This window comes from Heptranchias perlo, chromosome 20 (assembly GCF_035084215.1).
Source record: "Heptranchias perlo isolate sHepPer1 chromosome 20, sHepPer1.hap1, whole genome shotgun sequence".
Classification (NCBI taxonomy): Eukaryota; Metazoa; Chordata; class Chondrichthyes; order Hexanchiformes; family Hexanchidae; genus Heptranchias; species Heptranchias perlo.
The window spans coordinates 6980931-7041878 of NC_090344.1; the positions used below are offsets into that span (position 1 = coordinate 6980931).

Consider the following 60948-nt stretch of genomic DNA (forward strand, 5'->3'; position numbering starts at 1 on the left):
CCATTCAGTACACGTGTTGTGTGTGTGGTCGAGGCTTCCACTGATCGTCCAACCTGGAGAGACACAAGGACACCCGCACCATGGAGAAACCGTGGAAATGTGGGGACTGTGGGAAGGGATTCAATTATCCTCTGAGCTGGGAACTCATCGAAGCAGTCACACTGGGCAGAGGCCTTTCACCTGCTCCACACAAAACAGGAAAAGCACAGTTTCCGGTCTGGGGTGCGTTACCTGATCTCACCCGACGTGGTACTGAGCCCCACAGAGCAGGAAACGCCCAGGCTCATTCACAGGCCTGTGCTGAGTTTTCTATTGTCAGGCTCGTGGTTTCGAGCCCAACTTCGAGTGGTTTGTGTGATAATTTTTAGGCTGATTTCACAAGCGATCCTCAGTTCCAAATTCCCCCGGCAGAGAGTTCAAGGAGTATTTGATATAAATTAGATTCAAGGGCAGTATCACAAATGTCCTCCTTGATTTTGGACCTTGATCTCTCTCCAACCGCTCGCTGCTACAGATTGAACTTTATTTCAATTCACCTGCAGCTCGGGGTCAGTGCGGATCAGAGTGCTTCGGGCCCATCTCTCCCTTCAGAGCCCATCAGTGCCGGGAAAAGAATGGAGAATTTTACAAACATTCCATGTTCTGTAACTTTTCATGAAAACTAAAGTGTTTTTCACTCCGTGTCCAACACTGTGTGGTCTCCCCTAGCGTGTCCACTTTCTGTGTTTAGAAACACTTCGGTGTATTTCGTTCCGTGTCCATAACTGTGACGTCTCCCCTGGTGTATTAGCATTTTGTGTTTATAAAGAGTGTAAATTATTGACCGGGGGTTTGTGTGTAGGGATGTTGAGGGTGAGCTCTGATTCCCGCTCCCTGATGGATTGAATGGTGAAAAGAATTAATGAGAGAGAGGCGCGATGTGGGAGACGGGATGATGGAAGAATGTGACCATGATCCTGGTTAAAAGTGGCCCAAACACACGATAATATTAATATATCACCAGCAGAACATTAACATAACCTGAGTTCCGAGATCTGGTCGGGTCCCATTCCCGCGAAGTAAGGAATGAGCAGGAGAGGCAATTCCACCCGGTTTATGTCTTTTTTTCCAAAGCAACGCCACACAGTCCAACTTGGGATGGAGCCGAAATAGCTCAGTTGAGAAAACGAAAATTTGAAAGTCCCTGGTTCAATTCCGAATTTAAGCAAAATTTGGTTGTTTGGCTTTCGTTCTTTGCATCGAATCTCGCCTTAATTTACAATGAAATTTTATCCGGCGATGGAGGCTTCGCGCAGGATGAGAGAGGCATCAAGATTGAGAAATATTGATAGCATCTTTATTTAGCTTTATTTCTTTCTGCATTTTTCTCTATTTTTGCCTCTCTCAGTGCCGGGTGAACATTTGATTGAAACATGTGATTCCTAAATCACATTTCGGGCGGCCAGACGCGCTTTGTCTGTTTGTTACTGCTTGTGACATTCAAAGGGAACAAGCCCCGAGTTAAAGGTTTATCAGCAAACCGACAGAGAGATAACACAGCGGGAATAAAACTCGTTGCCTCACACCCGGATACTGCGTAACACAGGATGAAACGTGTGTCAGCAAACATACCCGGATACTGAGAGACACAGGATGTAATGTGAGTTTGCAAACATACCCGGATACTGAGTGACACAGATTGCAATGTGCGTCAGTAAACCGACCCGGATACTGAGTGACACAGATTGTAATGTGTGTCAGTAAACATACCCGGATTCTGAGTGACACAGATTGTAATGTGCGTCAGTAAACATAACCGGATACTGATTGACACAGGATGAAATGTGCGTCAGTAAACAAACCCGGATACTGAGTGACACAGATTGTAATGTGCGTCAGTAAACATACCCGGATACTGAGTGACGCAGATTGTAATGTGTGTCAATAAACATACCCGGATACTGAGTGACACCAATTGCAATGTGCGTCAGTAAACATACCCGGATACTGAGTGACACAGATTGTCATGTATGTCAGTAAACATACCCGGATACTGAGTGACACAGGATGTAAAGTGTATCAGTAAACATATCCTGATACTGAGTGACACAGGTTGTAATGTGCGTCAGTAAACGTACCCGGATACTGACTGACACAGGTTGTAATGTGTGTCAGTCAACATACCCGGATACTGAGTGACACAGGTTGTCATGTATGTCAGTAAACATACCCGGATACTGAGTGACACAGATTGTAATGTGTGTCAGTAAACATACCCGGATACTGAGTGACACCAATTGCAATGTGTGTCAGTAAACATACCCGGATACTGAGTGACACAGGTTGTAATGTTTGTCAGTTAGCATACCCGGAAAAATGGTTCCGGAAATGGAAAGAAATATAAAGATAGGAAACGAGAGAAAAGAGACAGATAGAATGAGATGGAGACACAGAAAGTGAGTGAGAAAAGAAGGATAAATGAAGAATGAAAAGAAAGATGCGTTTCTCCGCCCCAATGGCAAAGATAAATCAAACATTGTAATGAATGTTATTCCAAACACTTTTTGCGTGAATTTGCTTGTTGGTAAAACCTGGATTTTCAAAATTACTTAAATAATGCAACATGTAATTGATGGCCCGTACGGGGATCGAACCCGCTATCTTGGCGTTATTAGCACCACGCTCTGACCAACCATTCGTTATTTTCACGGCTATTGACTTGGGGCACGCGTTGGGTTGTCTGTGTTTTATTTCTCACACTGCGTATTACGGTTATTGCACGAACATTGAACAAACCATATCCCTTAAACATTGAACAAACCACATCCCTTAAACATCCAGATGGAGTTTAATTTAGATAAATGTGAGGTGATGCATTTTGGGAGATCGAATCGGGCCAGGACCTACTCCGTTAATGGTAGGGCGTTGGGGAGAGTTATAGAAAAAAGAGATCTAGGAGTACAGGTTCACAGCTCCTTGAAAGTGGAGTCACAGGTGGATAGGGTGGTGAAGAAGGCATTCGGCATGCTTGGTTTCATTGGTCAGAACATTGAATGCACGAGTTGGGATGTATTGTTGAAGTTGTACAGGGCATTGGTGAGGCCACACTTGGAATACTGTGTACAGTTCTGGTCACCCTATTATAGAAAGGATATTATTAAACTAGAAAGAGTGCAGAACAGATTTACTAGGATGCTACCGGGACTTGATGGTTTGACTTATAGGGAGAGGTTAGATAGACTGGGACTTTTTTCCCTGGAGAGTAGGAGGTTAAGGGGTGATCTTATAGAAGTCTATAAAATAATGAGGGGCATAGATAAGGTAGATAGTCAAAATATTTTCCCAAAGGTAGGGGAGTCTATAACGAGGGGGCATAGATTTAAGGTGAGAGGGGAGAGATACAAAAGGGTCCAGAGGGGCAATTTTTTCACTCAAAGGGTGGTGAGTGTCTGGAACGAGCTGCCAGAGGCAGTAGTAGAGGCGGGTCCAATTTTGTCTTTTAAAAAGCATTTGGACAGTTCCATGGGTAAGATGGGTATGGAGGGATATGGGCCAATTGCAGGAAATTGGGACTAGCTTAGTGGTATACACTGGGCGACATGGACATGTTGGGCCAAAGGGCCTGTTTCCATGTTGTAACTTCTATGATTCTATGGTTCTATGATTGTTACTTGTTTCTGTATAAAACTGGCAAGGGTGCAAATCGAAATTACAGATAAGGAGCACTTTAATGCGACAAATTTAATTCTGGTAATAATTATGTTCTGAACATTGAAGAGCCCATGCCTGAAACACTGCTCCGTTGTAAAACCAGTGGGCAGGACCCTGAGGTACTGCCAAAATCGTGTGCTGAGGTTTCCGTAGTGTCGTGCTTATCATGTTCGACTTTTCCGCATAAAAACATAGTTTTGAGGAACTTGCTTCGGATAAACCTCCAGGCGTCAACTTGTGCTTAGAGAAGGGACAATTATTGTTCCTTCCTGTTAACTTTAACAACGGCTGTACCAAATTCCAGGTGTCATAAACTATCAACATTTTAAACCAGACTCTTAAAATGCAATCTGGAAAGTGAGAATCGGTGAAAGTTCATCACATACAAAGCACAAAAACTTATTTAAAGTTTCATTGTTCGTGTTCGTATTTCCGTGAATATGCAGCATAAAGTTATCGGTTACAACAATTATTCATCTTTCACAGACTTTTATTAGTTTCATTAATTAATTTAATGACGTTCATTGCTCATTGCACCCACAAGCTTTAGCTCGGTGAAATATTAATTTTGTTAACCATGCGATGTGATGTTTTTCTCTGGCACAATCATTTGGCGCTTTCGGCTCTTAACCCAAAATTTGGTGGTTCGATGACCCCCAAGGAACCACACAATATCCCCGATTTCAATGCGTGTTTTCACTGTAAGGAAATGCACCACAAATGAATTTGATGAAAAGTGACTAATATTGTTGACTTGAAATAGTTTGTGTGCAACTTGACAATGCACCACATCAGAATCCAAATGAAGGTTCGGGGCTAAAAAAGCAGATATATGCACGGCGACAGAGGACAAGGTTGAAGTATTAAATGAGTACTTTGCAACTGTCTTCACCAAGGAAGAAGAAGCTGCTAAAGTCAGTAAAAGAGGAGGTCGTGGAGATGCTGGATGGGATAAAAAATGATAAAGAGGAGATACGAGAAAGACTGGCTGTACTTAAAGTGGGTAAGTCACACGGTCCGGATGGGATGCATCCTTGGTTTCTGAGGGAAGTAAGGGTGAAAATTTCAGAGTTGCTGGCCATAATCTCCAATCGTCCGTAGATATGGGGGTGGCGCCAGACGACTGGAAAATCTCAAATGTTACTCCCTTTTTAAAAACGTGTGCAAGGATAAACCCAGCAACTACAGGCCAGTCAGTTAAACCTCGGTGGTAGAGAAGCTTTAGGAAACGATAAATACGGGATAAAAATAACAGCCAGTTCGACAAGTGTAGATTAATAAAGGAAAGCCAGCACGAATTTGTTAAAGGCAAATCGTGTTTAACTAACTTGATTGAGTTTTTCGATGAAGTAAAGTGCCACGTAGTCGGCCTGTCAGCAAAATTGAAGCCCATGGAATAAAAGCATGGAAACTAAATTGGATAAATGACAGGAAACAGACAGTCGTGGTGAACGTATTTTTTTTGGACTGGAGGAAGGTAGACAGTATTGTTTTCCATGTGTCGGGACTAGGACCATTGCTTTTTGATATATATTAATAACTTGGACTTGTCCGGACAGGAACAATTTCAAAATTCGCGGATAACACAACACAATGCAAGTGTAGTAAACAGTGAAGAGGATAATAATAGTCTTCAAGAGTACACAGACGGGCTGGTGTAATGGGCGGACACATGGCAGATAAAATTTAATGCAGAGAAGTGCGAAGTGATATATTTTGGCAGGAAGAATGAGGAGAGGCAATATAAACTAAATGATACAATTCTAAATGAGGTGCGGGAATAGAGAGTCCTGGGGGCATATGTGCACACATCTTTGAAGGTGGCAGGACAGGCTGAGAAAGTGGTCCTGGGCTTTATAAATAGAGTACAAAATCAAGAAAGTTATGTTGAACTTTTATAAAACACTGGTTCGGCTACAACCAGAGTATTGTGTCCAATTGTGGGCCCCGCATTTTAGGAAGGATTTGAAGGCCGGAGAGAGCGTGCAGAAAAGATTTACGAGAATGGTTCCAGGGATGAGGGACTTCAGTTATGTGGACAGACTGGAGAAGTTGGGATTGTTCTTAGAGCAGAGTCGGTTGAGAGATTTGATAGAAGTGATCAAAATCATGAAGGATTTGGAAAAAGTAAATAAAGAGAAGCTGTTCCCATTGGCAGAAAGGTCGAGAACCAGACGACACAGATTTAAGGTGATTGGCAAAAGAAAGCAAAGGCGAAATGAGTAAAACTTTTTTATGCAGAGACTTGTTATGATCCAGAATGTGCTGCCTGAAACGGTGGAAGCAGATTCAATCGTGGCTTTCATAAAGGAATTGGATAACTACTTGAAGGGAAAAAATTGCAGGGCCACGTGGAAAGAGCGGGGGAATGAAACCAACTGGATTGCTCTTACAAAGAGATGGCACAGTCTGGATGGGCCGAATTGACTTCATTCTGTGCTGTAACCATTCTATGATTCGATGATCGGATGGACAGAGCGGTCTAAAAGGAAAGGCGATCGGTTGTGGGTATCAGGGAAACTTTCGACTGGTTACACGACTGTGTTACTGACGGCTCGTTGGTCTCGGATTATGGTTTTCACTTTGGGCGTTTCACTAATTGATATGTGAGAGGTCCGGGGTTCAAAATCCCGGACGAGCCCTCCTGTGTCACTATTTTCAGTGGAAATTCATTCATTTATTTTCCATGTCTTTTCAGCGTTGCAGAATACAGGATTGACTGAATTCTAGAGCATGTTTGACGTTTAGTGGCTCGAATGCAGAGGGTTTGTCGACGCAACACCACATCGGGAAAGGAAAATGTCTCAACGTGGTGTGCAGATTGAAGCTGAATGTGAATGTATCCCTTTTCAGGCGAGCTCATAGGTGCAGAAAGAAAATCCTCCTTAATCGGCCGGGAATCAATCCCCATCTCCTCGGGTGGCAGGTGAGAATTCTACCAGTGAAACAGCAACGTCCAGACGGTAGCGGCTCGCAGCTGCGGTGGTCGAGTGGTTAAAACGTTAGATCTGAAACCCAATGGGGTATTCCGGCAGAAGTTGGAATCGTGCTATCAGCGCAATTGTGTAAAGTTTTGTTCAATGCTCAAATAAATATGAACTGGAGATAACGGGTTGCAATTCCTTCCCTCAGAGAGATACTCCACCGCGGCAGCTCCTTTTAATTGGGAGCCCAGTGGTCACTTGCAAAATATCAAGATACGTGAAGGGAACTTCACAAAATTCCACAACTGTCCAAAACTGGGCACCGCACTTTATAAAGGATGTGAAGGCGTCAGAGAGGGTGCAGAAACATTTACTGGAATGGTTCCAGGGATGAGGTCTTCAGTTACGTGGGTAGACTGGAGAAGCTGGAGTTGTTCCCTTCGAGCAGAGAAGGTTGAGTGGAGATTTGATGGAAGTGTTCAAAATCATGACGGGTTTAGATAAAGTCAATAAAGAGAAACTGCTCCCGTTGGCGGAAGGGTCGAGAACCAGAGGACGCAGATTTACGGTGGTTGACAAAAGAACCAAAGGCGATATGAGGAAAAACTTTTTAAACCAGCGAGTGGATATAATCTGGAATGCATCGCCTGAAAGGGTGGTGGAAGCAGATTTAATCGTGGTTTCTAAAAGGAATTGGATAAGTATTTGAAGGGAAAGTATTTGCAGGTATACGGGGAAAGAACGGGGGAATTGGACGATCTGCATTGCACTTAAAGAGAGCCGGCACAGGCTCGATGGGCCGAATGGCCTCCTTCTGTGCAGTGACGCTTCTATGATTCTATATCTCCCAATCTCCATCTTTAATGCTGCGAACTTGATGTTAGGTTTTTTCTGAACTTCTATCTCTCTATCTCTCTCTGTCTCTGTCCCTCTGTGTTTCCCTTGATGGACTTCTCAGGCTTCCTTGAACGGCCAAAGCTCATCGAACCTGCGACACCAGCAGAGAAGGGTAAAGATAGAAAGACTGAGACGGGAGGAAAACTAAAAATCCAACCAAGATGAAGAATTCGCAGCTAATGTCTGCACATTAATGTCTCTTCGACCTCACAGTGAAAACATCAGTAATTTTATTCCACTATAAAAAGAAAGAAAGTCTTGTATTTATAAAGCGCTTTTCACGACCTCAAGACGTCCCAAAGCGCTTTACAACCAATGAAGTATTTTTGAAGTGCAGTCACTGTTATACTTGTGATGGAGTGGATAATCTGCGGATGCCGAGGGAGAGAACAATGTAACTGAAGTGCAATTAATTCTGAAAAGTCTCACTTGGCATTACAAGTCGCACATTGAAAACGAATGTGGTAAAGAGAGGCTAATATTGTTGATATGAAATAGTTAGTGTACAACTTCACATTGCTGCACATCGGAATAGAAAAAGTGATTGGATGGATAGTCGGATGGCCGATCGGCGAAGGGTGGCACCGAATTCTGCACTGGTTGCAATCTTTTGGTAGCAGCAGCTGGTGCGTTTTATCGCAGCCGCGATGGCCGAGTGGTTAAGGCGTTGGACTCGAAATCCAATGGGGTTCTCCTGCGTAGGTTCGAATCCTGCTCGTAGCGCTATTTCTTAAAGATTTGTTTAATGTTCAAATAAATATGAACTGGAGTAAACGGACCGTGTTTCCTCCCTCAGAGAGATGCTCCAGCGCGGCGAACGCTTTTAATTCGGAGCCAATGGTCATTTGCAAAGTTGCACGGCACGTGAAAGAATCACTCCCAAGCTCCATGTTAAATTCTGTTCGTTCGCAGAGCTTGATAATTATACTATTTATTTCGAAACTTTAATCTCTCCCTGTCTCTGCCTCTGTCTCTTGACTCTCTGAGTTTTCCCCTGATGGACTTCTCAGGTTTTCTTGAACGGCCAAGGATGATCGAACCTGCAACACCAGAAGAGAAGGGTAAAGATGGAAAGACTGAGACGGAGGGAGAAACAAAGGTGCAACCCAGCTGATGAATTCGTAGCGATTGTCCACACATTTATGTCTCTTCGACCTCACAGTGAAAAAATCAGCAATTTGAGTACAGTACACTTATAGTAGAGTGTTTAAATGCGGATGTCGAGACAGACAGCAATCGAACCGTTGCCATGGTGATGACCGAATCTAAACACTGGACCACAAGGAAACGCTGAAAATTCTTTGCTGCGAACAAGCAGCCCAACGCGGCCTTTCCTACTTGCCTCTTTGTAATTCAGGTCATTTTCGTGCGAGACAAGCTGTTCCCACAAAATTGCATCTTCTGTTCAAACTACTATTGCGACAGAAGGTGATGTTCAGGCAATGACAGCACCAAGTGCAACTAGGCATGTACATGAAATGGAAAGTGAGGTAAAATACTCCCACAAGCTGCTGATGGACATGTTTCCATTTCCAAAATTCACGATACGAATGCAGCTCCTGGGAAAACTGCAAGGCCACGCAGGTCCATCATGAATCATTTGAAGCAACTGGCAGTTTAAAGTGGCATCTCCTCCTGCTTCTGTCGGGGGTGAAGGTGAGACACCGTCAGTACAAGCGTACAGTTTGATTTTGTACAGAACTGTACAGAGAAGGAGCACATATACTGGGGCTGTGAGATATTCTATATTATTCATATTTAACCACAAGAATATCCGCAGTCAGAAGCTGAAAAGAAGGGAGAGATAAGAGGCCTGAGAATAAACACAGAGCTGAATAAATCACGAAAGAGTGAAATAAAAGTAAATCTTACCAGTCCCGCTGTGTTCCGTGCGCAATCCTGGGAGCTCCCCGATGGACGAATGGTTCGAATTCAAAGCTCCCACCGCCGCATGAGTTCGATTCCAAGTCAGGGCATTAACATAAGCAAGAGTTATGAAATTATTAAATTAATTACATGAAACTAATTAAACCCTATTGGTCGATGAATGACTGTTTTATTCACCATTAATCAAACGATAACTTTCTATTTCAGACTGAAGAAGATGTTGACGTGGTGACCGAGAGACAGTCAACACTTTAATAAGATTTTTATGCTTTGCAGGTGATCAAATTTCATCATTTTACAGATTGTATCTTAAGGGTAAGATTAAAAGCTCAGTGCAGCTGTTGTTAAATTTAACATTAACTGGCAATTGTCGCCGTTTATCACAGGAACGCCCGAACCGGTTCTTCGATCAAGGTGAAAGCAACACAACGAGGAACATCTGATACAAGACGGAAGGCCTCGGGCTATGACAAAAATCCCCACCGTTTTGCTTTTCCAACATAAAGGGTGTGACATTTATTCTCTGAACATAGAAACAGTCTGGTCTTGCTCACTACAGAAATCTCCATGTCACAGCGAACCAGCTCTCCTGCAGCTGGTGCGGCCTCCCTTCTGGCCTTTCGGGGGCTTGTCTGCCAAGGAGAATTGTGATGTTCTTGCTTCCAAAACATACATTGAAACCCTGGAACTTTGAGGCGAAGAATCCTGAGGAAAAATCAAATAAGAGCTCGAACCTAAACATCAAACTTCCGTGCTAACCGATAGCACCTACGAGACAGGCGAAGAGGTCACCTGATAAACCAATAATTAATTGGGCTAAACTTTGAGTTTGCAGCGACCAATATAACAACTGTCTACAGTCAGTCCAAAATGAATGGTTGAAGCTTGTAGGAGTGAAAATCCAACAAGCCGGTCTTCACTCTTAAAGTAGCAGCTCTGAAGAAAAACATGCCGGAGAAATACTCGATTTCAGCGCGGTGACAACGGACCAGAGTAAAGCTCAGTTAATGTGATTGGCGAGTGGCTGGAGGGCGGATTTAGAACTCCTGATCGACCGCACTGTGCATTTTCCAGATCTGCTTGGAGCACCAATCCCTTCAATTCATCACTTACAGGGACAATTCGATTCTCGGTTTCTTTTGGCTGACGCTTGGTGAAATTTTACAAATTGGAAGCGATCAGTGTCAAAGCTAACCACGTCACCGACATGCTCGCAGATATAAAGCGGACACACTCTGCTTCAGCTAGATGAAAGCCGAGAGCGATTTCACGGACGAATATAATCGCTAACAAAACTTATTCAAAGAAAGTGCAGGTCGTTGAGTTGCTTTTAAAATCCTGATTGTTTGCATTGAACTTCTTCCCAATGCGTTTGAGAGCCACGTGGTGCGATTTGAGGACTTCATTTCCTTTTATGCAAAAGTTTCAAATGAAGTTCAAGGTCTGAAGTCCTGGGACCACTGTTGTTCGCAATTTATCGGTGCTGGGACCACTGTTGTTCACAATTTATCGGTGCCGGGGCCACTGTTGTTCACAATTTATCGGTGCTGGGGCCACTGTTGTTCACAATTTATCGGTGCTGGGACCACTGTTGTTCACAATTTATCGGTGCTGGGGCCACTGTTGTTCACAATTTATCGGTGCTGGGGCCACTGTTGTTCACAATTTTTCGGTGCTGGGACCATTGTTGTTCACAATTTATCGGTGCTGGTACCACTGTTGTTCACAATTTATCGGTGCTGGGACGATTGTTGTTGACAATTTAGCAACGGGCGCTGTGGCTAAGTTGGTTAAAGCATCTGTCTCGTAAATAGGAGGTCCTAGATTCAACTCCCCGCAGTGCCTTATGTCATCCATTATTTCCCAAAGGTAGGGGAGTCCCAAACGAGGGGGCATTGATTGAAGATGAGAGGGGAGAGATACAAAAGAGTCCAGAGGGGCAATTTTTTCAATCAAAGGGTCGTGAGTGTCTGGAACGAGCTGCTCGAGGCGGGTACAATTTTGTCTTTTAAAAAGCATTTGGACAGTTACATGGGTAAGATGGGTATAGAGGGATATGGGCCAAATGCAGGCAACTGGGACTAGCTTAGTGGTATAAACTGGGCGACATGGACATGTTGGGCCGAAGGGCCTTTTTCCATGTTGTAAACTTCTATGACTCTATGACTCTAATTTATCTGTGCCGGGACGATTGTTGTTGACAATTTATCTGTGTTGGGAAAACTGTTGTTCACAATTTATCGGTAATGGGACAACTGTTGTTCACAATTTACATTAATGATTTGGTCACAGGAATCGGAAATGCAATTTCAAAATTGACAGACAGCATATAATTGGGAGCTGTAGTTAACACAAAGGAAAAATGCGAAAAATACAGGAAGACATCACGTAAAATGGGCGTGAAAATGCAAATTAGTTTCAATATTTATTGTGTATTCCCTTGCCTTGTTTGCCCTCCCTAAATGCATTACCTCATTCTCCAGATTGAATTACATTTGCCACTATTCTATCCACCTGTCCGGTCCACTGATCTCTTACTGCAGTCCACAGCTTCCCTCCTCCCCATCAACCACACGACCAATTTTTGTATCTTCTGCAAATTTGTTAATAATACCCCGTATATTTACATCCAAATCAATGAACTTTGCTACGAAAAGCAGCGACCTAGTATGGAGCCCTGCGGAACCCCACTCGAGACAGCCTTGCAGTCACAAAAACACCCGACGACCATTACCCTTTGCTTCCTGCCACTCGGTCAATTTTGGATCAACTTGCCAATTTCCCTTGGGTCCAATGGGCTTTTATATTTTTGACCAATCTGCCATATAGGACTTTGTCAAAAGCCTCGCGAAAATCTGTGTCGACAACAAAAAACGCACTACCCTCATCGACCTTCCTTGATACCTCCTCAAAAAATTCAATTCAAACGACCATCCCTGAACAAATCCATGCTGACTGTCCTTCATTAATCCGTGCCTTTCTATAAGAAGATTAATACTTTCCCCCAGAATTGTGCTCAATATCGAGGTTAGGCTGACTGGCCTGCAATAATTCGATCTGTCCCTTTCTCCCTTTTTAAACAACGGTACAACTTCAGCAGTCCTCCAATCCTCCGGCATCACACCTGTAGCCAGGGAGGATTGGAAAATGATGGTCAGAGCCTCCACTATTTCCTTCCTTGGATCTGTTAACAGCCTGGGATATATTTCATCCGGGCCTGGCGATTCAGGTGGAGTGATTTGGGGACTTCCTTTCCCTCTTTGCAAAAGTTTCCACCGCAGGTCAAGATCACAAGTCCAGGTCCAAATTAGGACTACTTCCGGGTTTGAACCTCAAATCGTGAATGATACCACGACCCCAACGAGCCCAGAAACAAGAACGTGCCTTTAAATTAACATGTTACAGACACATTCTATGAGAGGTCTGTCTGAGCAACGAAAGGGCGTTTTTGAACAGTCATTCTGGTATCCGTTTCCTCCTGAACAAATACCACAGTGTTATTTTGTCGCTCAATTCCACAAATTAGGTTAAATAACAAGCTACACAAGGCACTGCTGGAAGTTGAACCCAGGATCTTCTTTTTACTGAACAGACGCTTTAACCAACTAAGCTACAGCGCCAATTGATGACACTTTGTCTCCACCTCATCTCATTAATATCTATCAGCGACACTTCACTGTTGGGGGTTCAGGCCGTTTTATCTCTGTCCATTTCGCTTGTCCGTTTCCCTGTGCATTCCGACACTGACTGGATTTCTCGCTGTGATCATCTTTGTGTATCCATCAGTGCGTTGATACACGGATGATTATGTGTGATTGTATTTGTTACATTAAATAAATTCGGGCTTCAGACAATTCTCGCTCTGACATTGGAGAACTATTGAGCCGAACTTTGCAGCGAAGTCTTGGTTATTGTGGTGCTGAAACTAAAAAATCGTAAGAGGAGCAAAAAGGGAAAAGGAGAAAAACTTGTTTTTACAAGTATATTAAGAGAAAGAAGGGAGGTTTAGTGTAATGTGCGCCGCTTAAAGACATATGGAGGTGATATTGTAATTGAAAATCAGGAAATGGCAGAGTTGCTAAATTTTTAATTTGCATCGGTCGTCACAGAAATGGATGAGGCTAACATATCAGAGACACGAGGAAAACTGTTAATAAATCAAGGGGATTCAGTATAAGTAAAATGATGGCGATGGAGAAAATAATTAGGCTAAAGATACACAAATCTCAAGGACCTGATGGTCACCATCCCATGTGATTAAAAGGAACAGGTAAGGAAATTTAGTCATGATCGACCAAAACTCTCTTGATTTAGGAATTGTTATTTAACGAAGTGCATCTTGATTGGAAGCTTCTGTTTGAGAAACATCTCCAAGTGATAATTGAGAGATGGAAAATGAAGCTGTTTGGCAGGAGCACTGATGCTGTCGGTTGTTCGCTGCTCTCGTATTGTACAATTGTTAAGCATGCGTTACTTATTTATAGCAGTATGGGCTCCAGAAATGACCAGGTTGTGAGTTCGAGCGTCTTCTAAAACAATCAAAACTTTTACTCCGAACAGTTTGACTGGAGTTCAAGGTACAACTGGTATGTTCCATAACGCATCTACTTCTTAGTGTTCCCATGTGGGCTCTTAAGTTCCTCTGGCCTGCCGTCTTGCAATAGCAGGTGCCAGTTTAGTTGTTCAAAGGGAGAGAGGGGGCTTTTCGCGGCAGCTCATATGGCAAAGGGGCCGGTACGAGATCATTAAATCTAAAGAACCAAACAAACAATTCTTCTTTTCGTTAAGCCGATATTCATCGGTTGGAAGTTTCGTGTGGGGTAAATTTGGAAGGGAAATATGCTGCCTGGTGTCACTGTGTAACGGGAGAAATTATTCAGCTCACAGATGTTAATACGTTGAAAAGTCGAGAGGCCTTTTCCAACTCCCGTGTGGGACAAGTTCAGCTTTTGAGGCGCTGGGCAAAGTGTTATTTTAATTGGTGCTAACGAATGACAAGACATTTGGCACAAACAAGAAGAATTATAAACTCACGAGTTCACTGTCCATGTTTCTTACATCATGTTCAACAGAAACAAGGATTCTCCTCAACACGTCACTGAGAATTTTATCAAACGTACCTCACCCTTGCTCGACGGCTGCAGGGATAATTCAGACACCTCCCATGAATATGTACGATGGGAGCTTATGTAGTATCGAGCCTGGGTAGCTCAGTCGGTAGAGTATCAGACTTTTAAAGTGAGTAGTGAGCTGAAGGTCCAGAGTTTAACTGCCTGTCCAGGCTCCAAATTTCGGAACAGCTGGCAAGCTGTGTCTTTGTAGCGGGACCTGCGATGTGTTGTCAACGTTTCGATAGTATCTTGTTTCCCAGGGATGGGCAGTAATGAGCTGTCTGAGGCGGTTCCCGATCAGGAATTCAACTTTACTGCATTAGTTCACTGTATTAATTTCACAAAACTCATTAAACTCTGTAAAAAAGACGAATACTTGTTCAAATCGCCATTGATCAACCAGTAACTTTCTGTTTCCGGCTGAAAGAAATGCTAACTTTTTTTATGCGCTCATTCACCAGGCCGAATTCAGGGAATTCAGAGGTGAAGTGAAAAAGGAAATGAGAGGCAAAGAGAAATATGACTATAGACTGACGGCCAACATAAAAGGGAATCCAAAAGTCTTCTACAGGCATGTAAACAGTAAACGGGTAGTAAGGGGAGGGGTGAGGCCGATTAGGCACGATAAAGGAGATCTACTCATGGAGGCAGAGGGCATGGCCAAGGTACCAAATGAGTACTTTGCATCTGTCTTTACCAAGAAGATGCTGCCAGAGTCTCAGCAAAGGAAGTTATAGTTGAGATAATGGATGGTTTAAAAATTGATAAAGAAGAGGCACTTGAACGGCTGGCTGTACTTAAAGTGGATAAACCATCAGTTCCGGATGGGATGCATGCTAGGTTGCTGAGGGAAGTAAGGGTGGAAATTGCGGAGGTACTGGCCATAATCTACAAACACCCTTAGATATGTGGGTGGTGCCAGAGGACTGGAGAATTTCAAAGTTACACCCTTGTTCAAAAAAGGGTGTACGGATAAACCCAGCAATTACAGGCCAGTCAGTTTAACCTCAGTGGTGGGGAAACGTTTAGAAACGATAATCCGGGACAGAAATAGCAGTCACTTGGACGAGGGTGGATTGATTAGGGAAAGCCAGCACGGATTTGTTAAAGGCAAATCGTGTTTGACTAACCTGTAAGAGTTTTTTTATGAGGTAACAGAGCGGATAGATGAGGGCAATTCAGTTGATGTGGTGTATATGGACTTTCAAAAGGTGTTTGATAAAGTGCCGCATGGTCGGCTTATCATCAAAATTGCGGCACATGGAATAAAGGGGGCAGTAACAACATGAATGCAGAATTGACTAAGAGCAGGAAACAGAGATTACTGGTGAACGGTTGTTTTTCGAACTGGAGAGAGTTGTACAGCGGTGTTCCCCAGGGATCAGTGCTCGGACCACTGCTTTTCTTGATATATATTAATGAGTTGGACCAGAGTGCACAGGGCACAATTTCAAAATGTGCAGATGAAACAAACCTTGGAAGGGTAGTAAACAGTGTTAAGGACAGTGATAGACTTCAAAGGACATGGACAGGCTGGTGGCATGGGCGGAGACGTGGCAGATGAAATTTAACGCAGAAAAATGCGAAGTGATACATTTCGGTTGGAAGAACGAGGAGAGGCAATATAAACTCCAGGGCACAAATGTGAAAGCGATCCAGGAACAAAGAGAGGTTCATGTGTACAAATAGTTGAATGTGGCAGGGCAGGTTGAGAAAGCGGTTAAAAAGCATTCGGGGTCCTGGGCTTTATAACTTGATGCATAGAGTGCTAAAGTATAGAAGTCAGGATGAAACATTGTAACACACTGGTTCGAACATATCTGAACTATTGTGTCCGGTTCGGGACACCGCACTTCAGGAAAGATGTGAAGGCCTTGGAGGGGGTGCAGAAAAAAATTACCAGCATAATTGCAGGGATCCGTGGATAGACTGGAGAATCTGGGGTTGTTCTCATTGGAACAGAGACGGTTTTGTCGAGTTTTGATCGAGGTATTCAAAATCATGAAGGATCCAGGCATGGAAGATGGAGAGAAACTGTTCCCATTGGCGGAAGGGTCAAGAACCAGAGGACATCGGTTTCAGGTGATTGGCAAAATAACCAAAGGTGACATGAGGAAAAACTTCTTCACACAGGGAGAGGTTCGGATCTGGAATGCGCTGCCCGAGGGTGTGATGGAGGCAGATTCAATCATGGCCTTCAAAGGGGAACTGGATAAGTACTTGAAAGGAAAAAAATGCAGGGCTTCGGGGAAAGGCGGGGGAGTGTTTCTAACTGGATTGCTCTTGCAGAGCGCTAGCACGGACTCGATGGGCCGAGTGGCCTCTTTCCGTGCTGCAACCTTTCTATGATTCAACTCAATGTGCATGAGGCGATGCAAAGGGAACAGAGCGTGACGTAAATCGACACACCTCTCAGTATCCTCCCAAGCAATGTAGTTTAAGAGCAAATAATTCTGAAACGTCTCACTTGATAACTCAAGTCGTACACTCGAAACCAATTTGGTAAAGGGAGACTAATATTGGTGATTGGAAATATTTGGTGTGCAACTTGATATTGCTGGACACCGGAGCAGAAAACGAGATTGGATGCACAGACGTGGTCTGAAAGGATGGCCGATCGGCTGTGGGAGGCAACGAACTTTTACACTGGCTGCAAAGTTGCAGGAACAGCGGCTCGTTGGTCTAGGGGTATGATTCTCGCTTAGGGCGTTTCATTGAGTGATATGCGAGAGGTCCCGGGTTCAAATCCCGGACGAGCCCTCCTTTTAGTGAAAAGTCACCAATTGGCTTCTGACATGTTTTCAGTGTTGCTGTTGGTGGAACTGAATGAAATCCAAAGGATGTTTGAGCTCCAGTGGACTCAATGCCGGAGTATCGTCGGCGCAACACACGTGAAGGAAATAAAATGTCTCAAGATGATGAGGAGTTTGAAGCTAAATTTGGATTTTTTTCCAATTCAGGCGGATATTAGATGACGGGATAGAAAGCCACATATCCAAGTTTGCCGATGACACCAAGATGGGCAGCATTGTAAGCAGTGCAGATGGAAACATAAAATTACAGAGAGGCATTAATATAATAAATAAATGGGTAAAATTGTGGCAAATCGATATCAATTTAGTCAAGTGTGAGGTCATCCACTTTGGACCAAAAAGGATAGATCAGAATACTTTGTAAATGGTGAAAAGCTCGAAACAGTGAAGGTCCAAAAAGACTGATGTGTCCATCTACATACATCATTAAAATGTCATTGACAGGTACAAAAAATAATCAAAAATGTTAATGGAATGTTGGTCTTTATATCTCGAGGACGAGAATACAAGGGGATAGGCATTATGATACAGCTATACAAAGCCCTGCTTAGACCACACCTGAAGTACTGTATTCAGTTCTGGGCAACGCACCTTAGGAAGGATATATTGGCTGTGGAGCGAGTGCAGCTTCGGTTTACTGGAATGTTCCCTCAACCCCAAGGGTTTAATTACGCGGAGAGATTACATAAACTCGGGTTTACCTCGAATTTAGTAGATTAAGAGCTGATTTGATCGAACTTTTCGAAATATTAAGGGGAACTGATGGAGTAGATAGAGAAAAACTATTTCCGCCGGTTGGGATGTCTCGGACTTGGGGACATCGCCTAAACATTAGGGTCAGGACTTTCAGGAGTGAAGTTGGGAAACACCTCTCCAAGCAAAGGGAGGTAGAAGTTTCGAACTCTCTTCCGCAAACGGCAGTTGATGCGAACTGAATTGTTAATTTTATCCCTGAGATTGATCGATTTATGTTAACTGAATTTATTAAGCGATACGGGGCGAAAGCGATTGTCTGGAGTTCGGTCACATATCAGCCGTGATCTGTTTGAATTGCGGAACAGGCTCGAGGGGAGAAATGGCATAATTATATTCCTCAGCTCCTCATTGGTGAGAATGATTCTGCATTGGCCGGAAATCGAACCAAAGTCTCCCGCAGAAGAGGTGAGAATTCGACCCCTGCACAACCAATGCGCGCGTTCTTAATAGCGGCAAGTGTCCATTTGGAATCCGATCTGAATGAACATGCCGTTTACAGCTGCGGTGGCCGAGTGTTTAAAGCGTTGGACTCAAAATTCAATTGACGTTTTCCTGCGCAGGTTTGAATTCTGCTCGCAGAGCAACTGTTTAAAGATCACTTCAGTGCTGAAATAGATTAATTGGAGTTAATTGACCGCATTTATCTCTCTCCCAGAATGAGTGATTCTACAGCGTGGCCGGTGCTTTTAATTAGTGTCAGATCTTCTCTTGAAAGACTTCAAGACCCGAGAAGGAATCTCTCCCAACCTGTAACTTAAATTCTGCTAGTTTGCAAAACCTGACATTTATACTCTTTATTTTCTTTGCCTGCATCTCTCTATCTCTCCCTGTCTCTGTCTCTTGTCTCTCTGTGTTGTCCCCGATGGACTTCTCAGGTTTCCTTGAATGGCGAGAGCTGATCTAATCGGCAACAATAGCAGAAAAGGGTAAAGGAAAAAAAGACTGAGAGAGTAGGAAAAGGAAAGGTGCAACCCAGCTGATAAATTGGTCGCTAATGTCTCCACATTCATGGCTCTTCGCTCTCATAGTGAATGAAAGCAGCAATTTGAGTAAAGTATATTTATGGTCGCATGTAAACAACAATGTCGTTTCAGAGCAATTCATTCTGTAAAGTGTGACTTGATAATACAAGTCGTCCATTCAAAAGGAATTTGATGTTGTTGATATGATATAATTGGTGTAGAACCTGACATTTTTCGACATCGTATATCGTACAAGAAAGCGGGATTGTATGGACAGAGCGTTCTGAAAGGATGGCGGATCGGCTGCGTTGCAGTACAATTTTACAGTGGCTGCACGGCTCTGTTGCCAGTTTGTCTTCGGGTCTGATTCTCGGTCAGGGAGTTTCACTGGTTCAAAACCCGTTGAGCCCCGTTGTGTCCCCATTTTCAGTCAAAGATCACCAATTGGCTTCTCATTTCCTTTCAGCGGTGCAGAAGGCAGGTTTGACTTATCTCCAGCAGAGCATGTTTGAGCACCAGAGGACAGAATGCAGAAAGTTTGTCCACGTAACACACGTAGAGGAAATGAAGATAATCTTTCAAGAAGTTGTACAGATTGAAGCCGTCACATGAATTTATCCCAACTCAGGCGATCTCATGGGCACAGAATACAAAAGGTAAAGGATGCTGCATTGTCCTGGAAACAAACTCATGGTTTACCGCCGGCAGGCAAGGGTTCCACACTGAACCACCAATGCACACACGGCTGCAGACTGCACGTGTCGCGTTGGATACATGTCTAGAACATGCAGTCTGGCAGAGTTCCCGTATGTCCACCTCGAAGATTTCACGAATTGCCTTTAAGCTGCACCTTAAATTCCGCTCAATCACAGAATTTGGAGATTGATACTATTTTTCTTTGCATGTATCTCGATATCTCTGTCTGCGTTTCTCCTCTCTCTGTGTTTCCCCCGGATGGTCTTATCCGGTTTCTTTGAACGGCCAGGTCTGCAAACCCGGGCGTTCCAGAAGGGTTTCTGGAACGCCCGGGTTTCCAGAATGTCGGATCTTCAGTCCAATTGTTGGATTTCGACGGGATGAGCTTTGCGATTTTCGTCTCCGTTTTTGGAAAATATAAACCCAGATGGGTTTTCACCTCCTCGGGTCCCGTCAACTTCGGGTAATGGGAATGAACCCAATCTATTATTCGGTCTTAATATCTGTATTCTCATTGCTTAAGAATTAAATTACGGGGTTACATTTATTTTGAGGACACATTTTAGAAATTAACACATAACAGACTTATTCTAAAACTAGAAGCACGTGGGATTAAATGACCGGTGTTAACGTGAGCACGTAATTAGCTAAAGGACAGGAGGCAGAGAGTCGTGGTGAACGAATGTTTTTCTGACTGGAGAGAAATATGCAGTGGAATCCCCCAGGGGTCGGTATTAGGACTATTGCTTTTCTTGTTATATACACATGACTTGGATGTAGGAATAGGGAGTACCGTTTCGAAGTTTGCGGATGATACAAAACTTGGCAACGGAGAAAATATTGAGGAAGATAGCAGCAGACTTCAGGAGGATATGGACAGAATGGTGAAATGGGCAGTCACGTGACAGATTTAACGCCGATCAGTGTGAAGTGATGCACTTTTGGAAGAAGAACAAGAAGAGGCAGTATAATCTAAATTGAACAATTTATGGGGCGTTCCAAGAGCAGAGGGACCTGGGGGAGCATATTCACAAAACAGGGCAAGTTGATAAGGTAGTTAAAAAAACGTATGGGATATTTGGCTTTGTAAATGGGGGCATTGAATTTAAATACAAGGAAGTCACACTAAACCTTTACAAATCACTAGTTAGGCCTCAGCTGGAATGTCTTGTACACTTCTGGGCACCATACTATACGAAGGATGAAAAGGGATTGAAGAGGATTCAGAGCAGGTTGACCTGGATGATACCAGGGATGAGGGACTTCAGTTATGTGTAGAGATTGGAGAAGCTGGGATTTTTCTCCTTACAGCAGAGAAGGTTAACGGGAGACCTAATAGAGATATTCAAAATAATGAGGGGTTCTGAAATAGCAAGTCGGGAGAAACTGTTTCCTCTGGCAAGTGGGTCGGTAACCAGAGATCACAGATTTAAAATATTTGCAAAATAACTAGAGAGGAATTTAAGAGATTTTTTTTCACACAGAGGGTTTGTTAAGATCAGGAACGCACTTCCTGAAAGGGTGGTGGAAGCAGATTCCACAGGATCATTCAAAAGGCAATTGGACATGAACTTGAAGAGGACTAATTTGCAGGGTTATGGGGAAAATCTGGGTTGTGGGTCGAATTTGGACAGGTCTTCGAAAAATAGCCGGCAAAGGTACGATGGCCGAATGGCCTCCTTCTATGCTGTAAGATTCTATGATTCTATGATTACCTTCTGAATCGTTGGAATTGATAATTTTCAGTGTTGTGGAGCAAAGAAAATTGTAACCATGATATTTGGATTCACCATTCCCTTATGAATATCGCAGATTATAATGTCCAGGCGGGGGTCGGTCTGAATGGGGGATAGATTGCGGTGATTGGAATGGAAGCCCAGCAGAATGAACTTGATCTCAACAGCAGGCGGTGAACCTTCTTCTCGAGAGAGGATCGTCATTTCAGTTCAGAAGGAAAAAGGTATCAAGAAAATCCGGTGAAACAGATACGGTATGATCCGGGACTGACAGCACATTCCATTTAAACCGACACAGGCACGGAATGATCCGGGACTTACAGCACATCCCTTTTTGAACAGACGCAGACACGGAATGATCCGGGACTGACAGCACATCCCTTTTGAACAGACACAGACACGGAATGATCCGGATTTTCAATCATAATTATGGTACGTAAGTTTCTCTTGCAGAAACCTCCGTTGGCCGTTTCGAGAAGGAAGGGACCTGACCTTCTGGATGGACTGAATGAAACAATAGTGAACACAACATCGACGAGGATGGGATTCGAACCCACGCGTGCAGAGCACAATGGATTAGTAGTCCATCGCCTTAACCACTCGGCCACCTCGTCGCATGAGCAAACTCGCACAAGCTCCTTTATTCAAAATGGAAATACTGGCTATGTTGCCAAACTGAAATCAAAACAATAAATGCTGGACATCCTCAGCAGGTCAGGCAGAATCTTTAGATATAGAAACAGAGTTAATATTTCATGTAGGTGACTATCACATGAGTAATCTATTACAATCCTGACTTGCGCCTTGCAGATGGTGGGACGGCTTTGGGGAGTCAGGAGGTGAGTTGCTCGGCGCAGAATATCCAATCTCTGACCTGCTCTTGTCGCCACAGTATCAATATGGCTGGTCCAGTTAACTTTCTGGTTCATGGTGATCACCAGGATGTTGATGGTGGGTGATTCCTGGAAAGATTCCATGAATGAGGGGCTTTAGTTTCATGGATAGACTGGAGAAGCTGGGGTTGTTCTCCTTGGAATAGAGACGGTTGCGAGGAGATTTAATGGAGGTATTCAAAATCATGAAGGATCTGGACAGAGTAGATAGAGAGAAACTGTTCCCATTGGCGGAAGGGTCAATGACCAGAGGACATAGATTTAAGGTGTTTGGCAAAAGAGCCAAAGGTGACATGAGGAAAAACTTTTTTACACAACGAGTGTTTAGGATCTGGAATGCAACGCCCGAGGGGTGGTGGAGGCAGATTCAATCATGGCCTTCAACAGGGAACTGGATAAGCACTTGAAACGAAAACAAAATACAGGGCTACAGGGAAAGGGCGGGGTGGGGCGGTGGGGTCCAGCTGGATTGTTCTTGCAGAGAGCCGGTACAGACTCGATGTGCCGAATGGCCTCTTTCCATGCTGTAACCTTTCGATGATTCTAATCTATGTGTCAGGGGCGATGCAAAGCGACCGAAGCATGACGTAAATCGACCTGCTCATGTCCATTCCCTGAAAATAAATCCTAGTGTGATGCAAAGAAGAAATACATAATTATGGTCCATATCTTTCATCTTATGCTCACCATAAGAGATACTTCGTTTACCAGGGGGCCATTGCGCACTTTGATTGATACTTCACCTGGATCACCCCTTACACTCCCAACACCTCCGTGCAAGAAACATTTTGGGTGGCAATTCAGACTTTGCTGATTTGTGCAAACAGATATAAGCCAGCAATGCGGAAACGCACTTTTTTGGAAAGAAGATTTTTAGGTGAGGCGGCCAAAATAAACAACTCGACCAATTGTGACAGAGATGGGATGCGAACCGACATAATCGAAAAATTGAATCCAGCATCTGAGAGAGTTAAGCTACTCTCCTACCTGCCAGTACATCCACTGCTGATGAAAAAGTTCAGATGGCTGAAATCTTACCTCTGGTTCTTTCTCCACAGGCGCTGCCTGACCTGCTGAGCGTTTCCAGCATTTTCTGTTTTCATTTTTGTGAATTCACAATGGCTGCTTTCCTGAAAACACCCAATTTGACCCAAGGACAAAGCTCACACTTCACTTTCCCCACGCGCTTTAAAGTCTGTCGTTTCTGAACAAAATCCCCTCCGCGCCGAGCTTTCAAAGGACCTTTCGCTCACGACCAACCTCCTGCAATCAACACTTTTTTCACCATTCCCGCTCTTCTCATTTCTCCTCGTTCCTTTTCAATCGGACATTTCCACACACCTATTAAGATCAAGCGGAACATTTCCGACCTGTCTGCACCGCCCAGATTGCCAAAAGTGCACCTTTCAGCCGTCATTCGCAGCTATGCAGCGCCGCCCGTCTCTCCCGCACATCAACTGCTTGGGAAAAAGCGCCAACGACCATGAAAACAAAACCCAGTTCTTCAGTTAACATCCCCCGTGTCACAAGATACCCCATGGAAATTTCACGGAAAAGTATGCCGCTGTCCTTCCGAATGCCTGCCCTGCTTTCTTAGAGCTTGTCTCTGGAGCAGATCGAAATGTATCGACTGGTTTCAAGGCACAAATGAACATTGGTGCGAGCGGGACATGTGCCCCCGAGAAACAGCGGTCGATGTGGAGCAAACTTAAAGGCGTAAGAATGTGAAAGTGAATGTTAGAGTAGGCAAGGCCGCAGGAAAGTCTCAATGAAATGGACGATGATTGTGGAAGGAAGAAAATGCTGGAAGAAGCGACAGGTCTGAATTTTGGATCATCCAGCAGAGACACATGAGAGAACAAAAACAGGATACAGACAAAGGTGCTGGAGGCAGAAAGAAAAAGCACGAAATAAGAGGAATGAAAAGAGAGTGACTTAGTGGAGCGCGAAGAGATACAGTAGCATAGTGGTTATGTTAATGGATAATAAGCCAGAGACCTGGACTCAGAATCCGGGGTCACGAGTTCATAATCCCGCCATGACAGCTGGAGAAATTCAATTCATGAAAAATAAAACCTGGAATTAAAATACCAGTATCAGTAATGGTGGCCATGAAACAACCGGATTGTTGTAAAAACCCATCCGGTTTACTCATGCCCTTCAGGGAAGGAAACCTGCCTTCCTTACCCAGGCTGGCCTCTATGTGACTCCAGACCCACAGCGACCAATGTGGTTCATTCCTAATTGCCCTCTAAAATGGCCTGGCAAACCACTCAGTTGTAAAATCTCGATTAACAAAAAAGTCATAATAAAACCGTACGGGTCACAAGGCACCGGACACGACAAAGGCTCAAACCAAGCCCAGTCGAGTCTGCGAAGTCCTCCTCACGAACATCTGGGGACTTGTGCCAAAATTGGGAGAGCTGTCCCACAGACTTGTCAAGCAACAGCCTGACATAGCGATACTCACAGAATCATACCTTTCAGCCAAAGTCCGCAGACAGACTCTTCCATCACCATCCCTGGGTATGACCTGTCCCACTGGCAGGACAGACGGACCAGACAGTGGCGGTACAGTGATATGCAGTCAGGATGGGAGTGCTCAACATTGACTGTGGACCTCATGGCATCAGGTCAAACATGGGCAAGTGAAACCACCTACTGACAAGCCCTCAGCAGCTGATATCAGTCCTCCTCCATGTTGAACACCACTTGGAGGAATCACTGAGGGTAGCTGGGAGACTTCAATGCTCATCACCAAAGGTGGCTCGGTAGCACCACTACTCGCCGAGGCCTGAAGGGCATTGCTGCATGATTGGGCCGACTGCAGATGGTGAATGAATCAACACGAGGGAAAAACCAACTTGAACTCGTCCTCACCAATCGACGTGTCGCAAATGCATCTGTCCATGACAGTATTGGTAGGAGTGACCACTGCACAGTCCTCGTGGAGACGACGTTCTGTCTTCGCACTGAGGATACCATCCAACGTGTTGTGTGGCACTACCACCGTGCTAAATGGGATAGATTCAGAACAGATCCAGCAGCTCAAAACTGGGCATTCCATGAGGTGCTGTGTGGCCATCCTGCAGCAGCACAATTGTATTCCAGCACAATCTGTAACTTCTTCGCCCGGCATATTCCTCACTCTGCCAACAAGCCAGGGAATCAATCCGGGTACAATGAGGAGTGTGGAAGAGCACCAGGCGTACCTAAAAATGAGGTGCCAACCTGGTGAAGCTACAACTCAGGACTAAATGCATGCAAAACATGCGATAGATTAGAGCAAAGTGAATCCACAACCAACGGATCAGATCAAAGCTCTGCAGTCCTGCCACAGCCAATCGTGAATGGTGGTGGACAATTAAACAACCAACGGGAGGAGGAGGCTCTGTGAACTCTGCAGACATCCCCATCCTTAAGTGATGGACGAGTCCAGCACGTGAGTGCAAAAGACAAGGCTGTAAGCGTTTGCAGCCAGAAGTGCCGAGTGGACGAATCCATCACGGCCTCCTCCCCATATTCATAGCAGCCAGTCATCAGCCAATTCGATTCACTCCACGTGAGATCAAGAAACGGCTAAATGCACTGGATACAGCAAAGGCTGCGGGCCCCGACAACATTCCGGCGGTAGTACTGAGGTCTTGTGCTCCAGAACTAGCTGCGCCGCTATCCAAGCTGTTTCAGGACAGCTACAACACTGGCACCTACCCGACAATGTGGAAAATTGCCCAGGTATGTCCTGTCAACAAAAAGCAGGACAAATCCAATCTGGCCAATTACTGCCCCATCAGTCGACTCTCAATCATCAGCAAAGTGATGGAAGGTGTCGTTGACAGTGCTATCAATCGGCACTTACTCACCAATAACCTGTTCAACGAAGCTCAGTTTGATTCCGCCAGGACCACTCGGCTCCAGACCTCATTACAGTCTTCGTCCAAACATGGACAAAAGAGCTGAATTCCAGAGGTGAGGTGAGAGTGACTCCCCTTGACATCAAGGCAGCATTTGACCGAGTGTGACACGAAGAAGCCCTAGTAAAATTGAAGTCAATGGGAATCAGGGGAAAATTCTCCAGTGGCTACACAAAGGAAGATGGTAGTGGTTGTTGGAGGCCAATCATCTCAGCCCCAGGTCATTGCTGCAGGAGTTCCTCAGGGCAGTGTCCTCGGCCCAACCATCTTCAGCTGCTTCATCAATGACCTTCCCACCATCATAAGGTCAGAAATGGGGATGTTCGCTGATGATTGCACAGTGTTCAGTTCCATTCGCAACCCCTCAAATAACGAAGCAGTCCGAGCCCGCATGCAGCAAGACCTGGACAACATCCAGGCTTGGGATGACAAGTGGCAAGTAACATTCGCGCCAGACAAGTGCCTGGCAATGACCATCTCCAACAAGAGAGAGTCCAGCCACCTCCCCTTGACGTTCAACGGCATTACCATCGCCGAATCCCCCACCATTAACATCCTGGCGGTCACTATTGACCAGAAAATTTACTGGACCAGCCATGTAAATGCTGTGGCGACGAGATGCTGGGTATTCGGCGGAGAGTGACTCACCTCCTGACTCCCCAAAGCCTTTCCGCCGTCTACAAGGCTAAGGTCTGGAGTATAATGGAATACTCTCCCCTTGCCTGGATGAGTGCAGCTCCAACAACACTCAAGAAGCTCGATACCATCCAGGACAAAGCAGCCCCCTTTGAATGGCACCCTAGCCACCACCCTAAACATTCACTCCCTTCACCACCTGCGCACAGTGGCTGCAGTGTGCACCATCCACGGGATACACTGCAGCAACTCGCCAAGGCTTCTTCGACAGCACCTCCTAAACCGACGACCTCTACCACCTAGAAGGACAAGAGCAGCAGGCACATGGGAACAAAACCACCTGCACGTTCCCCTCCAAGTCACACACCATCCCGACTTGGAAATATATCGCCGTTCCTTTATCGTCGCTTGGTCAAAATCCTGGAATTCCATTCCTAACAGCACTTTGGGAGAACCTTCACCACACGGACTGCAGCGGTTCAAGAAGTCGGCTCACCACCACATTCTCAAGGGGCAATTAGGGATGGGCAATAAATGCCGGCCTCGCCAGCGACGCCCACATCCAGTGAACGAAGAAAACATTAATGTGAAGACATTGGCTGCAGCAGCGGGGTTTCACTTTTTATTTTCCTACTGTCTCAATCTTTCTTTATTAACTGGACAAATCAAATTGGGCAGGGCAGCCTTGAGGAAGAGTTTATTGAGTGTATTAGGGATGGATTTCTTGAGCAGTATGTAACTGATCCAACAAGGGGCCAAGCAACCTTGGACCTGGTCCTGTGTAATGAGCCAGGATTAATTATTAATGTCCTAGTTAAGGATCGCCTTGGAATGAGTGACCATAACATGGTGACATTCCATATCGAATTAGAGGGTGAGAAGATTGGTTCTCAAACAAGCGTACTGAGCTTGAATAAAGGAGACTATGATGGTATGAGAGCGGAATTGATTAAAGTGGACTGGGAAAATAGATTAAAGGGTAAGACGGTACATGAGCAATGGTGTTCATTCTAGGAGTTATTTTACAACTTTCAAAAAAAAAATATTCCACTGAGGAAAAAAGGGTGTAAAAGAAATGACAGCCATCCGTGGCTAAGTAAAGAAATTAAGGACAGTATCCGACTAAAAACAAGGACATATAAGGTAGCCAAACTTAGTGGGAGGATAGAAGATTGGGAATACTTCAAAAGACAGCAAAAAGTAACTAAAGGATTGATTATGAAAGGGAAGATAGATTATGAAAATAAATTAGCAAAATATATAAAAGCAGATAGCAAGAGTTTCTATAGTTATATAAAAAGAAAAAAGGGTGGCAAAGGTAAACGTCGGTCCCTTTCGAGGATGAGAACGGGAAAATAATGGTGGGAAACATGGAAACGGCAAAAATGCTGAATAAATATTTTGTTTCAATCTTTACGGTAGAGGACACTAAGAATATCCCAACACTGGACAAACAGGGGGCTCGAGAGGGGGAGGAGCTAAATACGATTAAAATCACTAAGGAATTGGTACTCAGTAAAATAATGGGACTGAAGGCGGATAAATCCCCTGGACTTGATGGCTTACATCCGAGGGTCTTGAGGGAAATGGCAGTTGGGATTGTGGATGCTTTGGTAATAATTTTCCAAAATTCTCTGGACTCGGCAAAGGTCCCGGCAGATTGGAAAACTGCAAATGCAACACCCTTATTTAAAAAGGGTAGTCGGCAGAAGGCTGGAAATTATAGACCAGTTAGCCTAACATCTGTGGTGGGTAAAATTTTGGAATCTATTATTAAGGAGACAGTAGCGGAACATTTGGATAAACATAATTTAATAGGACAAAGTCAGCATGGCTTTACGACGGGGAAGTCATGCCTGACAAATTTGCTTGAGTTCTTTGAGGACATAACGTGCAGGGTGGATAAAGGGGAACCAGTGGACGTAGTGTATTTAGACTTCCAGAAGGCATTCGACAAGGTGCCACATAAAAGATTATTGCTTAAGATAAAGAATCACTGGATTGGGGGTAATATTCTGGCATGGGTGGAGGATTGGTTATCTAACAGGAAGCAGAGAGTTGGGATAAACAGTTCATTCTCGGACTGGCAACCAGTAGCCAGTAGTGTTCCGCAGGGGTCGGTGCTGTGTCCCTAACTCTTTACAATCTATATTAACGATTTGGAGGAGGGGACCAAGTTTAACATATCAAAGTTTGCAGATGATACAAAGATGGGAGGGAAAGTGGAGAGGGAGGAAGACATAAAAAACCGACAGGGGGATACAGACAGGCTGGGTGAGCAGGCGGAGATTTGGCAGATGCAATACAATATTGGAAAATGTGAGGTTATGCACTTTGGCAGGAAAAATCAGAGAGCAAGTTATTATCTTAAAGGCGAGAAACTGGAAAGTACTGCAGTACAAAGGGATCTGGGGGTCCTCGTGCAAGAAAATCAAAAAGTTAGTATGCAGGTGCAGCAGGTGATCAAGAAGGCCAACGGAATGTTGGCTTTTATTGCTCTGGGGATAGAATATAAAAACAGGGAGGTATTGCTGCAGTTATATAAGGTATTGATGAGACCGCACCTGGAATACTGCATACCGTTTTGGTCTCCATACTTAAGAAAATACATACTTGCTCTCGAGGCGGTACAACGAAGGTTCACTCGGTTAATCCCGGGGATGAGGGGGTGGACATATGAGGAGAGGTTGAGTCGATTGAGACTCTACTCATTGGAGTTCAGAAGAATGAGAGGCGATCTTATTGAAACATATAAGATTGTGAAGGGGCTTGATCGGGTGGATGCGGTAAGGATGTTCCCAAGGATCGGTGAAACTAGAACTAGGGCGCATAATCTTTGAATAAGGGGCTGCTTTTTCAAAACTGATATGAGGAGAAACTTCTTCACTCAGAGGGTAGTAGGTCTGTGGAATTTGCTGCCCCAGGAAGCTGTGGAAGCTACATCATTAAATAAATTTAAAACGGAAATCGACAGTTTACTAGAAGTAAAGGGAATTAGGGGTTACGGGGAGCGGGCAGGAAATTGGACATGAATTTAGATTTGAGGTTAGGATCAGATCAGCCATGATCTTATTGAATGGCGGAGCAGGCTCGAGGGGCCGATTGGCCGACTCCTGCTCCTATTTCTTATTGACCTTCTCTGCTGGTGTTGCAGGTTCGATCAGGCATCGCCGTTTCAGGAAGCCTGAGAAGTCCATCAGGGGACAATACAAGAGACAGAGACAGGGAGAGATAAAGAAATTCATGCAAAAAAAATAAAGAGAATACATAGAATCATACAGTCATAAAATGGTAACAACACAGAAGGAGGCTATTCGGTCCATTGAGCCCGTGCCGGCTCATTGTAAGAGCGATCCAGTTCGTCCCACTCACCCGCTCCTTCACGTGTGTTGCGCCTTGGAAACTTCCACACCCTGTCCTCTGGAGCTCAAATATTCTCTGGAAAAAAATCAATTCTCCCAACAGCAACACCGAAATGATGTCGGAAGCTAATTGCTGACTTTTCACGAAAAGCACTGAGATAGGAAAGATCGTGCGGAATTTGAAACTGAGATCTCACGTATATCATTTAACGCAAAAGCTCTAAGCGAGAATCATACCCCGAGACCCACGAACCGCTGACATTGAAATCGTACACCAGTTAAAATGTGCGCTGCCTCCCACTGCCGATCGGCCATCCTTTCAGACCTCTTCTGTCCATCCAATCTCGTTTTCTATTCTGGTGCACAGCAATATCAAGTTGTACATTAACGACTTCCAGTGACCAATATTAGTCTCCCTTTACCAAATTGGTTTCGACTGTACGATTAGAATTATGAAGTAAGACGTTTCAGAATTAGTTGCTCTGAAACCACATTGCTTGGGAGGAGACTGAGAGGTGCAGATGAACAGCGGAACGTTGGAGTGTATGTCCACAGATCACAGAAGGTAGTAGAACAGGTAGATAAGGTGGTTGTGAAGTCACAAAGGATATTCTCCTTTATTTGCGAGGCATAGAATAAAAGAGCAGGGAGGGTATGGAAGAAATGTATGAAACAATAGTTAGGCCACAGCCAGAATACTGCGTACAGTTGTGGTCACACATTACAGGATAGGTGTGATTGCACTAGAGAGGGTACAGAGGACATTTACGACAACGTTGCCAGAACTGGAGAATTTTAACGATGAGGATAGATTGGATAGGCTGGGGTTGTTTGCTTTGGAACTGATGAGGCTTTTGGGAGATTTAATTAAGGTGTATAAAATTATGACGGGCCTAGATAGAGTGGATAGCAAGAACCTATTTCCCTTAGCAGGGAGGTCAATAATCAGGGTACACAGATCTAAGATAATTGGTCGAAGGATTAGAGGGGAGCGGAAGATTTAATTCCCAGCCAGTGAGCGGTGGGGGTCGGGAAATCACTGCCTGAAAGGGTGGGAGAGGAGGAAACCCTCATCGCATTGAAAAATAAAAACTTCAACATGCACGTGAAGATCCGTAACCTACAAGATTAGTGACCAAACGCTGGAAAGTGAGATGAGGCTCGGTACCGATTTTTCGGGAAGCACAGGCAAGATGTGCAGAATGGCTTCCTTCAGTGGCCTAACTTTCTATGATTCGATGATATGATTGCCGTCTGTCTCGGCATCGCGATAATATACACTCTACCATAAGTATACTTTAATCAAATTGGTGCTTTGTTTCACTGTGAGAGCGAAGAGACATAAGTGTGTAGACATTGGCTGCTGCAACTCGGTTGCACCTTTACTTTTCCTACCGTCTCAGTCCTCTTCTCCAGCCTTCTCTGCTGGTGTTGCAGGTGAGATCAGCCTTCGCCGTTCAAGGAAGCCTGAGAAGTCCATCAAGGGACACACAGAGAGACATGGGAAAGAGACAGGGAAAGATAGAGATATGCATGCAAATCAAATAAAGAGTATAAATGTCAGGTTTTGCAAACTAGAAGAATTTAAATTACAAATTGGGAGAGATTCCTTCTCGGGTCTTAAAATCTTAGAAGATAAGATTGGACGCCCGATTCAAAGCACCGGCCACGTTGAAGCATCTGGGAGAGAGGTAAATGTGGTCAATTAATTCCATTTAATGTATTTGAGCATTGAAGAGATCTTTGAAGAGTAGCGCTTCGAGCAGAATTCAAACCTAGGCAGGAAAACCTCATTAGAGTTTTGAGACCACCGCTTCAACCTCTCGGCCATCCCAGCTGCAAACGGCATGTTCGTTCAAACAGGATTCCATTCAGAAACATGCAATTTCTGTATAAGTTAGCATTGGTGGTTCAGGGGTAGAATTCTCGCCTGCCACGCGGGAGACCCGGGTTCGATTCCCGGCCAATGCACGATTATTTTGCATTCTGCACCAAGGAGGAACTTCGGAACAGGATTGCGGTTTTTGGTCCTTCCAGCCTGTTCCGAAACTCAATGAGATCATGGCTGAGTTGTGACCGAAGTCCCTGGACCCGCCTTCGTCCCATAGTTCTCAATACGTTTGGTTAACAAAAATCTATAAATCACGGGTTTGAAATTAACAATTGAGCTTACATCAACTGCCGTTTGTGGAAGAGACTTCCACACTTCTACCTCCCTTTGCTTGTAGAAGTGTGTCCTGACTTCACTCCTGAAAGTCCTGACTCTAATGTTTAGGCTATGCCCCCAAGTCCAAGACACCTCAACGAGCGGAAATAGTTTCTTTGTAACTACCCCATCAGTTCCTCTTAATATCTTGATAATTTCGATCATATCAGCCTTTAATCTACTAAATTGCAAGGAATACAACCATAGTTTGTGTAATCTCTCCTCGTAATTTAACGCTTAGAGTCCAGGTATCATTCTAGTAAATCTACACTGCACTCCCTCCAAGGACGGTATATCCTTCCTAAGGTGCGGTGCCCAGAACTGAACACAGCACTCCAGGTGTGGTCCAACCAGAGCTTTGTGTAGATGTAGCATAATGTCTATTCCCTTGTATTCTCATCCTCTAAATATATAGGCCACCATTCCATTAGCCTTTTTGATTATTTCCTGTACCTGCCCATGACATGTTATTGATCTATGTACATGGACACCTAAGTTCCTGTGGAACTTCACAGTTTCGAATTATTCACCTTTTGTAAAGTATTCTGATCTATCATTGTGAAGTCCAAAGTGGATGACCTCACACTTGCCAAAATTGAAATCCATTTGCCACGGTTTTGGCCATTCATTTATTATATTAATGTCTCTCTGGAATGTTATGCTTTCATCTGCACTGCTCACAACGCTGCTCATTTTGGAGCCATCCACAAACTTCGATATGTCGTTCTCGAACCCGTCATCTAATATTAATGAGAACGCCTGAACTGGGGGAATTCATATTCAGCATCAATCTCTTCATCATCCAGAGACATTTTATTTACTTTACATGTGTTGCGCCTTGGGAAACTCAGCACTCTGTCTTCTGGAGCTCAAACATGCTCTGCATGTCATTCAATCCCACCAACAGCAATACTGAGAAGATGTCAGAAGCCAATTAGTATCTTTTCACTCAAAGTTGTGGAATAGCAAGGCTCATCCGGGATTTGAACGCGGAACTTCTCGGACTTTAATTAACTGAAGCCCCAAAGCGAGAATCATGCATTTGAATCAACCAGGCGCTGTTACTTGCTGTGTGCAGCCAGTGACAAGTTTCGTTGTCTTCCAAAGCCGATCGGCCATCCTTTCAGACCTCTTCTGTGCATCCAATCTCGTTTTCCATTCCGGTGTGCACTAATATCAAGCTGTACACTAACTATTTCCTGTCGCCAATATTAGTTTCCCTTTACTAAATTGGTTTCGTCTGTGCGACTTTTATTATCAAGCAAGACGTTTCAGAATTAGTTGCTCTGAAACTACATTGCTTTGGAGGGCACTGAGAGGTGTCGATGAAAAGAGGGACCTTGGAGTGCATGTCCACAGATCCCTGAAGGTAAGAGGACACGTAGTTAAAGTGGTTAAAAAGGCATACAGGATACTCTCCTTTATTAGCTGACGCATAGAATGTAAGAGCATGGAGGTTATGGTAGAAATTTATAAAACAATGGTTCAGCCTCAGCAAGAAAGCAACATATAGTTGTGGTCACCACATTACAGGAAAGATGTGATTGCACTAAAGATGGTACAGAGGAGATTTACGACACTGTTGCCAGAACATGATAATTTTAGCTATGAGATTAGATTGGATAGGATGAGGTTGTTTGCTTTGGAGATGAGGAGGCTGTTGGCAGATTTTATTGAGGTGTATAAAATTATGACGGGCCGAGATTGAGTGGATAGCAAGGACCTATTTCCCTTAGCAGGGAGGTCAATAATCAGGGTACAGAGATCTAAGGTAATTGGTAGAAGGATTAGAGGGGAGAGGAAGATTTTTTTCCGACCCAGTGGACGGTGGGGGTCGGGAAATTACTGCCCGAAAGGGTGGGAGATGCAGAAACCTTCATCGCATTGAAAAAATAAAAACTTCAATATGCATGTTAAGATCCGTTACTAAAAGTATTAGGTATGAAACGCTGGATAGTGAGATAAGGCTAGGTATCGATTTTTTCGGCCGGCACAAGCACGATGTGCAGAATGGTTTCCTTCTGTGGCCTAACTTTCTAGGATTCGATGATATGATTGCCGTCTGTCTTGGCATCGTGATAACATACACTCTCCCATAAGTATACTTTAATCAAGTTGGTGCTTTGTTTCACTGTGAGAGCAGAGACATAAGTGTGTAATCATTTGCTCCAGCAGCTGGGTTGCACCTTTATTTTCCTACCGTCTCAGTCCATTTTTTTACCCTCCTCTGCTGGTGTTGCAGGTTCGGTCAGCCTTCGCCGTTCAAGGAAGCCTGAGAAGTCCATCAGGGGTCACACAGAGAGACAAGAGACAGAGACAGGGAAATATAGAGAGATGCATGCAAAGAAAATAAAGAGTATAAATGTCAGGTTTTGAAAACTAGCGGAATTTAAGTTACAGATTGGGAAATATTGCTTCTCGGTCTTGAAATCTTGGAAGAGAAGATTGGACGCCCAATTAAAAGTACCGGCCACGTTGAAGTATCTCTCATGCTGGGACAGAGGTAAATGCGGTCAATTAATTCCAATTTATGTATTTGAGCATTGAAGAGATCTTTAAACCGGAGCACTGCGAGCCGAATTCAAACCAAGGCAGGAAAACTCCATTGGGTTTTTGAGACAACAGCTTGAACCACTCGTCCATCGCAGCTGGAAACGGCATGTTCATTCAGACAGGATTCCATTTAGAAACATGTAAATTCTTCACAACCCAGCATTGGTGGTTCAGGGGTAGAATTCTCGCCTGCCACGCGGGAGACCCGGGTTCGATTCCCGGCCAATGCATGATCGTTTTGCATTCTGCACCAAGGAGGAACTTCGGAACAGGAGTTTGGTCTTTGATCCTTCCAGCCTGTTCCGTCACTCAATGAGTTGTGACCGAACTCCCTGTCCCCGCTTTCCTCCCATATCTCTGAATACCTTTGGTTAACAAAAATCTATAAATCACGGGTTTGAAATTAACAATTGAGCTCGCATCAACTGCCGTTTGTGGAAGAGATTTCCACACTTCTACCTCCCTTTGCTTGTAGAAGTGTGTCCTAACTTCACTCCTGAAAGTCCTGACTCTAATGTGTCGGCTCTGCCCCCAAGTCCTCGACACCCCAACGAGCGGAAATAGTTTCTTTGTAACTACCCCATCAGTTCCTCTTAATATCTTGATAATTTCGATCACATCAGCCTTTAATCTACTAAATTGCAGGGAATACAACCATAGTTTGTGTAATCTCTCCTCGTAATTTAACGCATCGGGCCCAGGCATCATTCTAGTAAATCTACACTGCATTCCCTCCAAGGACAGAATATCGTTCCGAAGGTGCGGTGCCCAGAACTGAACACAGTACTCCAGGTGTGGTCCAACCAGAGCTTTTTGCAGCTGTAGAATAATGTCTATTCCCTTGTATTCTCGTCCTCTAAATATATAGGCCACCATTCCATTATCCTTTTTGATTATTTCCTGTACCTGTCCATGACATGTTATTGATCTATGTACAGGGAAAACCTAAGTTCCTTTGGAACTCCACAGTTTCGAATTTTTCACCTTTTGTAAAGTATTCTGATCTATCTTTGTGAAGTCCAAAGTGGATGACCTCACACTTGCCAAAATTGAAATCCATTTGCCACGGTTTTGTCCATTCATTTATTATATTAATGTCTCTCTGGAATGTTATGCTTTCATCTACACTGCTTACATCGCTTCCCATTTTGGGTCCATCGGCAAACTTCGATATGTCGTTCTCTATCCCGTTATCCAATATCAATTAGACCGACTGACCTTGGGGAAATTCACATTCAGCATCAATCTCTTCATCATCTTGAGACATTTTATTTACTTTACATGTGTTGCCCAGGCATAGAATGTAAGAGCAGTGAGGTCGTTCTTGAAATGAATATAACACTAGTTAGGCCACAGCTGGAGTATTGCCTACAGTTGTGGTCACCACATTACAGGAAAGATGCGACTGCACGAGAAATGGTACAGATGTGATTTACGACGATGTTTAGAGGACTGGAGAATTTTAGCTATGAGAATAGATTCGAAAGGCTGAGGGTGTTTTCTCTGGAACCGAGGAGGCTGAGGGGAGACTTAATTGAGGTGTACAAAATTATGACGGGCCTGGATAGAGTGGAAAGGAAGGACCTGTTTCACTTAGCAGGGAGGTCAATAAAAAGGGCGCATAGATTTAGGGTAATTGGTCGAGGATTAGAGTGGAGCAGAGGGGATTTTTTTCCACCCAGCGGGTGGTGGGGGTCTGGAACTCACTGCCTGAGAGGGTGGGAGAAGCAGAAACCCCTCATCGGATTTAAAAAGCACTTCAATATGCACTTGAAGAGCCATAACCGACAAGACTACGGACCAAACGCTGGAAAGTCGGGCGATGCTGGATACCTCTTTTCCGGCCGGTACAAACACGATCGGCGGAATGGCCTCCACTGGCGTAAATTTTTCAGAATGTCTGATTCTCTGATATGATTGCCGTCTGTCTCGGCATGGTGATAACATACACTCTACCATAAGAATACTTTAATCAAATTGGTGATTTGATTCACTGTGAGAGCGACGATACATAAATGTGTAGACATTGGCTGCAGCAGCTGGGTTGCACCTTTACTTTTCCTACCGTCTCAGTCTTTCTTTAATCTTCTCTGCTGGTGTTGCAGGTTCGATCAGCCGTCGCCGTTCCATTTTACGCTCAGGCCTACCCGCACTCGGTACTGTCATGGCCTGAACACGTCTTTCGTGTTCTCACAGAAAATGCCACTTTTGCGAGCAGCTTGTCTGGACTGGACTGCACTGAGCTGGGACACTGGGAGTATTCAATTAATGAAATCAGTACTTCAAACAGAAAAAAATCTTCACTCACTCATCCTGATACATTAGGGTCTCATTAGAAGCCTAAAAAACCCATCAGGCAACAACACAAGAGACAGAGATAGGGAGAGAACGAGAAATGCATGCAAAGAAAATATAGGTTTTCAATAGAATCATACAATCATAAAATGGTTACAGAACAGAAGGAGGCTATTCGGCCCATCGAGCCCGTGCCGGGTCATTTCAAGAGCAATCCAGTTAGTCCCATTCCCCCGCTCCTTCCGGTCGCTCTATATTTTAATGCCTTCAATTATTTATCGAATTCCTTTTTAAAACCCACGATTCAATCTGCTTCCACCATCCTTTCAGGCAGCGCATTCCAGATTATAACTACTCGCTGGGTAAAAAAGTGATTCCTCATGTCGCCTTTGGTTCTTTTGCCAATCACCGTCAATCTGTGTCCTCTGGTTCTCGATCCTTCCGCCAATGGGAACAGGTTCTCTTTATTTACTTTATCTGAACCCTTCATGACTTTGAATACTTCTATCAAATCTCCTCTTAACGTTCTCTGCTCGAAGGAGAACAACCCCAGCACGGGGTAAATGCGATCAATCAGCTTCAATTCATTAATTTGAGCATTAAACAGCTCTTTAAACGTTACTGTGACGTTATGGTAGCGTGGCCTCGCGGTCTACAGTGTTCCATCAAATTTCTATGGAGGCGTGGGTTTGAATCCCACTGATGCTAGAATTTCTGGCAATGTTTATTTTGATCTGTTCACAGAAAACCCGATTGTCGTGCGGTGGAGCAGAGGATGTGAAAGAAGCTAAAAGTGAAATGCAGATATTATTTTCATCAAGGGGACAGGACACGTTTCCACAGGTAAGCGTCTCTCACCTTAAGATTCTTTCCACCAGAGTGGGACAGTTGATCAGAGTGACCGGGCTCCAGCGGCGCAATCAGTCAGTGCGTCGTCCTAAAATGACTGTACAGGGTCGGGAAATGGCGAGGTTGTTAGTTGAGTCTCACCGAGATAAACGAATCTTTTTCCTTTTGAACATTTCGAACGGAGCAAAAGGAATAATTGAGGTGTTCCAAAATGCATCAATTATTTGTCTCGCCACGTGGTTCCTCTTGTTGCAATAGCAGATGTGATATTTAGTGTTATTAGTTTACAGGAGGTAGACTGCGGTATTGGAGCCACGCACTATGATTTTGATCCGTCTGTAAATTATGGGATTTAGCTTGAGCTTTAAACCAGCGCGTTCGACCGCACAACCACGATAATTTCCATCTTGCGATCTTCAGGAGCTACTTCTACAGCATAGAATTACTGCAAGCAAGAATTCTACCCCTGAAGCACCAATGCTTGCACGGCAGCCGGATGCATTTGTCCAGTTGGAAACCTGTCTGATGGAACAAGCAGTCTGATAGAACCGGAAGTCCAGCAGATTGACTTTTGCGGTGAGCAGATGATGAGCCTCCTTCTTGAGAGTGTTTCGCCAATCCATCTCAGAGTGGATTAAGCATTATAAATTCGGGTGGGACTGGAGCCACTTGTATAAGAGAAAGTGTAGGGTGTTATTTCCCTTCCTTGAAGGGCATTAATGATCCTGTTGAGGTTTTGATGCAAAATTTCACTTCCCAGCGCCGAAATCACCGAACCCTGAGCTAAAATTCAACGATGGTGAGATTTGGACACACAACTTTTGCAGTGATTAGAAGAAGTCCCACGTGCTACCCATGGCGCCACAAATCGGCTATCGATTAGGTTATTTCACGTTACCCATATGCTGCTTTGGAACTTTTGCTGCGGTGCAGTAAGTGGTTCAAAAGCTCAGTGGAGATTCAAAGCAGCTCCTGAGAAAGCGACACAGCGACGGTTTGTGCAATGCATAGTCCTCTCTCTCTCTCCCATTTGCTCACTCTCGCTTTCCATCTTGAGCTCTCACTCTCCCCGTTTATCTCATGAGCGCTGGAATACCAAGGGGTGGAAGTTATGTTAAAGCTGCACAGAGCTCTGGCAAGACCCCATCTGGAGGACAGCATTCAATTCTGGGCACCCCACCTCAGGAAGGATGTATGAACCTGGATGTTCGAGGGGCTGAATGGCCTACTCATGTTCCTATGTTCCAATAAATGAAAGAATAATTCAAGTATGGAGACCCGAATGTATCAGGATGAGTGAGTGAAGAATGTTTTCTGTTTGAAGTGCTGATTTCATTCATTGAATGCGCCCAGTGTCCCAGCTCAGTGCAGTCCAGTCCAGACAAGCTGCTCGCAAAAGTGGCATTTTCTGTGAGAACACGAAAGACGTGTTCAGGCCATGACAGTACCGAGTGCGGATAGGCCTGCGCGTGAAATGGAAAATTGAGGTGAAATACTCCCACAAGCAGCGGGTGTCTCTGTTTCCATTTCCAAAATACACGCACGCACGGGCCGAATCGATGCAGCTCCTGGGAAATCTGTGAGGCGACGCAGGGCTGCCGTGGATCATTTGAAGCAACTGGCACACACAAGATTCGGCCCGTTTCACGTGGAATCTCCTGTTTCTGAATCTTCTTTCCTTCCTGCTTCCTCTGCACCTCCAGCTGCCAGTTGAATTAGATGCTTGATGCAAACACAGCGAATACATGAAACCCATCTTGACCTGGTCAGCAGGGAGAGGGAAAGGATGGTGCTGGCCATTGAGAAGGGATGGATTTTGCACATACCGGGAAAAATAGACGCAAAGGTCTCATCTCCCTGCTTCTTTGCTTTGCGGAATATCTTAGCATTCAGAGATGATCTCACTGCCCCCCAGGCCCATGATCCCCACTCGCACTCTCCTTCCAATCTCAAACACTTTGCTTAGGTTTGAAATTGTATATGTTTTCACACTGGGATTTAATTTGCAGAAAGCGATGCTGTGATAACCCGGGGCTATTGAGGAGATGCAGTGCAAGAAGATATATAAAGGGCTAATTATAATAATGACTGTTCTCACACTGTGAGCTACAGTTAAAGGTGAACAACATTTAAAGTCTCATGCAGCAGGTCTGGGCCCAAATCTTTCACGTGGCATCTCCTTCTGCTTCTGTCACTCCGTTTCCTCCACGGAGAGTTCATTTGGAATTCCTGTGCGGCTGCATTGCGCATTTTCCAGAACTGCTTCGAGCGCAATTCGCTCCAGTCCATCAATTGCAGATATTAGTTTCATGAAGGGGAGAGGACACCTTTTCACAGGCAAGGGCTGTTCATCCTATTGTTTTTCTGCCAGATTAGGGCAGATGATCAAAGTAACCGGATTGGGTGAACTGTCCGTACAGGTGCCTGGTGGGCTCGTGGTTATGATTCGGCGCTTACACTGATATAATTAATTACATGAAACCAAATAAACTCTACGAAAAGAGGAATATTTCTGTAAACACCATTAACCAACCTATAACATTTTGTTGCAGACTGAAAGAAACCCTAACATGGTTACCGAGTGACACTCATAAGTTTAATAATGATTTGTTTTGTTTGTGAAACGCTTTTCCGACTGCATTTTAGGAGACTGTTTGGAAATGTTCAGTGTGTATGAGACCAGGAGTTTGGTGCAGCCGTTGTTAAATTGAACAGGAACAGCCAATTGTCGACCTATCAACACAGGAGAAGAAACTCGCCCCTGGAGGTACATCTGAAGCAAGTTCCAATATAATGAAAAAATTCTGCCCGGGATCGAATCGGGGGCTTTTTGCGTGTGAGGCAAACGTAATAATCGCGATAATACAGAAACCGCAACACGGTAAGTATTTTTAAAAATGCTCAGTGTTTATCACACCAGTAACCTGGTGCAACCGCTGATCAATTTCACATTACCGGTGCTTTGTATCAAAAAGTGTTATTAATGGTAATAGTGGGACTGAGAAATGCTTAAACAACCGGCACTCTGTAAAACAGAACTCCAATTATCGGTTTAAATAAAATCCTGAACTGACAGAGCGGAGGGCAATTAAAGATTGAATTATATCGCAATTCACTGAATCCAAACAACGTTTAAAGAAGTGAATCTCTCAGGAGTAGGATTCCTGCGCTTTTGGTGAGGAAGTGTGTTTGGCTGCTGCTTTCGTCCCCTGCACTCCCAGAAGCGCGGTGGTGGTCAGTACCGATCGCCATCCATATGGATTTCGGATCCACAAGTTTCCTGTGGAGCTGGTGGCAGAACTGCAGCATCTGACTTCAGATCCGAAGACTAAGTGTTTGAATTACGTTGGGTCGCAGCATTTTCACTGCGGCTCAGGGCTCTGCGACTGATTTTATGTCGGGACAGTGTTTGAGGGATTGGCTGTTCAGCATTTGCGCAGTAAAGCAAAATTACATTTCATACATCAATGTTTTTTTTCTGTTACTTTCTGTTTAGACCCTTTCCAGTTTTATATAGAAACAGATATCAGTATTTAAGGGATGTGCTGAGCAATGTTTGTGGAATCAGTGCAATTAAATTTGATACCTCAATGTTGTTTTTTCTGTAACTTTCTATTTACACCTTCTCCAGTTTTACATAGAAACAGGTATCAATGTTTGGAGGGTGTGGTGTGCAAAGTTTGTGTAATCAGCATAATTCAGTGTAATACAATGAATGGCTTTTTCTGTTACTTTCTATTTAGACCCTCTCCAGTTTTATATAGAAACAGGTCTCAATTTTTAAGATGTGGAGATGCCGGTGATGGACTGGGGTTGACAATTGTAAACAATTTTACAACACCAAGTTATAGTCCAGCAATTTTATTTTAAATTCACAAGCTTTCGGAGATTTTCTCCTTCCTCAGGCAAATGTTTCAAGAGCTCCTTGAAGCCTACGCATTTATACATATTGAACAATACATGGTGTTTACAGACTGCCCCTGCAACTGCCCGTTGCCAAGGCAATCACCGTGTTCAGACAGAGAGGTGTCACCTGCAGAACCCCCGAATACACATTCAACAAAAAAACAAACAGGGAAAAAAAACAGAGAAAAAAAAAACACAGAGAGAGGCAGAAACATCCGGAAGGCAGAGAGAGCCAGCAAATGACCCATTATATTAAAAACAGATAACATTTGTTCGCTGGTGGGGTAACGTGTAGCGTGACATGAACCCAAGATCCCGGTTGAGGCCGTCCTCATGGGTGCGGAACTTGGCTATCAATTTCTGCTCGACGATTTTGCGTTGTCGTGTGTCTCGAAGGCCGCCTTGGAGTACGCTTACCCGAAGGTCGGTGGATGAATGTCCATGACTGCTGAAGTGTTCCCCGACTGGGAGGGAACCCTCCTGTTTGGCGATTGTTGCGCGGTGTCCGTTCATCCGTTGTCGCAGCGTCTGCATGGTCTCGCCAATGTACCATGCTCTGGGGCATCCTTTCCTGCAACGTATGAGGTAGACAACGTTGGCCGAGTCACAGGAGTATGAACCAGCCAACACACCCGGACGTCCCATCGTATCAGGCAACGGAACCCTGTGTGAGAACCTCTCTGGATACATCGAGGGCATCCTGAAACCCATCGTACAGGGAACCCCCAGCTTCTGTCGTGACACTACAGACTTCCTACAAAAACTCAGTACCCACGGACCAGTTGAACCAGGAACACTTCTCACCACGATGGACGTCTCGGCACTATACACCAGTATCCCCCACGATGACGGCATCGCTGCGACAGCATCAATACTCAACACCAACAACAGCCAATCTCCGGAAGCCATCCTACAACTCATCCGCTTCATCCTGGATCACAATGTCTTCACCTTCGATAACCAGTTCTTTACCCAAACACACGGAACAGCCATGGGGACCAAATTCGCACCCCAATACGCCAACATTTTCATGCACAAGTTCGAGCAGGACTTCTTCACTGCACAAGACCTCCAACCAACACTATACACCAGATACATCGACGACATTTTCTTTCTATGGACCCACGGCAAGGAATCACTAAAGAGACTACACGATAACATCAACAAGTTCCATCCCACCATCAAGCTCACCATGGACTACTCCTCAGAATCAGTTTATTTCTTGGACACACGAATCTCCATCAAAGACGGGCACCTCAGCACCTCACTCTACCGCAAGCCCACGGACAACCTCACGATGCTCCACTTTTCCAGCTTCCACCCTAACCACGTCAAAGAGGCCATCCCCTATGGACAGGCCCTGCGAATACACAGGGTCTGCTCAGACGAGGAGGAACGCGATGGACACCTACAGACGCTGAAAGACGCCCTAGTAAGAACGGGATATGACGCTCGACTCATCGATCGACAGTTCCGACGGGCCACAGCAAAAAATCGCATAGACCTCCTCAGGAGACTTACACGGGACGCAACCAACAGAGTACCCTTTGTCGTCCAGTACTTCCCCGGAGCGGAGAAACTACGCCATGTTCTCCGGAGCCTTCAACATGTCATCAATGAGGACAAACACCTCGCTATGGCCATCCCCACACCTCCACTACTCGCCTTTAAACAGCCACCCAACCTCAAACAGACCATCGTTCGCAGCAAACTACCTAGCTTTCAAGAGAACAGCGTCCACGACGCCACACAACCCTGCCACGGTAACCTCTGCAAGACATGCCAGATCATCGACACAGATACCACCATCACACGAGATGACACCACCCACCAGGTGCATGGTTCATACTCCTGTGACTCGGCCAACGTTGTCTACCTCATACGTTGCAGGAAAGGATGCCCCAGAGCATGGTACATTGGCGAGACCATGCAGATGCTGCGACAACGGATGAACGGACACCGCGCAACAATCGCCAAACAGGAGGGTTCCCTCCCAGTCGGGGAACACTTCAGCAGTCATGGACATTCATCCACCGACCTTCGGGTAAGCGTACTCCAAGGCGGCCTTCGAGACACACGACAACGCAAAATCGTCGAGCAGAAATTGATAGCCAAGTTCCGCACCCATGAGGACGGCCTCAACCGGGATCTTGGGTTCATGTCACGCTACACGTTACCCCACCAGCGAACAAATGTTATCTGTTTTTAATATAATGGGTCATTTGCTGGCTCTCTCTGCCTTCCGGATGTTTCTGCCTCTCTCTGTGTTTTTTTTTTCTCTGTTTTTTTTCCCTGTTTGTTTTTTTGTTGAATGTGTATTCGGGGGTTCTGCAGGTGACACCTCTCTGTCTGAACACGGTGATTGCCTTGGCAACGGGCAGTTGCAGGGGCAGTCTGTAAACACCATGTATTGTTCAATATGTATAAATGCGTAGGCTTCAAGGAGCTCTTGAAACATTTGCCTGAGGAAGGAGAAAATCTCCGAAAGCTTGTCAATTTTTAAGGGCTGTGGTGTGCAATGTTTATGGAATCAGCGTAATTAAATTTGCTTATTTAGTCTATTCCGTCTCCAGCCCAAACTCTTGTTGTTAGATTTGTAACTTCACCGAGTTCAAACTGGGATAAATCCACCGTCCAGCCACTCGGCAATCATAAATTTTAATTGAACTTTACTCTGGCCCAGAGTCACCCGCTGTAATCCAGTCTTTCTCGGGCACATTAACATCATAACCACTGGTTTAAAAGAGAAAACTGCCGTCCGTTTCACTGGAAGTGCAAGAGACAACTTTGTAGACACCAGCTCGTTGGACCTTCTCATTTCAACTCATCTCATTTTCAGCAAACCAGAAATAGAGGATGGTGAATAACAGCTCGAAAAATCAATGTTGTCTATCATTGGGTGACTGAGTCTTCCAACATGCAGACATACAGACATTTCGGGGCAAGGGGAGTTTGAAGTTCAGAAATAACACAGCACAGATTTTCACTCGTGCAAGCTGCACACCCTTTATTTTGGAAAAGTAAACTGATGGTAAGACCGCTGTTACATTGATCACTACAAGCTGAAGCTTTCGCTCGGCGAATTAATGGTTCAGTGCGCAAGACGTCGTGTTTCTATCGCGCAATTGGTTCCTGTTAATTAATAATGGTTGGTGGTTCAATTCCACTCACAGAGGGTGACTGTTACCTTAACATTCATTGTCTCGCATTGCCGGGTTTCTAAAGTGCTGCTATCAGCTGAGCACGGCTGATATTCCAACATTTCGCCTGCGGTCGGAGAGCAGGCACACGAACAATAAATAAAAAACCGAGATTGGCTTCAAGGTAATCAGAATTCTTCGTGACAGACCAGATCCGAAGAGAATGCTCACGGTTTGCCGGAGAGCTGTCTCGCTGTGACGTGGATATTTCTGCAGTGAGCGAGAGGCAAACTGTTTCCCATTTTTCCGTGATGAATGTCACTCCCCTTACTTTGGAAAAGTAAAATGGTATTCACATTCCGACAGGTTTCAGTTGATTTGTGAGGGATCATTAAAGGATCCTGCAACGCTGCCTCCGTTAACAACAGCAGTTCTGAGCCGCATCTCAGATGCAGCAACAATCCCATCAGTTTTTCGCTGTTCCCCAGCTCCCGGAGTGAGCGAGACCGTGACAGCAGCACCATTCAGGCCGCCTGTCCGGCCCTGCTCTCTCCAATCACCGGCTGCCGATGGAAAGCAGCGAATGCAGTCTCAGACCGAGCATTATTGCCCTTCCCTGGGAAACTGGATACCACGGCCCGACCAAACGTCCCCATACACCGAGCACAGGCAGAGGAAACTCCGGGGAGTTTATATCTTGATCAGACGGCCTTCCAGCAGGTTTTAGCGAGAATGAGAGAGAGTGAAACTGCCATTGGGCCTCACTGAGAAAATCGGGGTCAGTAAATTAGAGATTCTGGAGTCAGGATGAGCCAGCGGTTGAGGTCGCTGTATTCAGATCGCAGTTTCCCTGGTGTTGAGGTTTTGAATCCTCAATCTTCACATTCAGTCCTTTGCTTGTACGAAATTCTTTCTTGTGCCTTAGGCTGGAGGTGTTTTTTTTTCTGCACAGTTGATTTGCTACTTCCAGAAAACCAACCCGACATCCGTCCCGGCAGGTTTATTTTTATTTGTTGTAAGAATGTGTAGTGTTTGGGGTCAGTAGAACACGGCCCGTGGAATCAATCCATTGTGGCATTGACCAGTTGTTCCAATACCTTTGCCACGAGACTCATCTGGCGAAATGGAAATCCAGATGTGGCTCATTGCAATTGCGATTATCAAATAAAAATGAGTCATGGACACGGCCTTTAGGCCTATGGTCTCAATACTCATATTCGCCTGTGGACTTTAAACTTTTTGTGTGTTGTTGATAAAATGGTGAAAAGCAGAGTGCGAATGTTTTTGATCGTTGTGAGTCCTTTACTTCCTCGGTTACTGAATGGTGGGAGATGTTTGTTATGAAATATACACATATGAAGTACACCTCACTGTATATTGTGCGCGTGCAAGATGTTTTCTGCTAAAGTTCGTTCATCTGACTTAAACAATGCCACCATAGCCACACCTGCGGCTAGTCAGCAATTTCTCTTGGACAACACTGACATAGAGCATGGCCGAGTGCACTGAGTCCGGACATTGATGCTCCAGGACTGTCAGGGTGGGATTCGATTTTCGTCTGTAACAAAATTTCCATAGCAACGGAAAGAATGGCGGCTGCTGTTGCATAAACATCACAGTCAAACAAACACACACTCTTTGTATCTACTCACTTGAGGTTGTACAAGAGTGGGGGGCACTAGTTAATGTACTTTAACTGAGGCGGCACAAGTTGGGGTTGTATGATAGAGTGGAGCAGCCGTTGCCCTTCTGTATTACTAAGATGGGAATCCAGACTACTTGTATCACAAGCACGGAACATTTTTAACCAAGTCCTAAAATACCGCCTGTAAAATGAGAACGGGTGACAATTCAACACAGGGAAAACACAGCAAACTCATTTAGGTTTAGACTGTCACTTGTTAACCAAGGTGGAAAGCCAACAAAGTGGAGCATTGTTCAGGGATGTCCTGTTCATAATAGGCTGGAAAAAGCCAATCCGGCAAATTATTACCCCATCAGTCTGCACTCAATCATCAGCAAAGTGATGGAAGGTGTCGTCGACAGTGCTATCAAGCGGCACTTACTCACCAATAACCTGCTCACCGATGCTCAGTTTGGGTTTCGCCAGGACCACTCGGCGACAGACCTCATTGCAGCCTTGGTCCAAACCTGGACAAAAGAGCTAAATTCCGGAGGTGAGGTGAGAGCAACTGCCCTTGACATCAAGGCACCCTTTGACCGATGTGTCTTCAAGGAGCCCTAGGAAATTTGAAGTCAACGGGAATCAGGTGGAAAACTCTCCAGTGGCTGGAATCTTACCTGGCGCCAAGTAAGATGGTAGTGGTTGTTGGAGGCAAATCATCTCCGCCCCAGGACATCACTGCAGGAGTTCCTCAGGGCGGTGTCCGACGCCCAACCATCGTCAGCTGCTTTATCAATAGCCTTTCCTCCATCATAAGGTCAGAAATGGGGATGTTCGCTGATGATTGCACAGTGTACATTTCCATTCGCAATCCCTCTACTAATGAAGCAGTACGTGCCCACGTGCAGCAAAACCTGAACAACATTCAGCCTTGGGCTGATGAGTGGCAAGTAACATTCAAGTGCCAGGCAATGACCAACTCTAACAAGAGAAAACCTAACCAACTCGCCTTGACATTCAACGGCATTACCATCGCCGAATTCCCCGCCATCAACAGCCTGGGGGTCAGCATTGACCAGAAACTTAACTGGACCAGCTACATAAATACTGTGGCGACAAGAGCAGGTCAGAGGCCGGGTATTGTGCGGCGAGTGACTCGTCTCCTGACTCCCCAAAGTCTTTCTACTATCTACAATGTACAAGTCAGGAGTGTGACGGAATACCCTTCACTTGCCTGGATGTGTGCAGCTCCAGCTTCAATCAAGAAGCTCGACATCATCCAGGACAAAGCAGCCCGCTTGATTGGCACCCCATCCACCACCCTAAACATTCACCCCCTTCACCACCAGTGCACCGTGGCTGCAGTGTGTGCCATCTACAGGATGCACTGCAGCAATTCGCCAAGGCTTCATCGACAGCACCACCCAAATCCGCGACCTCTATCACCTAGAAAGTCAGGGGCATATGGCACATAGGAACAACACCACCTGCATGTTCCCCTCCAAGTCACACACCATCCTGCCTAGGAAATATATCGCCGTACCTTCATTGTCGCTGGGTCAAAATCCTGGAACTCCCTTCCTAACAGCACTGTGGGAGAACCTTCACCGCACGGACTTTAGCGGTTCAAGGAGCTGGATCACCACCACCTTCTCAAACACAATTAGGGATGGCCAATAAATGCTGGCCTTGCCAGCGACGCTCAAATCTCATAGAATCGTAGAATGTTTACAGCACGGAAGGAGGCCATTCGGCTCCACGCAATCGTAATCCAGCTAGTCTCACTCTCCCGCCCTTTCCCTGTAGCCCTGCATTTTTTTTTTCTTTCAAGCAATTATCCAGTTGCCTTTGAATCTGCCTTCACCACCCCCTCGGGCAGTGCATTCCAGATCCTAACCATTCGCTATTTAAAAACGTTTTTCCTCATGTCACCTTTGGTTCTTTTGCCAATCACCTGAAATCTATGTCCTCTGGTTCTCGACCCTTCTACCATTGGGAACAGTTTCTCTCTATCTATTCTGTCTAGACCCATCATGATTTTGAATTCCTCTATCAAATCTCCCCGCAACCTTCTCTGTTCCAACGAGAACAACCCCAGCTTCTCCAGTCTGTCCAAGTAACTAAATTCCCTCATCCCTGCAATCATTCTAGTAAATCTCTCCTGCACCCTCTGTAAGGCCTTCACATCTTTCCTGAACTGCGGTGCACAGAACCGGACACAATACCATAGTTGTGGCCGAAACAGTGTTTTATAAAGGTTCATCATGACTTCCATACTTTTTTACTCGATGCCTCTATTTATGAAGTCCAGGATCCCGTATACCTTTTCAACCGCATTCTCAACCTGCTCTGAAGCCTTCAACGATTTGTGCACATAAACCACCAGATCTCTCTGGGCCTATACCCATTTTGGAGTTGCGCCCTTTAGTTTATATTGCCTCTCCTGGTTCTTCCTACCGAAATGTATCATGTCGCATTTTTTGTGTTAAATTTCATCTGCCACTTGTCCGCCCATGACACAGGCCAATATATAACCTCTTGAAGTCTGTCACCATCCTTCACACTGTTCACTACCCTTCCAAGTGTTGTGTCATCTGCAAATTTTGAAATTGTGCCCTGTACACCCAAGTCCAAGTCATTAATATAAATCAAGAAAAGCAGTTGTCCCAGCATTGACACCTGGGGAACACCATTGTACACCTCCCTCCAGTCCAAAAAACAACCAATCACCACTGCTCTCTGCTTCCTGTCCCTTAGCCAATTCTGTATCCATGTTTCTACTGCCCCCTTTAATCCATGGACCTCAATCTTACTGATAAGCCTACCGTGCTGCAATTTATCAAACACCTTTTGAAAGTCCATATGCACCACATCAACTGCGTTGCCTTCATCTCCCCTCTCTGTTAACTCAACAAAAAACTCTATCATGTTAGTTAAACACGATTTGCCTTTAACAAACCCATGCCGGCTTTCCCTAATCAATCCACAGTCGTCCAAGCGTCTGTTAATTCTGTCCCGGATTATCGTTTCTAAAAGTTCCCCCACCATTGAGGTTAAACTGACTGGCATATAGATGCTGGCTTTATCCTTACATCTTTTTTGAACAAGGATGTAACGTTTGCAATTCTCCAGTCCTCTAGCACCACCCCCGTATCTGTGGATGTTTGTAAGATTATGGTCAGTATCTCCTGCTATTTCCACCCTTCCTTCCCTCAGCAGCCTCCGATGCATCCCATCCGGACCGGGTGACTTAACTACTTTAAGTACAGCTAGCCTTCCGAGTACCTCTTCTTTATCAATGTTTAGCCCATTCAGGATCTCAACTGTATTTACCTTTACCGAGACTCTGGCAGCATCTTCTTCCTTGGTAAAGACGTATACAATGTATTCATATAATATCTCTGCCATCCTCTCTGCCTCCATGAATAGCTCTCCTTTATGGTCCCTTATCAGAGTACGGCTCCTACTGCCCGTTTAATGTTTACATGCCAGTTTATGTTGGCCGCCAGTTTATTCTCACACTCTCTCTTTGCCCCTCATTTCCTTTTTCACTTCCCCTCTGAACTTTCCATATTCAGCCTGGTAAATGAATGAACAACATGTTGGATTTCCGTCAGCCTGAAACAGAAAGTTATTGGTTGATCAATGGCGATTTGAACAACTATTCGTCTTTTTACTGAGTTTAATGAGTTTTGCGAAATTAATACAACAAACTATTTTGTAAAACTTAATCCCCTGAAGGGGACCCGGCCCCGTCTCCCAGCACTGAGAACATTTGAAGACGGCAACTATCTTCCGAGCATTTCGTATAACCGTTTGCACAGCAGAGTTTCCGTAGTGTAGTGGTTATCACGTTCGCCTCACACGCGAAAAGTCCCCGGTTCGAAACCGGGCGGAAACATTTTCAAAACGTCATCCACAAAAAATCAATAAATATGAAAACACGCAAGATTTCACTCTGTATTGAAATATGAATAAAATACAGAACCGGTATATTTTCCTTTCTCTGTCCAGTTCTGCACACATTCAAACATTACACAGATACCGAAAATATCTCTCCCTCACTTCAGTTTCCTGCCCTGCCTGTGCAGAAATCTCCTCTCAAAGCTACTCATTGCGACTGGTTTTTGTTGACTTGTGAGAGACTTTTCAAGGACCTTGAAGAGCTGCCTCGGTTCATAACTATAGTTCTAAACAGCACGGCAGCCGCGGCAACAAACACATCCGTTTTTCGAAGTTCGATGTTCCCCAGCTCCCGGATTGAGTGAGACCACGACAGCAACGACATTCAGGCCGCCTGTCCGGCCCCGCTCCCTCCAATCACAGGTTGCTGGCGGAAGGCCGCAAATACCGCCTCAGACAGCGCAATACTGCCGATCCCTGGGAAACAATATACCACCGAAGCTTTGACAACACATCGCAGGCATCATTTGTCCCGCAAACATAGATACTTGCCAGCTGTTTCAAAGTTTATTGCCTGAACAAGGATTTGATTTCTGCACACTCAAATCACGAGCCGCTGATAGAAATCTCAGAGTCCAACGACTGAGCGACCCAGGCTCAATATACGAAAAAGATCCATTGTACAAATTTATGGTAGGACTCTGAATTATCCTTCGTGAACGTCGAAATGAGTTGAAGATCCCTTCTATAAAATTCTCAGTAACGTGTTGAGGAGAATCCTTGTTTCTGTTGAACATGATGTAAGAAACATGGACAGTGAACTCGTGAGTTTACAATTCTTCTTGTTTGTGCCAAATGTCTTCTCATTCGTTAGCACCAATTAAAATAACCCTTTATCCAGTGGCTCAAAAGCTAAACTTGTCCCACACGGGAGCTGGAAAAGGCCTCTCGACCTTTCATGTATTAACATCTGTAAGCTGAATAATTTCATCCGTTACACAGTGACACCAGGCAGCAGATTTCCCTTCCAAATTTTCCCCATACGAAACTTCCACCCGATGAATATCCGCTTAACGAAAAGAAGAATTGTGTGTTTGGTTCTTCAGATTTAAAGATTTCGCACCGGCGCCTTTGCCATATCAGCTGACGCGAATCGCCCCCTCTCCCCCTGTAAACAAGTAAACTCGCACCTACAGTTGTAAGACGGTAGGCCAGAGGAACCCAAGTGCCCACATGGGAACACTAAGAAGCAGATGCGTGACGGAACATACCAGTTGTACCTTGATCTCCGGTCAAAATGTTCGGAGTAAAATGTTCGACTGTTCTCGGTGAGGCTGAAACTCACAACCTGGGCATTTCTGAAGCTGATAAAAGTGCCGCACGCTGACCGCTTGCGCGACAAGAGCTTCGAGATCTTTCTCCGATTTCTCCAAGAAGCCTCCAATCAAGATGCACTTCGATAAATATCCGCAGTGGCCTTTAAAAGCCGTGGAATCTGAAACAAAACCCCAGAAGATAAGAACTTTTAATTATAGTATTATTAACTTAGGGACAATTTTTGATGGTACTTTAAGGAGGATTTGGGGAAAGTGTGAGACGAAACTGGGAAACTCTCCCTGGGCTGTCGTTGATTGAAGAGATGGGCGTTATTTCATTTGAAAACCGAGGCTCGGAACTTTCTGATGGAGAAGTGTGACAGAAGATTGTGGTTCGTGACAGTTGCCGGTGAGATCGAGAGGAGACGGAGAAAAGTCAAAGTCACAGCTGTGACAGCTCAAGTGCTCTGCTTATCTGTAATATTTAAAAAGTAATGTACAGTACAGAGCAAGCCGATTTGGTATCGCTTATCAAAAATATTAAAAGACACGGGGTCAAACGCGGATTTGTGAAGAGGGAATGGTTTTAACCCCCAAAGCGAAATCATTCCACATGAATCTGAAGTGTCTTGGGGAAAACAGCAGTGCGAACCGTTACGTTCGTGTCATGACTTGAAAGACCCACCAATTACCGACAGTATCTTTGAACGAGTTGTGTCAGCAAAACCGTGATTGAAGCCACTTTGCATTTGTCAAACGTGTAGGTGACGATATTGGGGTTGATAAGGGTCGATTTCAATTATTTGAAATATCACTATACGTCATGACCCGAAAATCGACTGTAAAATCGAGTTTTTCCTATCAGTCCTGAATTGAAGGGAAAGGCGCACCAATCAGATCAGGGAAACGAAGAGCAGAATAGGTGAATGAAACTTGCACGATTGAAAATCCCTGTTTGTCGGAAGATTCAGTCCCCAGTGGTGGAGAGGATTGGTATTTCGAGCAGTTATTCACCAGCCTCAATTTCAGTAATTTCCCGTTGCTGACAATGAGATGAGTCGAAATGAGCAGGTCCAACGAGCCAGTCTGCAACACAGGCCAATGTCTCCGTGCAGCTCATTACCCAGTCAATGGGCTCCATTATAGCCGCTCCTGTCAGCAACACACAAAGAGAAATTGTAAATCTGAAACAGAAAGAGATAATGTATAAAACTTTATATCTACTACCGGGTTTTCCCTTTTTTCGGCTTTTAAAACAATCTGTTTCACAGTTTGTCAAACCCGAAACAGCCTCTGGGATTTGCCGATTGTAATTTCAATGGAAATTGCGACCGTCACTAATTATCGGAACAAATATACCCGCTGAGGTTTCGGTGTTGTTATTGGTTTATTTATATCAGTGAGTGACCGATTTTAAACTAGGTGAGGGTCTAAACATAAGGTAAAAGCCTGGGATAGACAAGAGATTCTTCAATGTATCAAGTTAAATTACACTGATTCCACCAACACTGCACATCACATCCCTTAAATATTGTTACCTGTTACTATATAAAACTGGTGAGGGTGGAAATGGGAAATAACCGAAAAAAACCTTAATTGTATCAAACTTATTATTATTATACAAACAATGTACAGCCTATCCCTTAAAAAAGACTCAATGTAAAACCAGTCGCCAGTCCCAGACCCGCTGTGCCCGTGATGTGATTTTCATCCGATTCTGACTGACTTAGTATCAGACGCGCTCCCGTCCACAGTAAACGGATGGGGCCGGATTCATAAGAGAAAAATGAGGACCGACCGCCGCATAACCTGTCCTCATAATTTAACCATTTTAGCCCCGGTATCATTCTGGTGAATCTGCGCTGCACCACTCCAAGGCCAATATTTCATTCCTGAGAGGTGGTGCCCAGAACTGAATGCAATACTTTAATTGGGGTCTCAGCAGGGATTTCTATCTGTAACATACTTCCCCCCTTTGAATACCGATTTCCCTGAAATAAAGGCCAACATGCCATGAGACATTTAAATTCATTTTTCTAACATTCCACTGGCTTTTAGCGATTTCTGTACTTGGACCCCTAAATCTCTCTGCTCCTCCACAGTTCCTAGATTCTCACCATTTAGAAAATACTCTGATCTATCTTACTTCAGTCGAAAGTAGATGAGCTCACACTTGCCCATTTTGAAAGTTTGAACAGACTGGGGCTCTTCTGTATAGAAATGAGAATGCTGAGGGGTGACCTGATATCGGACTTTAAGACTATGCAAGGGTTTGATAGGTTAGACGTAGATAAGGTGTTTGCACTTGTGAATGCGGGGACTCCAAATCATTGGGGCCATGATTATAAGGTAGTCACTATTTAATTCAATATGGCATTCAAGAGGAACACATTCACCCAGAGAGTGGTTAGAATGTGCAATTCGCTCCCACAAGGAGTAGTTTAGGCGAATAGCATGGATTCGTTGACGGCGAAGCTAGATAAACACATGGAGGAGAAAGGAATATAAGGGTCTGCACATACGGTAAGATGAGGAGGGGTTGGCGGAGGCTTGTCTGCAGCATAAACACCGGCATAAGCTAGTTGGGCCGAATTGCCTGTTTCCGTGATGTACATTCTTTGTAATTCTATGTAACTCAATCTGCCACAATTTTGCCAACTCACTTAATCTTTCAGTTTCCCTATGCTTCCATTTACAATATTCACTGTGACACCTAACTTGGTGTCAGCGACAAACGTGGATATAAGAACATAAGAACATAAGAAATAGGAGCAGGAGTAGGCCAATCGGCCCCTCGAGCCTGCTCCGCCATTCAATAAGATCATGGCTGATCTGATCCTAACCTCACATCTAAATTCATGTCCAATTTCCTGTCCGCTCACCGTAACCCCTAATTCCCTTTACTTCTAGGAAACTGTCTATTTCTGCTTTAAATTTATTTAATGATGCAGCTTCCACAGCTTCCTGGGGCAGCAAATTCCACAGACCTACTACCCTCTGAGTGAAGAAGTTTCTCCTCCTCTCAGTTTTGAAAGAGCAGCCCCTTATTCTAAGATTATGCCACCTAGTTCTAGTTTCACCCATCCTTGGGAACATCCTTACCGCATCCACCCGATCAAGCCCCTTCACAATCTTATATGTTTCATTAAGATCGCCTCTCATTCTTCTGAACTCCAATGAGTAGAGTCCCAATCTACTCAACCTCTCCTCATATGTTCACCCCCTCATCCCCGGGATTAACCGAGTGAACCTTATTTGTACCGCCTCGAGAGCAAGTATGTCTTTTCTTAAGTATGGACACCAAAACTGTATTCAGTATTCCAGGTGCGGTCTCACCAATACCTTATATAACGGCAGCAATACCTCCCTGTTTTTATATTCTATCCCCCTAGCAATGAAAGCCAACATTCCGTTGGCCTTCTTGATCACCTGCTGCACCTGCATACTAACTTTTTGACTTTCTTGCACGAGGACTCCCAGATCTCTTTGTACTGCAGTACTTTCCAGTTTCTCGCCATTAAGATAATAACTTGCTTTCTGATTTTTTCTGCCAAAGTGCATAACCTCACATTTTCCAATATTGCATTGCATCTGCCAAATCTCCGCCCACTCACCCAGCCTGTCGATATCCCCTTGTAGGTTTTTTTATGTCCTCCTCACTCTCTACTTTCCCTCCCATCTTTGTATCATCTGCAAACTTTGATACGTTACACTCGGTCCCCTCCTCCAAATCGCCAGAATATGCGGCAGTCTGTTCCGTCGTCTACGTCATTTATACACCGGGTCACTTCCTCCCACCTTCTAACCAACTCCCAACCCGTTTCGATAGGTTGCTTTAAATTCTACGCGCTCCCATTTATGTTAACAGTATCTTCTGTGGTACCTTATCGAATCCCTCTGGAATTCAATATTATATAACATCCATCGACACTCCATTATCTACCACGTTAGATATATCTTCAAAAAGTTCAACTAGCTTTGTTGGACTTGACTTACCCTTTATAAATCCATGCTGGTTCTCTCTGATTACTTCATATTTATCCACGTGCTCAGACATTCCTTCCTTAATAACGAATACTGGTAACGTCCCTACCACGGACGTCAGACCAATGGGTCTATAATTTCCAACTTCATCTCTGCTACCCATCCTAAATAATGGAGTGACATTGACAATGTTTCAATCAAAGGACCAATTCCTGAATCAAGATATTTTGAACGATCATGACGAAATCATGTACAATTTCCTCGCCTATTCCTCTTCGTCCCCTCGGGTGGTAACGATCAGGTCCTGGAGATTTGTCTATCTTTAATCTGATTATTTTCTCCATTGCCATTATTTTACTTATACTGAATCCCCATGATTTATTTACAGTTGTCCTCGTGTCTCTGGTATGTTATCCTCATCCTTTTCTGTGAAGTAAATATTTAGCAATTCTGCTATTTCCTGATATTCAATTACAATATCACCTCCGTCTGTCTTTAAAGGACCCACATTACTCTTAGTCACCCTTCTTTCTCTTCATGTACTGGTAAAAATCTTGATTGTTGTCCTCTTTTTCCCTCACAGGTTTTTCTCCTTTTCCCTGATTGTTCCTCTTCCGGTTTTTAGTTTCAGCACCGCAAGAAATAATACTTTGCAATAAAGTTCGGCTCAATAGTTCTTTACTGTCAGAGAGAGAATTGTCTGATCCCCTAAATTATTTAATGTAACAAACACAAGCACACATAATCATCGGTGTATCAATGCACTGATGGATACACAAAGATAAACACAGCGAAAAAATGCAGGAAGTATCGGGATGCACAGGAAAACGGACAAGCGAAATCGACAAAATCAAACGGTCTGAACACCGAACAGACAGTAACGTGTCGCTGATTGATGTTATTGAGAGGAGGTGTGAACACGTTGTCACCAATTGGCGCTGTGGCTTAGCTGGTTAAAGCACCTGTCTAGTAAACAGGGCATCCTGGGTTCAACTCCCAGCAGTGCCTTATGCAACTTATTATTTTCACCTAATTTGTGGAATTAAGCGACAAAATAACACTGTGGTGTTTGGATTTGTTCAGGTTTCAGGCGGGAACAGATATCAAGATGACTGCTCAAAAACGCACTTTCATTATTCAGACAGACCTCTCATTGAATGTGTCTGTAACACGTTCTTGTTTCTGGTTTCGTTGGGGTCGGGGTATAATTCACGATTTGAAGTTTAAACCCGGAAGTAGTCCTAATTCTGACCGAGACTTGTGATCTTGACCAGCGGTGCAAACTTTTGTAAACTGGAAAATGAAAGTTCCCAAATCACTCCACCTGAATCCCCGGGCCCTGACGAAATATATCCCAGGCTGTTAATAGAAGCAAGGAAGGAAATAGCGGAGGCTCTGACCATCGTTTTCCAATCCTCCCTGGTTACAGGTGTGATGCCGGAGGATTGGAGGACTGCTAAAGATGTACCGTTGTTTAAAAGGGAGAAAGGGGTAGATCGAGTAATTACTGGCCAGTCAGAATAACCTCGGTCAGGCTGAAGGTATTCCATTAAATCTACACTGTACTTCCTCCACAGCCAATACTGGGAGGAGGGGACTCTTGACTGACAAGCCTCAGCTACACCAGGAGAGCAAACTCACGCTCTCTCTTATTCCTGGGATGTGCTACTTTTGAAAAAAAAAAGGTGAGTATCTCTATACCTTTAAACTCTCTGTCTCTCTACACAGGTATTGACAGTGCATTGTAGGACGGTGTGAGTGTCTTTCTACCTTTAAACTCTCTGTTTCACTGCACAGCATTGACAGTGTATTGTAGGACGGTATGAATGGGATGAGGGTCTGTGGGGCGAAGTGCAGCCGATTGGGAGCAGCGCCCATTTGCGGGCTGAGTATTGCACGCTTGATTTTGTCTCTCCCTTCTATCTTTCTTTCTCTCTTTCTTCCTTTCACCACCCTCTCTCCCATTCTTTCTTTCACTCTCATTTCATTCCTCTTATTTCGTGCTTTGTCTTTCTGCCCCAGCACCTTTGTCTGTATTCTGTTTTTGTTCTCTCATGTGTCTTTGTTGGATGATCCAAAATTCAGACCCGCCGCTGCCTCCAGATTTTTCTTCCTTCCACAATCATGGTCTATTTCATTGAGACTTTCCTGCGGCATTGCCTCCTCTAACACTCACTTTCACATTCTTACACCTTTAAGTTTGCTCTCCATCGACCGCTGTTTCTCGGGGACACATGTCCCGTTCGCATCAATGTTCATTTGTGCCTTGAAACCAGTCGATACATTTCGATCTGCTCCAGAGACAAGCTCAAAGAAAGCAGGGCTGGCATTCGGTGGGATAGCGCATACGTTTCCGTGAAATTTCCATGGGGTATCTTGTGACACGGGGGATGTTAACTGAAGAACTGGGTTTTGTTTCCATGGTCGTTCGCGCTTTTCCCCGAGCAGTTTATTTGCGGTAGAGACGGGCGGCGCGACAAAGCTGCGAAAGACGGATGAAAGCTGCACTTTTAGCAATCTGGGCGGTGCAGGAAAGTCGGAAATGTTCCGCTTGATCGTAATAGGTCTGTGGAAATGTCCGATTGAAAAGGAATGAGGAGAAATGAAAAGAGCGGCAATGGTGAAAAAGTGTCGATTACAGGAGGTTGGCCGTGAGCGAAAGGTCCTTTGAATGTTCGTCGCGGAGGTGATTTTGTTCCGAAACCGCAGACTTTAAGCGCCTGGGGAAAGTGAAGTTGGAGCTTTGTCCTTGGGTCAAATTGGGTGTTTTCAGGAAAACAGCCATTGTGAAATCACAAGAATGAAAACAGAAAATGCTGAAAACGCTGAGCAGGTCAGGCAGCACCTGTGGCGAAAGAACCAGAGGTAATGTTTCAGCTTGATGACTTTTGTCATCCGAACTGAATGGTTTGCCGTGTGTGTGAGTAGCTTTGTTGTCTAAGATGCTGACTTCCATTTCTGAATTATGTAGGTGCGAATCGCACTGCTGCCAAAATTTGTAGAGCTTTTCATTTTGGCCGCCTCACCAAAAACCCTTCATTGGTAAGAAGTGCTTTTCCGCATTGCTGGTTTACACGTGTTTGAACAATTCAGCAAAGTCTGGATTACCACCCAACTGTATCTTACACGGAGGTGTTGGGAGTGTAAGGGGTGATCGAGGTGAAGTTTCAACCAATGTGCACAATGGCGGCCTGGTGAACCGAGTACCTCTTTTTCGTCAGCATAATATAAAAGATATGGACCATAATTATAAATTTCTTCTTTGCATCACACTAAGATTTATTATCAGTGAATGTACATGAGCAGGTCGATTTACGTCACGCTCCGGTCGCTTTGTATCGCCTCCGACAAATAGAATAGAATCAAAGAAAGGTCACAGCACGAAAAGAGGCCATTCGGCACATCGAGTCCGTGCCGGCTCTCTGCAAGTGCAATCCAGATAGACCCACTCCCCCACCCTTTCCCTGTAGCCCTGTATTTTCTTTCGTTTCAAATACTTATCCAGTTCCTGCCCCCACCACCCCCTCGGGCGGTGTATTCCAGACCCTAAACACTCGCTGTGTAGAAAAGTTTTTCCTCATGCCACGTTTGGTTCTTTTGCCAAACACCTTAAATCTATGTTATCTGGTCCTTGAACCTTCCACCAATAGGAACAGTTTATCTCTTTCTACTCTGTCCAGATCCTTCATCATTTTGAATACCTCTATTAAATCTCCTCGTAACCGTCTCTGTTCCAAGCAGAACAACCCCAGCTTCTCCAATCTATCCATGAAACTTATGCCCCTCATCCCTGGAATCTTTACAGTAAATCTCTTCTGTGGGTATTCGGTATTAACATCGCCGAATCCCCCACCATTAACATACTATTGGTTACCATTAACTAGAAACTTAACTGGACCAGCCACATGAATACTATGGTTACAAAAGCAGTTCAGAGGCTGGATATTCTGCGGCGAGTGAATCACCTTCTAATTTCCAAAAGCCGTTCAACCATCTATAAGGCGCAAGTTGAGTGAGTTGGAATAATCATGTGATGGCCATCGACCTGAAACGTTAACTCTGTTTCTATGTTTAAAGATTCTGCCTGACCTGCTGAGGATATACACATTTACAGTTTTGATTTCAGGTTGGCAACATAGCCAGTATTTTAATTTTGAATAAAGGGGCTTTCGCATATTTTTGCGTGCGACGAGGTGACCGAGAGGTTAAGGCGATGGACTGTTAATCCATTGTGCTGTGCACGCGTGGGTTTGAGTCCCATCCTCGTCGTTATTGTGTTTAAGTTTTGTTTCTCTCCTTCAATCCACACAGAAGGTCTGGTCAAAGTCCCATCCTTCTCGAAACGGCAGACAGAGGGTTTTGCATTATTTGCTGAAATCAGCAACAGTTACTTCCAGGATGGTGTTGAGATTGTAAGGTCGCGAAGTATCAGATTGTACAGTGGTGTCATTGTAAAAAGAGTAAATCTTATGTTCAACCCAAGAGAAACGTATGTACCATCATGATGATTTATGTCCGGATCATTCAGTGTCTGTGTCTGTTAAAAAGGGATGTGCTGTAAGTCCCGGATCATTCCGTGTCTGTGTCTGTTAAAAAGGGACGTCCTGTAAGTTCCGGATTATTCCGTGTCTGTGTCTGTTTAAAAGGGATGTGCAAAAAGCCCCGGATCATTCTGTGTGCGTTTTACCCGATTTTCTTGATACCTTTTTCCTTCTGAACTGAAATAACGATCCTCTCTCGAGAAGAAGGTTCACCGCCTGCTTCGGGCAACTGGTTGGAGAAGTAACAAGAACTGATGAGGCCAAGTTCATTCTGCTGGACTTCCATTCCAATCTCCGCGCTCTATCCCCCATTCAGACCCACCCCCGCCTGGACATTAGAAGCTGCGATATTCA

The 60948-nt window shown here is 44.6% G+C and overlaps 8 non-coding genes across 8 annotated transcripts; 7 read left to right on the forward strand and 1 right to left on the reverse strand.

The window, feature by feature from the left end:
- The first annotated feature begins 8152 nt into the window (after positions 1-8152).
- On the forward strand, positions 8153-8234 carry trnas-cga (transfer RNA serine (anticodon CGA)). Its single transcript has one exon. It is a non-coding gene; the product is annotated as a tRNA-Ser (tRNA).
- An 8946-nt stretch (positions 8235-17180) lies between these two features.
- On the forward strand, positions 17181-17269 carry trnap-agg (transfer RNA proline (anticodon AGG)). Its single transcript is given in 2 exon segments — positions 17181-17216; positions 17234-17269. It is a non-coding gene; the product is annotated as a tRNA-Pro (tRNA).
- Positions 17270-22004: 4735 nt separating this feature from the next.
- On the reverse strand, positions 22005-22086 carry trnas-acu (transfer RNA serine (anticodon ACU)). The gene has a single exon. It is a non-coding gene; the product is annotated as a tRNA-Ser (tRNA).
- Positions 22087-32177: 10091 nt separating this feature from the next.
- On the forward strand, positions 32178-32248 carry trnag-gcc (transfer RNA glycine (anticodon GCC)). The gene has a single exon. It is a non-coding gene; the product is annotated as a tRNA-Gly (tRNA).
- A 2947-nt stretch (positions 32249-35195) lies between these two features.
- Positions 35196-35266, forward strand: trnag-gcc (transfer RNA glycine (anticodon GCC)). Its single transcript has one exon. It is a non-coding gene; the product is annotated as a tRNA-Gly (tRNA).
- A 15412-nt stretch (positions 35267-50678) lies between these two features.
- Positions 50679-50751, forward strand: trnav-cac (transfer RNA valine (anticodon CAC)). The gene has a single exon. It is a non-coding gene; the product is annotated as a tRNA-Val (tRNA).
- Positions 50752-56987: 6236 nt separating this feature from the next.
- On the forward strand, positions 56988-57061 carry trnat-agu (transfer RNA threonine (anticodon AGU)). The gene has a single exon. It is a non-coding gene; the product is annotated as a tRNA-Thr (tRNA).
- A 3179-nt stretch (positions 57062-60240) lies between these two features.
- Positions 60241-60322, forward strand: trnan-guu (transfer RNA asparagine (anticodon GUU)). Its single transcript has one exon. It is a non-coding gene; the product is annotated as a tRNA-Asn (tRNA).
- The last annotated feature ends 626 nt before the right edge of the window (positions 60323-60948 follow it).